Source organism: Dipodomys spectabilis, unplaced genomic scaffold (genome assembly GCF_019054845.1).
Source record: "Dipodomys spectabilis isolate Male_0828 unplaced genomic scaffold, ASM1905484v1 ptg000137l, whole genome shotgun sequence".
NCBI classification, from domain to species: domain Eukaryota; kingdom Metazoa; phylum Chordata; class Mammalia; order Rodentia; family Heteromyidae; genus Dipodomys; species Dipodomys spectabilis.
In genome coordinates, this window is record NW_024870814.1 from 9,530,080 (window position 1) to 9,602,168 (window position 72,089).

Here is a 72,089-nt window from a genome sequence, read left to right on the forward strand (position 1 = left end):
GGATACTGGTGTGTAAATCCTGCCACCTTCTGGAAGGAATGGTCAAAATGAGGACAGCATGGTTTGGTCTAAGTGAGAGCCCAAGAGAAATCTAGGTATAGATGGTTTATGAAAAGACAGCATTGGGATATGATAAATCATACAGGATTCTAAATATCTACACAAAATCAGACCATAAGAGAATACTCATAGGAGTGAAACAATTAGGCAGAATGTCTACCTGACTCTTCATATTTACATATAATTATATATATAAATATATATCTAAATGAACTCTATGATACAGAACAAAAGATCTATATTCTTTTAATTTTTGATGATTTTTGTTTTCTTTTTTTTTTTTGGGTCCGTGCATGGGCCTGAACTCTGGGCCTGGGCGCTGTCCCTCAGCTCTTCAGCTCAAGGCTAGTGCTCTACCACTTGAGCCACAGTGCCACTTCCGGCTTTTTTCTTTTTGCTTATGTGGTGCTGGGAATCGAACCCAGGGCCTCAGGCATGCAAGGCAAGCGCTCTACCACTGAGCCACCTTCCCAGCCCCTTTTGTTTTCTTTATATATGGTGAATTCAAGTGTACATACTCAGGAGGGTTGAGGAAATACAGAATTGTATAGAATTTGAGGTAAAAATTGTGAATAGGGGCAGCAGTGGAGCTCACGGAAATGGATGGAAGTGAACTATACAACTTTATATATTTCATAGGTGCAGATATGAGGGCGTGATGAGAGAGTGAGGGAACAGAAGAGATAGTACAAAATTATCTCATTATCCATTATCATTGTACTCATCTGATTCATGTAATTATAATTCCTCTGTAATTCACCTTTATAATCACAATAAAATAAATATGTTTTAAAAGATAAGTAGTACTTATAAAACTTTTGGAAAAAAATGGAGAAAAACATAATGGAAAGACACAATTTGCCAATGTGAGGATTAAATCAGTTACCAATGTATTAAAGATTTGACATAAGCAACTTTTCAAATAATTCTGAGAGATCAGGAAATAGATAAAGTCATAAAAATAAATTGCCATGAATTCAAAAAGAATAGCCAACATTGGGAATGATGCCCACTGTGGGTGGTCATCAGCTTAGGGAGTAATTCTTCACCTATTTTCATTCACCTGCAAAATACATATACAGAAACATATAAAGAGTCTATTAAGATGTTATAGAATGTTGATTGCAAGGTTTTAAAAAATTCAATCAGAGTGAAAATTATGATAAACAACTATCATTACATCCAGAGAAATCCATTGTAGGTTGGATATATTGTTTGTCAAAAATGCATATAATGAAAGCTGGGCGCCAGTGGCTTGTAGTACAATGGCCTGAATGACCTATAAATTTAGCTACTCAGAAGGCTCAGATCTGAGGATCACGGTTCAAAGCCAGCCTGGACAGGAAAGTCTGTGAGACTCTTATTTCCAATAAACCACTCAGGAAACCAAAGTGACACTGTGGCTAAAATGGTAGAGAGCTAGCCTTGAGCTGAACAGCTGAGGGAGAACACCCAGGCCGAGTTCAAGCCCAACAAATGACAAAAAATGCATCTATTGCAAATATCCTGCAGAACCATTTTAGGTAGCCAAACCACCTTACATGCCTCTCTGAACACTTCCATTATTCTGCTGTTGGACAAATACATCTAACAAAAAGCCTATTTTTATAATCATTGTATATTTTACTGGAAACTGTCGCTTGGTACCAGTGATGGTATCAAGGAAGAGTATTAGTACTATGTATCAATCACCCATGGAAAGATAATCATTGAAAATATGAATCTAGATTGCTACTGAGCACACACTGCTTTGAAGACAGTGGAAAGGAAAAAAGAATAACAATTATTGATCCATTGGAATGTAAACCATTGTAATTTGAAGATTACCTATGTATAAGATGTGTGGACCTCCAAATTATTTACAATTACCATTAAACATTTTAAATTAAAATTTAGTGGTATAGATAATGAAGAAAAGTAGTGTCAGAAAAAATATACATTAAAAATTATTAGTTTGCTTATTACATTTTCTATAAATAGAAAGGGATGTAAAGGTCCTTAGCTCATATTTTCCTCAATATGTTAAATCATTTATCTTTTTCTCATAATTATATTTTTCTGAAATTGACTAATTGTCTCATTCTATTGGAGCTTGCCCTTAGTATCAAGTTAAATCAGGGTCATCTTGCATTTTTTGTGGTTCTCCAATGGAGAGACAGACATTTGTCTATGTATTAATACTACCTATTAGTGAATAATGGTATTCCAACACTACAGGTGAATTTTGGGGATTGAAAAGTCATTTTATTTTCCAGGCAATGAAGAACTGTGTAGATACTTCTCTATCTGCACATGGGTACATATGTTTCTCCAGATGGAATGAGAGAGACATAAGCTTACATTAATACCTTTAATTCCATTTCCAAACCACAGTTAATTTCAATTGCCTTTCAATAAAAATGAAAAAAAAATGAGTAAATATCTTGAGTCTAATTATTTTAATGAATAATGCAAGGTTGATGTATGCTTCTATTGATAACCACTCCTAGTCTTCACCATCATATATATTTCCATTGTGGACAACATCGACAAACACACACACTTGCTTCACTCTTCAATGTTTCTGTCGTCATCATTGTTCATCTGCCCCATTGAAGTTAATTTCCTCTCCAGTCCTGGGTCTGATTTCCACAATGGGATCCCCTGCTAACAGTGAATATTGTTGCTTATTCTTCTTATTTAGAATCACTTTGCCAACAGTAACACTTCTCCCATGTGAGGATACACTTTGGACTCCAGTATGGCCAAACTCCCCATAGAGAGACTTAATTTCACTCCCTTACATGCTTTTCTCCTCAACGTTGGGCCCCATTGCCTTAAATCCAGTCACTGAGAAATGTGTTTCTTTAGGCATTAAAAGATTGGGACCTGATAGAATTTGTTGATTTTGGATCATAGTAAATTCAGGTGAATGAATGAACACTTGGTAGAAACAGGATGCCTGCTACTGAAGAAAATGGGATTAACAATGGGTAAAGAGTTGGGGGCCAGTGGCCTCTTCCTAAAATCCTATCTACACAGGAGGCTGAGGTCTAAAGAGTCTCACCACAAACTCAATAACAAAAATAAAAGACTATGTAGAGATCAGGCCAGTAATCTCTGGCATCCAGGAATGATCAGGCAAAGATACATCCAATTGTGAACATTGCCTCAGAAGGGAAAGGACAGTATTCTCAACTTTGGGATACAGAGAAATTATAAATGGAGCAAGGCAAATAATTATCCAGAGTTAATGGTATAAGGATGATGAATTGTCATGGTCTTTATTATAAGTCAGAACACTCCTGCTTTTACATTGCTCTAATTTCACACAAATATTATGATGGAATCAGAGCAAAGAGTAATCATCTGTGGTATCAGTAATACCTGTGGGAGAGGTGAAGAATGTCAGAGGTTGCAATTTTGGGGATTATACTCTAACAAACAGGCCATTTCAGAATGGAATGTAAGCAGGGACAAAATGCAGTGGATCTTGAAGGGATCAAAATGGCATCCTACCCACAGAACCTTGATAAGTGCTGGTCTTCAGCATTCAGAGACAATCATGTTTTCTGTATTTGAAGCTGATCTACTCAAATAAGACTGACGATTCTTGGAGATACTGGGCCTTTACGGAATTACTGAAGTAAGACAGACCTGCAACTGTGCTCAGCCCTATCCAGGCTATGCTGATTTGCATATACCCAAAGCACAGTCCACTGACTTTAGGATTTGTTCACAGCCAGTCATATCCTATGCTGGAGTTATTCTCAGTCAGCACACAGCATGGACATGAGGTTCTCTGCTCAGCTTCTGGGGCTCCTGTTGCTCTGACTTGCAGTTAACAAAGACAGCACTGGAAATTTGTTAAGCCTAGTGTGATGAATTCAATCTAGCATTCTAGGGAAGTTCTCCTACAACACGCTTATCAGTAAGGGTATTTATTTCCATGCTTCCTCTGTCAGGTGCCAGATGTGACATCCAGATGGCCCAGTCTCTGTCCTCCCAATCTAATCTCCAGGAAAGAAAGAGAGTCAACATCTCTTGCCATACCATTCAAGCATTAGCAGCAGTTTATCCTAGAATCACCAGAAACCAGGAAAGCTCCTAAGGTCCTGATCTACTTAACAGTCAGTTTAGAATCAGGTGCCCAGTTTAGGTTGAGTTACAATGGATCTAGGACAGAGTTCATTCTCACAGTCAGCAGCCTGTCTATTACAGCCAACAAGCTTACAATAATCCTCCCAAAATGATACAAGTCATAACCTAAAATTCCCATGGAAGCAGAAGTGAGAGGCTGGGCTGCCCCAGCTGCTCCTGTTTACCTGCTGAGAGTATTTCCTAGAAGCAGCCAGGCTATGAAGGTCACTGCAAGGCTTGGGTACAAGGGCAAGAAAGGCTTTTCTGCATCCTAACTCTCTCCTTTGCTCTCAGCTCCACAGGCAGAGACATAAACCTGTCTGGTGGCATCCTTCAAAACTAAGGTTTTCACACATGAAGTTCAAGGGTTCTGACATTAGTTAGTATTCATACAGCAAAATGGGAGTCTCTGCAGATAAGCACGATGTTCCATTGCAGTCAATTGTAGTCTACAATAGATCCATTATCTTGAAATTGGATATATGGAGCATGGGTGTGTCTGAAGCTTCTTCAGAAACAAGGGCTCCTTTGAAGGTATAGCCTGGTTGACTCTGAGCTGTTCAGACTTGTTCTGGGAGAGATCATGAGACACATATTCTGGATTATTGCTGATCTTCAGCATCCAGAGAGAAGCCTGTTGCTTGCACACAAATCTGCAATCCTCTTATACAACTGAGATCTTTGGAGTTGTCCTGGAGTGGTGACAATAGAAAGTTCTGTATGGCCTCTAAAGTTGAAAATATAAAATTTGGTAGATGGGATGTATCTCAGCTAGGAATGGATATTCTTTAAAGTTTAATTCCTTGGCAGGCACTGTTGACTCATAACTATAATTCTAACTATATAGGTGGTGGCAGAGATGTGGGGGTCATAGATTAAAGCCAACTAAGACTGGCAAGTCTGTGAAACTCTGATCTCCAATTAAACCCCAAAATCTTTGAATAGAGCTTTTTCTCAAGTCTTCAAGCACTAGCCTTGAGTAAAAAGCTCAAGAACAGTGCCCAAGCTCTAAGAACAAGCCCCCAAAAGAATAAGTACACGAAAATTTCAAAATAAAAATTTATTTTCACCCCTGTGACCACAGTAGATAAACTACATCGTTATATCATAAATACAATATGACGGATCATATTAAACGTAGAAATGATCTAATGTGCAATATATTCAGTAAAGGTAAGCAAATACACAAAAATTGTACATTTCTTAATAGATAAATCCTTCAGTAGTTATATCTGACCAGAAGCCATTGACATCATCTAGATTGCTCTCAGCATGATCAAAATAGGAAATGCAGCCTGTATTTACAGCTGTGATTATATACAAAATTCAAAAACTCTGCTTATAGGGCTCTATACTTTCACCAAAGTGGCCATGATATTGAGGAATTTAGGATTAGGATTTTAAAAATTTAGGAATCTCGCAAAATTTTGAGCTTATCTATACCCAAAGGAGCAGTTTTTTTAATTGTGAAAATACTGTACAGAGTGGTTACAATTACATGGGCAAGGTAATGTGTACATTTCTTATCAAGAATTGTAGCCTCCTCCTTTGTTTCCCCTTCTCATCCCTTCCCATCCTCCCCTGCCCCCTTAAAGCAGCAGTTTGTAAACATAGGTTTTTACAGAACTTAGAAAATGGCAAAAGCTCCCATGCTCCTGGATTGGAAAGATTAACATCGTGAAAATGGCAATACTTCCCAAGGCTATCTACAAATTCAATGTGATACCTATGAACATTCCAACCTCATTCTTCAAGGAAATAGAAGAAGCAATCCAGAAATTCATATGTAACAATAAAAGACCCCTAATAGCAAAAACGCTCCTCAACGGAAAGAACACTGCTGGAGGAATTTCAATACCAAATTTCAAACTCTACTATAAAGCCATAGTAATCAAAACAGCTTGGTACTGGCACACGAACAGACCTCAGGACCAATGGAATAGAATTGAAAACCCAGAAATGAACCTAGAGACCTATAACAAATTAATCTTCGATAAGGGAGCTAAAATAATAGAATGGAAGAAAGAGCCTCTTCAGTAAATGGTGCTGGCAAAATTGTTAACTACTTGTAGAAAACTAAAACTAGATCCTTATATATCACCCTGCACCAGAATCAACTCGAAATGGATCAAAGACCTTGGAGTCAAAGCAGACACTCTGAAAACATTTCAGGATGGAATGGGAGAAACCATAGGTCTCCATGGCTCAGGCCGAAATTTTCTTAATAGAGACACAGAAACACAACAAGTCAAAGAAAGGTTGGATAAATGGGACTGCATGAAATTGCAGAGCTTCTGCATGGCAAAGGACATATCTAGCAAGATCAATAGAAAGCCTACGGATTGGGAGAAGATTTTCACTAGCCATACAATGGACAATGGTCCCATATCTAAAACATACTTGGAATTCAAAAAGTTAAATCTCCCAACAACAAATCCTCAAAGAAACAACTGCCCAATAAATAAGTGGGCTAAAGAATTAAAGAGAAACTTCTCTGAAGAAGAAAGGAGGATGGCCAATAGACACATGAAGAAATGCTCAACCTCCCTAGCCATAAAAGAACTGCAAATCAAAACAATATTAAGATACCACCTCACCCCAGTTAGAATGGCAAAAATCAAGAACTCTAATAACAGATGCTGGAGGGGATGTGGACAGAAGGGAACCATACTTCATTGTTGGTGGGAGTGTATACTTGTTCAACCACTTTGGAAAGCAGTATGGAGGTTCCTGAAAAGTCTTCACATAGAACTCCCCTATGACCCAGCAATCCCACTTTTGGGCATTTACCCAAATGTTTACAAACAAGACCACATTAAAGCTTCCAGCACAACTATGTTTATTGCAGCATTATTTACCATAGCTAAGATGTGGAACCAACCCAGATGGCCTCTCAGTAGATGAATGGATCAAGAAAATGTGGTATATATACAAAATGGAATTTTATGCCTCCATCAGAAAGAATGACATTGCCCCATTTGTTAGGAAATGGAAAGGCTTGGGAAAAATTATATTAAGTGAAGTAAGCCAAGCCCAAAGAAACATAGGTCCCATGGTTTCCCTTATTTGCAATATCTAGTATATGTATGAGTCAAGCAGAAAAGGTCAGATAATGGGATGTTAGGAAAAATGAACGCTTAGATATGTATTTAAATGTTTTTATCTTTCACGCATTTATAAGATTATTTCTTTGTTGCTTTGTATGTCCCTCCTCCACAGTATAACCCCTGCTTTCAATATATTTAATGTCGGTATAATTTGTGGAGGAGATGGGGAAAAACAAGACGTTTAAGGATACAGGTGGACCGGTTGCAACAAGGAGAAGTACAAGTTGTCACGTCGAAAACGAAATTTACAACTTTGGTGCTGGGCAGGGGGGGGTGGGAATTGGGTGCTGGGCGGGGTGAGGCTGGGATGGGATGTGAAGGGTAAACAAAGGAGGAGGCTGCAATGCTTGATAAGAAATGTACTCATTATCTTGCCCATGTAATTGTAACCCCTCTGTACAGTATGTTCACAAAAATTAAAATTTAAAAAAAAGATAACTGTTAAAAAAATAGGTTTTTTTTTCTTTAGGTCCTTGTACAATGAAGTTGCCATTCCACAAAGCAGTTTATGCATACAATACCTCTTCAATGTCATCCCTTTTAAAATTCTCACTCCTCTCATGCCACACTTTCCTTCATGTTTGTTAACAATTTTATTTTTGGCTGGTCATGGGGCCTGAATTCTGGGTCCAAGTGCTGTCCATCTGCTCTTCAGATCAAGGGATCACTCTCCCAATTGAGCCACAGTGCCACTACGGCTTTTTCTGCTTATGTGGTGCTGAGAAATCGTATTCAGGGCCTCATCATGCAAGGCAAGTACTTTACCAGTGAGCTACCTTCCTAGCCCATGTTTGTGAATTTTTAAGTTATGTTTTGATATTTTTGCCGTTACATCGAAGCAATTCATGCATACAATGCATCTTGAGATATTTCAGCCCTTCTTCGACCTACACTTTCCCTTATTTTCTCAGTTCTGTGGCATATGTACTGCATTCTTACCTGCATTCTACTGATTTCCTCTAATTATTCTTCTACTTCTATCCTCCTGATCTCAAACCCTCTTGCAAGTACATTTCCTAGCACTCATTTTTTTACACCTTGACATGATCTCAGAAAAGCAGTTTTAATATATATCAAAACATTTCTAACAGTTTCATAATTTTTCCTAACAAAGATGAAATAAAATGAGTAAAACTAATAATTTCCATACTTTGGGTGATTGTGTGTGTGTGTGTGTGTGTGTGTGTGTGTTTGTGCATTCTAGTGATGGTACTTGAACTCAAGACCTGGGTACAGTCCCTGTGTTTTTGTGTTCAAAACTAATGTACTACCACTTGAGCCACAGCTCCACAACTAGCATTTTTGTTGATTAATTGGAGAAAAAAAATCTCATGGGCTTTCTTGCCTGGGCTGGCTTTGAGCCATGATCCTCAGATCTCAGTCACTTCAGGGATTAAGAATTAGGGTTTTGAGGTAGAATAAATAGCCAAACAATTCTAGGCAAAAAAGGAATGCTGATGTAATCTCAATCCCAAGACTCAAGCTCTACTATGAGGTATACTAAAAAAATCTTGGTATTGACACAAAAATAATCCCAAAGATGAATAGAATAGACTGGAAGACCTAGAAATAAAACCATATATTTGATATGGTTTGATTTGGATTCAAAGTATACACTGGGAAAATGATAGCTTCTTCAATAAATGATTTTGAGAAAACTGAGCATCCATATGTAGGAAACTAAAACTCGATCCCTGTTTGTCACTATGTACAAATATCAACTCATAGAGGATCAAAGACCTCAACATTAGACCTGAAAATTTGAAATTACTACGAGAGTAGGAGATATACTAGAGCTCATTGACATAGGCCGAAAGTTAGAATAGAGTTTCAAAGGCATACCAGATAGGAGAGAAATTGACAAATAGTATTGTATCAGACTAAAAAATTTCTGTATAGCAAAGGAAATTGTTACTAAACTATAAAGATAGCCAATCGATTATGAGGAGATCTTTACAAGTCATACATCAGGCAATGCCTAACATCCAAACTATACAATGAACTTATGAAACTAGCCCCTCCCAAAACTAATAAATCAATAACTTAATGGGCAAAGAGCTAAGGATAGATGACTAATGGCAAAGGAACATATAAGGAATTGCTCATCATCTCTGGACATAGAAGAAATGAAAAATAAAACCAACTCAGTTTCCATCTCACTCCAGTAAGATTGGCCAACATTGTGAATTCAAATAACAAATGTTGGCAGGGATGTGGTTGAAAAGGAATCTTATTGCCCTGTGGGTAGGAATGTAAACTGCAACAACAACTCTGGAACACTCTGGAGGTTCCTCACAAAATGAAACATAGCTCTTCCTTTAAACCCAGCCATACCACTCCTCCACATCAACCCTGAACCTCACTAGCCAGGTTACCACATAGACACTTGCACATCCATGTTCATTGCCACACTATTGAAAATAGCTAAGTTATGGAAAGAGCCGATATGCCCTACAACAGATGAACAGTTAAAATCTGTTCCATATTCACAAAGGAATTGTACATAATCATTAGAAAAAATAAAATTATGTCATTTGCCTGGAAATGGATGGACCTAGGACAAATCATGTTGTGTGGTATGCCAAGCTCGTTAGAGAAGTAGTACATGTTTCTTTCATTAGAAGAGTCTACATCTAAAATATAGGTCTCTAGGCATGTACACACAGTGAGACAAAAGGAGGATATTCTTTGAAGAGGAACAGAAATACACAATACCTCTGTATCTATTTTTAACTTTAAACATATATTTTTTTACTGTAATGATACTGTACAGAGGGATTACAATTACATGAGCAAGGTAATGAGCTTATTTTCTATCCAGCATTGTTACCCCCTTCTTTTGTTTTAGCCTAACATCCCTTTCCACCCCACATCCCCTACTCCTCCCAACCACCCCCCCCCAAGCAAAGTTGTAAAGTTCATTTTGAACAATGTAGCTTGTACATCTCAATGTTACAATGGGTCATCCTGTATCCGTATTTCTGACCATACAAAATAACATTTATCAAAACGAACTCAAAAAAGGAAATAAGATGTATTTTCTTTATTACTGTGTGGTTTTCTTGTCTTGTTTGTTCGTTAGTTCATATGTCTTGGGAGGGTAAGGAGAGTCACAGAAATGTAGGCAGAAAAGGTGAACAAATGCAGCAATGGTACTCATGGACACTTTGTTGAAAATGAACTATATAACTTGTGGATGACCCTTTATGGAGAAACTAGGAACTCATGGAACATTCATCAATATAATAAAGGCTATATATAACAAACCTACAGCCAGCATTATACTAAATGGTGAAAATATAAAACTATGTCCTCTAAAGATTATGACAAGACAGTCTGCTCGCTCCACTCTCTTCATAATAGAGGATAGGGGAAGATTAATATTGTGGTAATAGCAATACTGCCAAGATCTATCTAAAATTCAATGCAATACCCATCAAAATCCCAACAACATTTTTCAATCAACAAGAAGAAGCAATCCAAAAATTCATGTGGAATAATAGAAAACCCGAATAGCTACAGCAATTCTTAGCAGGAAGAACTCTGCTGGAGGAATATCAATACCAAACGTCAAACTCTATTATAAAGCTGTACTTACAAAAAACAGCTTGGTACTGGCACATGAACAGGCTTGTAGAACAATGGAATAGAACTGAAGACCTAAAAAGGAACTCACAGACCCATGGCAACCTAATGTTTGGTAAGGTAGCCAAAAACAAAGGATGGCAGAATGACAGTGTCTTCAACAAATGGTGCTGTCAGAATTGGCTCTATATGTGTACAAACATGAAAACTGCATTTAAATCCTTATATATCACCCTGAACCAGAATCCACTCCAAATGGATCAAAGACCTTGAGGTTCAATCCCCAGTACAACCAATCTGACCAGCTTCACAATATATTTGTGTGAGTTTCATGCCACTTCACCCATAGCAATGATTGATTACAGTCCTGTTTTTTTAATGTTTCTCATGTCTTCCTATCTTCACCTTACTTTAGAAGAACTTCCTCTGACCTTTGATCATACATACTCAAATTTTTCAGTCTATGGTCTCCTCTGCACATTGTCAAAATTTGTCTTAGGAAAGGGAGATTTTCATCCTGCTCTCCTCTACCTCTTACTCCTAATCCTCCTTCCTACTTTCTCCCTCCTCCCTCTCTCAAGGACAATAATTTGAGGAAGTTAAATTGGAAAGTTCTTTTAAAATTACATGATTGTATTATTTTTGTTAATTGTGGGGCTTGAACACTTGGCCTGGGCACTGTCCCTACGTTCTTCAGCTCTTCAGCCTACGGTAAGCACTCTACCCCTTCCTGTTTTCTGGTTTGGAGATAAGAGTCCCATGGACTTTCCTGCCTGGATTGGCTTTGAACTTTGATCCCAAAATCTCAGCCTCCTGAGTAGCTTGTATTACATACCTGAGCAACCTGCTCCCAGCTCCATGATTGCATTTTTTACTGTTGTTGTTGGAAGTGGGTCTTGAACTAAGGGACTAGGAGTTGTCCCTCAGCTAGTAAGCTACCAGTTGAGCATCAGCTCCAATTCTACTGACTTTAATATAGTAGATTTATCTGTAAAATTCACAATCCTAACATGATTAGAATCAATATAATATTAGTATATTAGTGAAAATACTTCTAAAAGTCAACATCTTTTCATGATATTCAAAAGCTATTAGTGGAGAGGTTCTGGGAAGATGGCAGAGGAGAAGTTGGAGGCTAATAAATGGTCAGCTTGATGTGCCTCCTTCCTACTATGTGGGAAAAAGAAAACAAAATACTGAACAACAACAACAAAAATAGGCATTTCTTGAGAATGGAGAGGTTGTACAGAGAGTACAAAGTTGTTTGCTAAAGAGAAATGGTTAGAAGGTTCCGGGAAGATGGTGGAGGAAAAGCTGGAGGCTAAACAAGCTCTCACATAGAAAGCAGTTTTAGAGTTCCAGTGAATAGTCCTAAGCCAGAGAATCACACCAAGTGTGCCATCACAGGACAGAGAGTTAGGCCAGAGAAGGAAAATGCAGGCTGGGAGACAGATCTGAGCACTTGCCAGCAGCTGTCACTGCAGTAGCAATGGTGGTGGCGATGGCCATAGCCGCCATACCTGCAAAACAGAGAGTCTGGGACGAAGGAGCCAGATGCGGAAGGCAAGCGGATTCTACTCAACACCAGCAGGGACCGACAAGGAGCAGACATCTTCAAACTGCAGTTTGCAGGCCAGAGATGACCCAGGAACCAAGACTCAGCGTGAGTAGAAGCCTAACGTCCTCAATGCCTTTTCAGGGAGCAGAGGAGGGAAGGCCACTCCTCCCTCCCCCCCACCCCCAGTACAGGAGATCTCCATCTTGGATACTGACAAAGCTCGGCAGAGCTTCTAGCTGCAACTCAGGTCTTGGAAGAAAACTAGAGTCATTTAGCAGGTCACAAGAACATAACCTGACCAGGGAAATATCACCCAGCTCGGGTGCCAGTCCCAAGAGTGGCTTTCTTCACTGGGTAATCAGAGCCAGAGGCTGCCCCTCCCTTTATCAGCCTTTACAATCAATTGGAATTGGGTAAACATAAACCCTGAGAGTGGCTCCAGGCTGGGCTCTGTGAGTTTCTCACAAACCAGCCCCTGGGAAAAGCTACTGTTGTTGAAAGGCTTCAACTCTACCCAGAACCTAGCCTCATCACAGCATCTCCAAACTTGAGGAAAAATCCATCTCCCTCTATTGTGATACTCAAAGCAGATCTCTCTCCCATTAAACTAACCTGGGAGGAAGATTGCAAAATCCTGGGTAAAGCAGAGCATTTTTCTGCCTGTTCAAACAAACTGACTTAAGAAACCAATCAAGCCACAGGAAAATCAAACACCACAAGCAGATCAGAGACTCCAACAGGAGGCTCGTTAGGGACACAAGGGAGATACATGATTTTTCCCACCCCTCCCAAAAAATCAAAAAACTTTTTTTTTCTTTTTTTTTTTTTTTGAACCTTTCATAAAAAATTTTTTTCTAAAACTTTTTAAAATTTTTAATTTATACCTTTTTTGAAAATAATTGTTTTCTAGTACCTTTTTTTCCTCTTATAATTTTATTTTAGGGGTATATGTGTGTGTGTGTGTGTGTGTGTGTGCATTTTTCTTTTTCTTTTTTTTCCTTTTTCTCTTTAAAATTTTTTTTTTTGTTTTTTGTTTAGCTCTACTGAACTTCTGATCTTTTTTCTTTCTTTCTTATCCTTTTCACCTTTTCTTCTCTTTCGTTCTTCTTTATGTGACTTAATTGTTGTTCTGCAGATCCTCAGATAAACCTATAGTCGATTATTAGACCTATCCCCCATTGTGTACACACTTAATCCACAAATTTATTACTTAATTCAAAACCTCTTAGGCTTAAATTCCTTAATAGCAATACTACCTCTTTATACCTATATAATATTTTAAGTATTTTTATTTTTAAGTTTTTCACATCTCCTTTATATCACTCCCCTTCTCTCATTATATCCAAGTTCTTTTCTGAATATTTTGCTTTCAAATCTGCATAATATTTTTAATTTTTACTTCTCTATTTTTTTCTGGTCTCTTTTTTTCCCTTCTCTTTCTTCTTTTTTTCTCTCTCTCTACTTTCGTCCTATCCAACCCATTTCCTGCTTTGAGATTAGGACTTAGTTAACTCTCCCTGTGCCTTCCCACATCACTCTATTCCTATTTTTTTAACCACATCTCACCCTAAACCTAATAATTTCTGGTTTACGAAATTCTTCTTTGCGGTTCGTATAGCCAGTTAATATATAGTTGTTTGATGTTGAATAGATGTTTGATGTTGAACTAGATTGTATCTGCAGACTATTGACTGTGCAAATACAGACTTTGGTTGATGCTTGCCTTAAGATAGTGTTTTAGCACAAAACTGGTGTTATTTTGACCCCAAATAGGCAGAGTAAGATGGAAAAATGCAACAAAAATGGCAAATCCGGGTATCTCAATTCCCACTCATGATAATCAGGGGACAGAACAGTTAATGAATAATCCAGAGGATAGTTCCCAAATAGCTCTACAAACACTGCTGGAAAACATGATAAATGAAAGGATTGAAAACATACAAAGGACTCTGTATGAGTGTGATAGGGAGAGAGAGGAGGCAAATAAAAAGTCAATAGAGGCAAACAAAAGGTCAAAGCAGGAAAAGATTGAAAACCTACAAAGGACTCTGTATGAGCATGATAGGGAGAAAAAGGAGGCAATCCAAAGATTTATACAGGAATATCATGAGCGTGAGGAAGCTACTCAAAAACTGATGCAGGATTTGCGTGAGCAGCTTGAGAATACTCAAAGAGAAAGGCAGGAATTGCTTGAGCAGGCTGAGAACACTCAAAGAGAACTACAGGAATGGCATGAATGAGAGGAAGCTAAGCAAAGAGTAATACAGGAATTAAGAGAGCAGGATGAGAATACACAAAGATCACTAAAGGCATTCATAGGATCCATTAACAAAGAGCTGAAGGACGTCAGGAAGAACACAAATGGAATGCTGAATGGAACCCAACAGAAGAAATGGAAGTCCAAGGAAACCATAACCAATCAACTAAGTGTGATTGAGAATAAACACTGAACACCAAATTAAGGAAGTAAACAAGTTCATACAAGATCTAAAACAAAACTTCAACAAAGAATTTGAAGCCATCAAAGCTGACCAATTAGAAGGAAAAGAAATAAAAAACAAAGTAGAAAGTCTTGAAAGCAGGTTAGACCATGCAGAAGATCGAATCTCAGGGATTGAAGAGAGTCTAGATATTATAGAGAAAGAACATATAAACTTACAAGACAAGTCCAAGAAATATGACAGATCCATCCAACACTTGGAAGACACCATCAGAAACCCTAATCTAAGGATAATGGGTGTAGACAAGAACCTAGAATCAGAAGTTAACTGTCTAGGAAATTTGTTTAACAGGATCCTCGCAGTGAACTTACCAAATAGGCAAAAGGATAGGCCTATTCAGATACAAGAAGCGTTTAGAACTCCAAATAGTCCAGACAAGAATAGGACATGACACCTTCACATTACAATCCACACAGGATCAATTCAGACCAAGGAAAAGATCTTTAAAGCTGTCAAGGAGAAAAGATTAATCACATATAAAGGGAAACCAATTAGAATCACATCAGATTTCTCAGCAGAGACAACAAAAGAAAGAAAAGCCTGGAATGATGTATGCCATGCCCTAAAAACAAACAACAATCAACCAAGAATACTGTACCCAGCTAAACTCTCCTTCATAACTGAAGGCCAAATAAAAACCTTCCATAGCAAAGAAAAATTGAAACAATACATCTCCACCAAACCAGCCCTACAAAAGATTCTTAAAGATGTCCTATACATAGAAAACCAACAAGACCACAATAATGGCCAAGAAACTGCACCCAAACTGAGAATCCAAGAACCATAGGAAGAAACCAGTTTTCACATCCCCCAAGAAGGTGGATAACATGGCAGGAACTCCCAAATACCTCTCAGTCATATCTCTCAACAATAACGGACTTAATTCTCCAATTAAGCGACATAGACTGTCTAGTTGGAAAAAAAAGCAAGATCCTTCTATCTTCTGCCTTCAGGAGTCACATCTTGCCCATACAAACAAACACATTTTCAATGTTAAAGGCTGGAACAAAATCTACCAAGCAAAGGGCCCATATAAACAGGCAGGAGTAGCAATCCTAATATCAGATAAAATGGACTTCAAATGAAAATTCATAATAAGAGGTAAAGAAGGTCACTACATACTAATTAAGGGATCTCTCTTTCAGGAGGATATTACAATTCTAAACATCTGTTCATCAAACAACGGAGCACCCAAATTTATCCAAGAAACACTACTTTCCGTCAAATCCCACGTAGATCCAAAGAGATTAATTGTTGGAGATTTTAACATACCACTCTCCCCACTAGATAGATCAACTCGGCAAAAACTCAACAGAGAAACTGCAGATCTAAACAATTGCATAGATCAACTAGATTTAACAGACATCTACCAAATATGTCACCCAGCAGCATCAGAATACACATTTCTCAGCAGCACATGGAACATTTTCTAAAATAGACCACATTTTAGGCCACAAAGCAAACTTGTCCAAATTCAGAAACACTGAACTTATACCTTGCATTCTCTCTGACTACAGGGGAATAAAATTAGAATTCAAAAGCCACCAAAGAAAGTCCAGTAACACATGGAGGCTGAACAACACACTGCTGAATCACAAGTGGGTCATGGAAGTGATTTGAAAGGAAATTCAAATGTTCATGCTATTCAACAAAAATGAGCACACAAATTACCAGCTCCTCTGGGACACAGCAAAGGCAGTACTAAGAGGCAAGTTTCTAGCTCTGAGTTCCTAAATCAACAAATTGGAGAAATCTGAAACCAACAATTTAATGAGACATCTGCACCTTGAAAAAGAGCAGCAAGATAAACCCCAATCCAGTAGATGGAAAGGAACAATTAAAATTAAATCAGAATTAAATGAATTAGAATAAAAAAAACTATAGAAAGAATCAACAAAAACAGAGTTGTTTCTTCCAAAATATTAACAAAATTGACAGACCCTTAGCAAATCTTATCAGAAAAAGAGTAGAACACACCCAAATAAATAAACTCAGAGATGAGAATGGAAACATCACCACAGAAAAAAACAAGATTCAGAACATTTTAAGGAATACTTCTCAAAACTTTATGCTAATAAGTTTGAGAACTTGGCAGAAATATACCTTTTCCTAGCAAATATTGACATGCCAAAACTAAACCAAGATGAGTTAAACCATCTTAACAGGCCCATATCAAGCATTGAAATAGAAATAGCAATAAGAGACCTCCCATTGAAGAAAAGTCCAGGACCAGATGTTTTTGCAGCAGAATTCTACAAGGCCTTCAAAGCAGAGCTCACACCAATACTCCTACAACTCTTCAATGAAATTGAAAGAGGAAGTTCACTACCGAACACATTCTATGAAGCCGTCATATCCTTCATCCCAAAACCAGGCAGGGGCTCATCAAAGAAAGAACTGTAGACCCATTTCTTTGATGAACATTGATGCAAAACTTCTCAACAAAATTTTGGCCAATCGACTTCAACAATTCATCCAAAAAATCATATACCACGATCAAACTGGATTCATTTCAGGGATGCAAAGCTGGTTCAGTATACGCAAATCAATTAATATTTTTCATCACATAAACAGGAACAAGGATAAGAACCACATGATTATCTCAATAGATGCAGAAAAAGCATTAGACAAGATCCAACACCCCTTTCTGATGAAGGTTTTGGAAAAACTAGGAATCCATGGAACATTCCTCAATACAATAAAGGCTGTATATGACAAACCTACAGCCAGCATTATACTTAATGGTGAAAAACTAAAGCCATTTCCTCTTAACTCAGGAACAAGACAAGGATGTCCACTCTTTCTAATTCTATTCAACCTGGTGTTAGAATGCCTAGCTACAGAAATAAGATGCAAACATAAATGGGATCCAAATAGGGAAAGAAGAAATAAAACTCTCCCTCTTTGCAGATGACATGATCTTGTATTTAAAGAATCCCATAGACTCCACTCCCAAATTACTCAAGCTGATTCAAAACTTTGGCAAAGTAGCAGGTTATAAAATTAACCCCCAAAAATCAATGGCTTTTCTGTATACCAACAATGAGAATAGTGGGGCTGAAATTAGGAAAGCAGTTCTATTTGTAATAGCCCCACAAAAAATAAAAACCTAAGAATTAACTTAAGCAAAGAAGTAAAGGACCTCTATGATGAAAACTTTAAAAATTTGAAAAAGGAAATCAAAACAGAATTTAGAAAGTGGCAAAAACTCCCATTCTTCTGGATTGGAAAGATCAACATCATGAAAATGGCAATACTTCCCAAGGCTATCTACAAATTCAATGTGATACCTACGAAAATTCCAAACTAATTCTTCAAGGAAATAGAAGAGACAATCCAGAAATTTATATGGAACAAAAAAAGACCTCAAAGAGCAAAAACGATGTTCACCTGAAAGAACAGTGCTGGAGGAATATCAATACCAAATTTCAAACTCTACTATAAAGCCATAGTAATCAAAACAGCTTGGTACTGGCATAAGAACAGATCTCAGGACCAATGGAATCGAGTTGAAAACCCAGAAATGAACCTAAAGGCCTATAGCCATCTAATCTTCTATAAGGGAGCTAAAAAAATAGAATGGAAGAAAGACAGCCTGTTCAGTAAATGGTGCTGGCAAAATTGGTTATCTACTTGTAGAAAACTAAATCTAGATCCTTATCTATCTTTCTGCACCATAATCAACTCCAAATGGATCAAAGACCTCGGATTCAAAGCAGACACTATGAAAATATTACAGAAAGGATTAGGAGAAACCCTAGGTCTCCTTGGCTCAGGCCGAAATTTTCTTAATAGAGACCCAGAAACTCAACAAATCAAAGAAAGGTTGCACAAATGGAATTTCATGAAGTTGCAGAGCTTCTGCATGGCAAAGGACATAGCTAGCAAGATCAATATATATGTACATATAAATATATATATATATATGTATATATTTCTGGCTACTGGAAATTATTGCTTGGTACCTCTGATTGGTATCAAGGAAGAGTATTAGTACTATGTATCAATAACCCATGGAAAGATAATCATTGAAAATATGAATCCAGATTGTTACCAAGCACACACAGCTTTCATGACAGTGGAAAGAAAAAAAGAATTACAATTATTGATCTATTGGAATGCACACCATTGTAAGTTAAGATTACCTATGTATAAGAAGTGTGGACCTCCAAATTATTTAAAATTACTTTAAAATTTTTTAAGCTAAAATTTAGTGGTATAGATAATGAAGAAGAAATTAGTGTCTGAAAAAGTATACATCAAACAAAATTCTTAGTTAACTTATTGCATTTTCTACAAATAGAAAGGATGGAAAGGGTTTGGGCCACCTGTTAAAAGTCACAAAGATATAAAGTGAATGGACACAGAAGACATTTAGGGATCAAACGAAATCCTTTGAAATAAACTACTAGATACTAAGGTCAACATCCTTTGAGTTTCTAAATGAGTAGGAATACTTTGGCATTTTGCTCACCTTTCTTCTCCTTGTATATTACCATTGGAGTAATAAGCAAAGATGGGGTAACTGCAGGACAGCTTGTCTTTACCCTATATTACAGTCATGATGGAATATCAGAAATAAATGCAATAAAAAGTAAAAATAAGAAGGTGAGAATTTCTGTTTCATTGGGCACAGGGAAAAGACAGTTTGTCAGGGCACTAACTCTATCTCTACAAGGATTTGAGGCCTCAGTTTCCCTGTTATGTAACAGTTCAAAGGATGAGAAACATTTCAAATAGAAAGGGATCATGTCACATAATAATGTTCATGGTGAGGCTTATTTTCAAATGCTCTCTAGATAGATTCTTCTACTCCATCTTCCCTTGGCACTACATATTCTTCCATGATTATGCAGGATCACAGCCACTGATGCAAATAATGACCATGGGAGAAAGCAGGACCGAGCAGAAAGGACAGAGCTGTGGCAGCAAAATCTCTGACTTACTTACTGTGAAATTTGTGGTGGAGGCTGAAGTGCTGAGAGGCAGTTTACAAAACTGTGGAGAGTAATATTTGGTTATGTGAATCACACGGAGACTGGTGAAATCTGTCCCAAATACTCTCTATGGAACCAGCCAGGGACCCAGACATCCAATAAAATGGCCACCAGATGAGCCCTGTAGGAGCAGAATCTATTTTCTTCTGGTCCTAGGCTAAGCCATTCTTCTGGTTGGAGCTCTTTGAAAGACTGGCTTGACTTGACGTTCCTGGAGATCATCTTTCCTATACATACAGTCACAGAGATTAGAGGTAGAATAATTATCAATTCCTTAAAGACATTTTCCATCAGGAATAGAGTAAGGCCACACAATGCATCATTGGTCACAATAAAATGTGTATGGATAAGTGTTTTTCCAATGTATCAACGTTCAGACTAATATAGATGATTTGATTTATTCTATATGCCCCAAATCACTTTAGAGTTCTTCAGGATATCACTCATCTAAACCTCCAGTCTAAACCCCCAGAAGCAGGATGAAGAGGAGTGCGTGTGGTGGCACTTTCTTGATGTCCTCACTCATCTGAATCACTCCAGAAACTTCTTTTGGGAAATCCTGTAACCAGAACTCTGAGCATCTAGCCATGGTCCTGTGGATACTGTGTAAAGCTTCAGCAAGGGTGAGTGCAAAAGTGTGTTAACAAAGAGCAAGAGGATTTAAACTGATAAAAGACAAAATACCATATCTTCATAGCATTGATAATAAGAGTATTGAAAGTTCAGAATTAAAACTGTAATGATCTCTATTCTCCAATTATCTTTATACATACAAAATAGCTTTATATTAAATTGTTCTAATTAGCCAACGTCAATATAGAAGAGTAAATTACTGAGTATATAACTGTGAACATATAATTTAAAAATTTTACTAATATGCATACATATGAGGTCAGAGCATGAAATATATTCATGTCCCTAGATAGAAGAAGGACAGAGTGCACAATTTATTCCTCCAACTCAGACTCTTCTGAAGTGTAAATATATATTGGAAGTTCACCTTGAACAATTTGAAAGCACCTCAGTATCTCCCAGCAGTCTCTTTTGCTGTGTCCTCTGACTGTGAGTTGTACTTTGAATTAGGATGAAGATGGTGTCAGAATTCTCAGCTGAGCTGGCACTCTCCACCTTTATAATAAAGAAGGCTTGGAGAAGAAGCCATTTCATATCTCATGAATAAGCTATTCCTCATTAAAACATTAGTATCAATTCCTTAGCTCATATGTTCCTTAATAGGTTAAATCATTTATCTTATTCTCAAAATTAAATTTTTCTGAAATTGACTAGTTTTCTCATTTTTTTGTGCTAGGATCTCTTTCTTGGAGCTTGTCCTTAGTTTCAAGTGAAATCAGTGTCATCTTGCATTTTTTTCTTGTTTTTCCAATAGCGACATAGACATTTGTCTATTAATAGTTCCTATTAGTGAATATTGATATTCCAACAGTATAGGTGTATTTTGGGGATTGAAAAGTCATTTTATTTTCCAGGCAATGGATAACTGTGCAGATACTTCTCTATCTGCCCAAAGGTACATATGTTTCTACAGCTGGAATGAGAGAGACATAAGCTTATGTTAACACCTTCAATTGCATTTCCAAACCACAATTAATATCAATTGCCTTTCAATAGAAATGGAAAACATTTATGAGTGAATATCTAATTTTTTTAAGGAATAATGCAAAGTTGATGTATGCTTCCATAGATAACCACTCCTAGTCTTCACCATCATATATATTTCAATTGTCGACAACATTCACAAACACATGCACCCACTTCTCTCTGCAATGTTTCTGTGGTCATCATTGTGCATCTGCCCCATTGATAGGTAGCTTCCTCTCCTGGCCTGGGTCTGATTCCAACACTGGGATCCCCTACTAACAGTGAATTTTGTTGCTTATTCTTCTTAGTTAGAATCACTTTGCCAACGGTAACACTGCTCCCATGTGAGGATACCCTTTGGACTCCAATATGGCCAAACTACCCATAGAAAGACTTACTTTCATTCCCTTACATGCTTTTGTCCTCAATCTTGGGCCACGTTGCCTTAAATCCAGTCAATGAGAAACGTGTCCCTGTAGGCACTAAAAGATTGGGACCTGGTAGAATTTGCTGATTTGTGATCATAGTAAATGCAGGCGAATGAATGAACACTTGGTAGAAACAAGATGCCTGCTACTGAAGAAAATGTGATTAACATTGGATGAATAGTTGGGGGCCAGTGGCTTATTTTTGTATTCCTAGCTACACAGGAAGTTGAGGTCTGAAGAGTCTTACCACAAACTCAACAACAACGACAAAAGAGTATATAGAGATCAGTCCAGTAATCTCTGGCATCCAGGAATGATCAGGTAAAGATACATACAGTTGTGAACATTGCCTCATATTGCTTTTACATTGCTCTAATTTCACACAAATATAATGATGTAATTAGAGCAAAGAGTAATCATCTGTGGTTTCAGTAATACCTGTGGGAGATGTGAAGAATGTGTTAGAAGTTGCAATTTGGGGATTATACTGTAACAGCCAGGCTTTTTTATAATGGAATGTGAGCAGGGACAGAATGCAGTGGATCTGCAAGGGATCAAAATGGCATCCTACCCACAGATCCTTGACAGGTGCTGTTCTTCAGCATCCAGACAATCATGTTTTCTGCATTTGAAGCTGATGTACTCAAATAAGATTGATGATTCTTGGGATACTGGGCCTTTAATGAATTATTGAAATGTGGTCAGCTCTGTCCAGGCTCTGCTCATTTGCATATACCCAAAGCACTGTCCATTGACTTGAGGAGTTCTTCACAGCCTAGGCATATCCGATATTTGAGTTATTCTCAGTCAGCACACTGCATGAACATGAGGTTCTCTGCGCAGCTACAGGGGTTCCTGTTGCTCTGACTTTCAGGTAACAAAGACAGCACTGGAAATTTGTTCAGCACAGTGTGGTGAATTCAATCTCGCATTCTAGGGAAGTTCTGCTACAACACTCTTATCAGTAAGGGTATTTATTTCCATGTTTCCACTGTCAGGTGCCAGATGTGACATCCAGATGACCCAGTCTCTGTCCTCCCTTCTAATCTCCAGGAAAGAGAGAGAGTCAACATCTCTTGCCATAACATTCAAGCATTAGCAGCAGTTTATCCTGGAATCAGTAGAAACCAGGAAAGCTCCTAAGGTCCTGATCTATTTTGCAGTCAGTTTAGAATCTGGTGTCCAGTCTAGGTTCATTTACAATGGATCTAGGACAGAGGTCATTCTCAAACTCAGCAGCCTGCCTATTACTGTCAACAAGGTTACAATACTCCTTCCACAGTGATACAAGTTATAACCTAAAACTCCCATGGAAGCAGAAATGAGAGTCTGGGCTGTCCCAGCTGCTCCTGTTTACCTGCTGAGAGTATTTCCTAGAAGCAGCCAGGCTATGAAGGTCACTGCAAGGCTTGGGTACAAGGGCAAGAAAGGCTTTTTGGCATCCTACCTCTCTCCTTTTCTCTCAGCTCCAGAGGCATAGACATAATCCTGTCTGGTGGTATCCTTCAAAATTAAGGTTTATACACATGATGTTCAAGTGTTCTGACATCAGTTAATATTCATCAGACAAAATGGGAGTCTCTGCAGGTAAGCACGATGTTCCAATGCAGTCAATTGTATTCTACACTAGATCCATTATCTTGAAATTGGATATGTGGAACATGGGTTTGTCTGAAGCTTCTTCAGAATCCAGGGCTCCTTTAAAAGTGTAACCTGGTTGACTGTGAGCCTCTTCAGACTTGTTCTGGAAGAGATCATGAGATACATATCCTGGATTATTGCTGATCTTCAGCATCCAGAGAGATGCCTGTTGCTTGCACACAAATCTGCACTCCTCTTATACAACTGAGTTCTTTGGAGTTGTCCTGGAGTGGTGACAATAGAAAGTTCTGTATGGCCTCTAATGTTGGAAATATAAAATTTAGTAGATGGGATGTATCTCAAATATGAATGGATATTCTTTAAAGTGTTAGTCTTTGCCAGGCACTGTTGACTCATAACTATATTTCTAGCTATATAAGTGGTGGCAGAAATGTGGGGATCATTGTTTGAAGTCACTCTGATCTCCAATTAAACCCTAAAATCTGGAAATAGAGCTTTTTCTCAAATCTTCAAGAACTAGCCTTTAGTAAAAAAGCTCAAGAACAGTGCCCAAGCTCTAAGGTCAAGCCCTAATACTGGCCTAAAAAATAATAAGTACAATAAAATTTAAAAACAAAATTTTATTTTCACCCCTGTGACCAAAGTAGATAAACTTCATCAAGTTATATCATAAACGCAATGTGAGGGATTATATTAAACAGGTGAAAATGATCTAATGAGCAATATATTCACTAAGGTAAGCAAATACGAAAAAAATTATACATTCCTCCATAGATAAATCCTTCAGTTCTTATTACTGACCAGAAGCAATTGACATTATCTACATTACTCTCAGCATGATCAAAATGGGAAATGAAGTCTGTACTTTACACCTGTGATTATGTACAAAATTCACAAACTCTGCTTTTAGGGCTATTTACTTTGTCCAACGTGACCATGATATTGAGGAATTTAGGATTAATATTTTAGAAATTTAGGAATCTCTCTCAATTTTTGAGCTTTTCTATACCCAAAGGAGCAGTTTTTTAAAATATGTTTTTATTGTCTTTAGGACATTGTACAAAGGAGTTGCCATTCCACAATCCAGTTTATGAACACAATACCTCTTCAGTGTCATCCCTTTTAAAATTCTCACTCTTCTCACACCACACTTTCCTTCATGTTTGTTAACAGGGTTTTTTTTTTTGTTTTGTTTTTTGTTGGTCGTGGGGTCTGAGCTCTGGGTCTGGGTGCTGTCCTTCAGCTCTTCAGTTCAAAGGGAACACTCTCACACCTGAGCTACAGTGCCACTCCCGGCTTTTTCCGCTTATATGGTGCTGAGAAATCCAATCTAAGGTCATGCATTCAAGGCAAGCACTTTACCTATGAGCCACCTTCCTAGCCCATGTTTGTTAATATAAATACTTAAAGAGACACTTCTCTGAAGAGGAAAGAAGGATGGCCAATAGACACATGAAGAAATGCTCAATCTCCCTAGCCATAAAAGAAACGCAAATCAAAACAACATTGAGATACCACCTTACTCCAGTTAGAATGGCTAAAATCAAGAACTCTAATAACAACAGATGCTGGAGGGGATGTGGATAGAAGAGAAACTTACTGCTCAACCACTTTGGAAATTAGTATGGAGGTTCCTCAAAAGACTCCACATAGAGCTCCCCTATGACCCAGCAATCCCACTTTTGGGCATTTACCCAAATGTTCACAAACAAGACCACACTAACGCTACCAGCACGACTATTTTTATTGCAGCCTTATTTACCATAGTGAAGATATGGAACCAACCCAGATGCCCCTCAGCAGATGAATGGATCAAGAAAATGTGTTATATATATACAATGGAATTCTATGCCTCCATCAGAAAGAATGACATTGCCCCATTTGTTAGGAAATGGAAAAAATTTATTAAGTGAAGTAAGCCAGGACCAAAGAAACATAGGTCCCATGGTTTCCCTTATTTGCAATATCTAGAGTATGTCTGAGTCAAGCAGAAAAGGTCAGATAAGGTGATGTTAGGGAAATGAACCCTAAGATATGTATTCAAATGTTTTTTTTCTTTCATGTGATTGTTTCTAACACATTTATAAGTTTATTTCTTTGTTGTTTTGTACGTCCCTCCCCCACAGTATAACCCCTGCTTTCACTGTATTCGATGTCAGTATAATTTGTGGAGGGGAAGGGGAAAAACAAATCGTTTAAATAGGGATACAGGTGGACCCATTGCAACAATGAGAAGTACAAGGTCGTTATGTCCAAAACGAACTTTACAACTTTGGTATGGGGGGCGGAGAGAATTGGGTGGGGGACCAAGGGGCGGATGGGAAGGTATAGAAAGGGGAAACAAAGAGGAGGCTACAATGCTTGATAAAAAATGTACTCATTATCTAGGGCATGTAATTGTAACCACTCTGTACAGTATTTTTACAATAAAAAAGTTACGTTTTCAAATTATTGCCGTTACAACAAAGCGATTCATAAATACAATACATTTTGAGATATGTCAGCCCCCTTCGACTTGCCCTTTCTCTTGTTTTTCTCAGTTCTGTGTCATACGCTGTGCATTCTTACCTGCATTCTACTCATTTCCTCTATTTATTCTTCTACCTCTTTCCTCCTGATCTCAAACCCTCTTGCAAGTACATTTCCTAGCACTCAGTTTTTTATACCTTGACTTGATTTCAGAAAAGCAGTTTTAATATATTTCAAATAATTTCTAACAGTTGCATAATTTTTTCTAACAAAGATGAAATAAAATTAGTAGAATTAATAATTTCCATACTTTTGGTGATTGTGTGTATGTGTTTGTGTGTTTGTGCATTCTAGTGATGGTACTTGAACTCAAGACCTGGGTACAGTCCCTGCGTTTTTGTGTTCAAAACTAGTGTACTACCACTTGAACCACAGCTCCACAACTAGCACTTTTGTTGATTAATTGGAGATAAAAATCTCATGGACTTTTTTCCTGTGCTGGCTTTGAGCCATGATCTTCAGATCTCAGTCAATTCATGGATTAAGAATTCGGATTTCAAGATAGAACAAATAGCCAAACAATTCTAGGCAAAAAGGAATGCTGATATAATCTCAATCCCAAGACTCAAGCCCTACTATTAGCTATAGTAAAAAAAATCTTGGTATTGGCAAAAAATAATCCCAAAGATGAATAGAACAGACTAGAAGACCTAGAAATAAAACCATATATTTGATATGGTTTGATTTGGAGTCAAAGTATACCCTGGGAAAATGATAGCTTCTTCAATAAATGATTTTGAGAAAACTGAGCAGCCATATGCAGGAAACTAAAAATCGATTCTTGTTTGTCACAATGTACAAATATCAACTCATAGAAGATCAAAGACCTCAACATTAGATCAGAAACTTTGAAATTACTACAAGACAGAGTAGGAGAAATACTAGAACTCATTGACATAGGCAGAAAATTTTAGGATAGAGATTCAAAGGCGTACCTGATAGGAGAGAAACATAACAAATGGGATTGTATCAGACTAAAAAGTTTCTGCACAGTAAAGGACATTATTACTAAACTAGAAAGATAGTCAACAGACTATGAGAAGATCTTTACCAGCAATACATCAGACAAAGCCTAATATCCAAACTATACAATGAACTTAAGAAACTACTCCCTCCCCAAACTAGTAAATCACTTAGTTAATGGACAAAGAGCTAAGGATAGATGACTTAGAAGATGAGGTAAGAATGGTAAAGGAATACATAAGGAAATGCTCATCATCCCTGGTCATAGAGAATATGAAAAATAAAGCCAACTCCTGGATTCCATCTCACTCCAGTAAGATTGGCCAACATTGTGAATTCAAATAACAAATGTTGGCGGGGATGTGGAGGAAAAGGAATCTTATTGCACTTTTGGTGGGAATGTAAACAGACACAATGACTCTGATATATTCTAGGGGTTCCTCACAAAATGAAACGTAGATCTTCCTTTAAACCCAGCCATACCTCTCTTCATCTGCCCTGAACCTCACAAGCCAGTATACCATATAGACACTTGCACATCCATGTTCATTGCCACACTATTCAAAATAGCCAAGTTGTGGCAAGAGCCGAGATGCCCTACAATAGATGGACAGTTAAAAATGTGTTACCTATTCACAAAGAAATTGTACATAAACCTTAGAAAAAATAAAAGTATGTCATTTGCCTGGAAATGGATGGACCTAGGACAAATCACGTTGTGTGTTATGCCAAGCTCAGAGAGAGAAGTAGTGCATATTTTCTTTCATGTGAGGAGTCTATATCTAAAATATAGGTCTCTAGGCATGTACACAAAGTGAGATGAAAGGAGGAAAGAGGAACAGAAAGACACAATGCCTGTGTACTTGTTTTTACTTGAAACATATTTTTTTTATTGAAAAGATATTGTAGAGAGGGATTACATTTACATGAGCAAGGTAATAAGCTCATTTCCTATCCAGCATTGTTACCTCCTTATTTTTCCCCTACCTTCCCTTTACCTCCCCACCTCCCCAACTCCTCCCAATCCCCCCCAGCAAAGTTGTTAAGTTCATTTTCAACATAGTTTCTTGTACATCTTGTTGTTACTATGGTTCATCCTGTATCCTTATTTCTGACCATACAAAATAACATTTATAAAAAAGAACTCAAAAACATGGAAATAAGACATATTTTCTTTATTACTGTGTTTGTTTTCTCATATTGTTTGTTCATTAGTTCATATGTCTTTGAGGGTAAAGAGAGTCACAGAAATGCAGACACAAAAGGTGAACAAATGCAGCAATGGTACTCATGGACACTATGTTGAAAATGAGCCATAAAACTTGTGGATGGTCCTTTATGGAGGAAGCTTTGGAGAAACTAGGAAATCATGGAACATTCCTCAATATAATAAAGGCTATATAGAACAAACCTACAGTGAGCATTGTATTAAATGGTCAACAGTTAAAAATATTTCCTCTAAAGATTATGACAAGGCAGTCTGCTCTCTCCACTCCTCTTCATAATAGAGGATTGGGAGGATTAACATTGTGAAAATGGCAATACTGCCAAGATCTATCTAAAATTCAATGCAATACCCATCAAAATCCCACATTTTTCAATCAACAAGAAGCAGCAATGCAAAATTTCATGTGAAATTATAGAAAACCTGAATAGCTAAAGCAAATCTTAGCAGGAAGAACACTGCTGGAGCAATAGCAATACTTCAAACTCTATTATAAAGCTGTACTTACAAAAACAGCTTGGCACTGGCACATGAACAAGCTTGTAGAACAATGAAATAGAATTGAAGACCCAGAAAGTAACTCACAGACCCATAGCTTTCGTAAGGTAGCCAAAAACAAAGGATGGAAGAATGACAGTCTCTCAACAAATGGTGCTGTCAGAATTGGCTCTATATGTGTAGAAACATGAAAACTGAATTTAAATCCTCATATATGACCCTGAACCAGAATCCACTCTAAATGGATCAAGACCTTGAGCTTCAAACCCCAGTATTACCAATTTGACCAGCTCACAGTATATTTGTGTGAGTTTCATGCCACTTCACCTATAGCAATGGTTAGTTACAGTCATGTCTTTTCAATATTTCACGTCTTCCAATCTTCAGCTTACTTTAGAAGAACTTCCTCTGACCTTTGATCATACATACTCAAATTTTTCAGCCTAAGGTCTCCTCTGCACATTGTCAAAATTTGTCTTAGGAAAGGGAGAATTTCATCCTGCTTTCCTCTACCTCTTACTCCAAATCCTCCTTCCCACTGTCTCCCTCCTCCTTCTCTCAAGGACAATATTTTGAGAAAGTTAAATTGGAAAGTTCTTTTAAAAGTACTTGATTTTATTATTTTTGTTAGTTGTGGGGCTTGAACACTTGTCCTGGGCACTGTCCCTATGCTCTTCAGCACTTCAGCTCATGGGAAGCACTCTACCACTTCTGTTTTCTGTTTTTTTAGAGATAAGAGTCTCATGGACTTTCCTGCCTGGACTGGCTTTGAACTGTGATCCTCAAATCTCAGCCTCTTGAGTAGCTTGGATTACAGGCTGAGCCACCTGTGCCCAGCTCCATGATTGTATTTTTACTGCTGTTGTTGGACGTGGGTCTTGAACTAAGCGACTGGGTGTTGTCCCTCAACTAGTACTCTACCAGTTGAGCATCAGCTCCACTTCTATTGACTTTAATATAGTAGGTTTATCTGTAAAATTCACAATCCTAACATGATTAGAAACAAGATAATGAGTATGTTATTTAAAATACTTCTAAAGTCAACATCTATTCACGATATTCAAAAGTTATTAGCATCTAAGGAAGACAGAAATAATGAAAAAATACTAAAATGTTTTGAAAAATATGTAAAAATCGATGATAAGTATCATAATAAGTGGTGAAATATTTAAAAATTTTCCTCATCAGATTGTTTTAAGTGTTGAAATATTTACTATCATATCCTCATATACAAAATTATACAGGATGTTCTCCTCCAAATTTTATAAAGTAAGAGGTAAAAGAAGACATTACATTTGTAGTGAAGCAGCCAGATATCTTCTTTTGCGATGAAATTTGTAAAAATATATTAAAAATGATTAAATTAAATCATAGGATATAATAATAACTTAGTAGAGTCTATGCAAACACCGTGAATAGAAGAATATCTCTTTTAGAGTAAAGAAGACACAGCTACTCAAATGTATTTCCATAGTCATAAATTGGAGAACATCATTTTAAATTTTCTCTAGGTTGAAACATAGAATCAAACCATGCGAAATTAAAATTCCCTAAAACAATATTTAAAGTAGAAAAGGTAAATGTAGAATTTCCATGGCAATTTAAGACACTCAGGATAGCCCTGAAAGTATTAAGCTCAGAATCCTGCCCTTTTGTTTTCCAACTTTATTTTCATTTTTATCTTAGAGCATTGTGGTTAAGTCAGTGTACATGCAGTAGGTGGAAACAGAAAAATATTCTAGTTGACAGCTCAAACATGAAATACACATGTTCTGGCTCATGGAATTGTAAGCCCTCTGTGCAGGTCCTTAATAATAAAAATAATAAGGTCAGGAGCCAAGTACTATTGGCTCATTCCTGTTATACTAGCTAGTAATGAGCCTAACATCTGAGGACTGATGTTGGAAGCCAGCCTGAATAGGAGAGTCTATGAGACAATTATATAAATTAAGCACATAAAATATCAGAAGTGGAGCTGTGGATCAAGTGGTAGAATGCTAGCTTTGAACACAAAAAGCTCCAGGAAGAAGCAAGGACATTCCTTGAGTTCCAGCCCAAGAACTAGAACCAAAAAGAAAACAAACTGAAAAGAAAAGGAGTAAGGAACTGCTCAAACTGCTCATTTCTAACAAAAGAATGGAGTGGAGAATAGATTAGTGTAACTATTGTTTTGCTGTGCTGTGCAGATTCTTCTAATCATTTACTTTTGGAAACCACCAGTATTTCCTGTAGAGTTTCTGCATGATGAATTCTACTGAACATGGACAGTAAGAAGAGACTACAGAAGAATGTACTGAAACCTACAGGCAGATGCTAGGGCAGAGGAAAGGAATGGAGGATCACCTGTCAAGATTGATCTACAAGCAGTTGAGAGCATTGGTACTCACCCCTACATTTCTAGACAGGGAAAGGACCTAGGTAAGAAGGCCTCCAGTTTCATAAGTAGATGATCTGGGTCTGAGGGACACCAGAGAATACTCCAGTTCTGTGTTTAGCTTCACTCAATAACATAAACCACTCTTGGAATGGCTATAGGCTAATAATTTCTTCTATTAAAAAAGAAACACTACTTGCTTGAATTAACTAACATGTCTCAATTTTACAAAAGAACTCCAAATAAGACTCTCAAAATGTCCTCCCTTGTTATTATTTGTGTGCTCTATTGAATCAGGAGAGGCATTGCCAAGTGTGTACTGCTGCAGACAGAGAGGTAGAGGACAGGAAATTCTGCCGAGATGATTCTACCAAAATCTTCAATTGACCTTGTTGTATATGAGAAGCTGTGTCATCAGTTGGAGGCACCAGGAAGGGCAGTTGGGACAGCCTAGCCTCTCACCTCTACTTCCCTGGGAGCTTCATGTTATGGCTTGTATCACTGTAAGTGGGTAGCTACTATTCTGTTGACAGTAATATGTGGGGAAATCTTCAGGTGCCAGGCTGCTTATGGTGAGAGTAAACTGTGCCCCAGATCCACCTTCTTTGAATCAGAAAGGGACCAGGATGGTAATTACTTTGCAACATACATGAGGAATTTAGGAGCTTTCCCTGATTTCTGCTGAAACCAATCTAAAGAAATGCTAAGGCCCTCTCTGGCCCTGCCAGCCATGGAAACTCTGCCTTTCAGAGATGTAGACAGAGAGGATAGAGACTGGTCATTGGGATGTCACATCTGGCACCTGCAGTGGAAACAGAAAACAAATACCCTCCTTGATAATCATGTTACAAGAGGCCTTCCTACTGTACTAGGCTGAGTAAAACCCCACCATTGTTCTTCCTTACCTGGGAGCAAGAGCAGCAGGAGCCCCTGAAGCTGAGCAGGGACCTTCATGTCCATCCTGTATGCTGACTGGGACTGACTCCTGCACAGAGTGTGAGCAGACTATGAAGTGCTCAGGGCAGTGGGCTGTGCTCTGGGCACATGCAAATCAGCAGGGGCTGGGCAGAGCTGGGCACATCTTCAGGATTGTCTCAACTCAGTGAATCACCACAGGCCTTGTATCCACAGGTTTCGTAGACTAGAAAAGAAGAACATGAATTTGACTGCAGAGTTTGGGAGATGATTTGATGGTAGAAGACACTTTTATGACTATTTTCAAAGTGTATAATTCACAGAAACAACAGAGGTAAGAGAGTATTTCATAAATATATTGAAATATCTTGTTTCTACTTAGATCTTTTATTCACTCTCAATCATCCAGGAAAAAAAAAAATCACTGTTTTTGTTATGAAGTACTTATGCATTGAAACTTTTCTTACTTTCTCTCCATTCCTTTTTTCCTTTCCTTTTTTTTTTTTTTTTGGTTATGGGGCTTGGACTTTGGGCCTGGGCACTGTCCCTCAGCTTTTCAGCTCAAGGCAAACATTCTACCACTGGAGCCACTGTGCCACTTCTGGTTTCTGGTGATTTATGAAAGATAAGAGTATCAAGGACTTTCCAGACAGGGCGGACTTTGAACTACAATCCTCAGATCTTGGCCTCATGAGTAGCTAGGATTGCAGGTTTGAGTCATAGAAGGAAAAGAAATCTTAACCCAATAATGTATTTTCCTTTATTTGTGTTCTAATATTGTTTTGCATCTGATTTGCTTTATCAAGAAATTATTTCAGTTGTTTGTTGCCATGTAAGATCATGAACAACCTGTGATTTTTTCATACAATTTCCAGCTTCTGATAGTTTTCTACAACAGAATTAACAGATTTTGTTATTTTTTTTAAAAGTTCATAATCCCATATTGGTAGAAAAAATTTACAATCAAATTTAAGTGAGTTTTAAAAGTATCACTTAGGTGGACTATTTCTGACAGTTGGGGAAAAGTGAGCATTGTTGACAGTCAGTTATCTCAATACATCATTATGATCATTATGATTGTTTGTGGAAGCTCAAATCCCTGTTCCTTACCTTGTTTCCTGCAGAGTTCATCATAGGTCATCCCTTGATTAGATTTGGTGAACTGGAGAGACTTGTATAATTCTTCACATAAGCAGGCTGATATGTGATCAGAAGTGAGGCCTGGAGAATTCCCCTGGAGAGACAGTTGGGTCAGGTGAGAGCATCAGCTGCTCACCCTGGCTTTTTCCACAGGGTGGAGAATCACAGGAACATGTGCTCAAAACCCTAGGACAGCTTCACCGAACCAGACAATGCCACACTCCTCCTTGCAACTTCTCTGATGACCTACAAATTAACAACCTAATGATTAGACCAATTTCCTGTATTAAAACAATTCCTTCTTAGATATTCTTGTCTGGCTTCAGTTTTACTCTGTGAAGTAGAAAAGATGACTTTATATGAGAAGAGACATGACCATGTCTGTGCATCTGGGAGAGAGGAGGAGAAAAAGGACTAAGATTCCAAGGAGCCTTCATATTTTAATGAAAACCTTTAAAAGTGTTCACAGAAGTGCTACATCTGAGAAGCTCTATCAGCAGATGAAGGCCCCAGGAGCAGCAGCTGGGCAGCCCAGCCTTTTACTTCTGCTTCCCTGGGAGGTTTGTGTTATGGCTTGTATCACTGTGGGAGGGTAACTACTTTCCTGTTGACAGTAATAAGTGGCAAAATCCTCAGGCTGCAGGCTGCTGCTGATGAGAGTGAACTCTGTCCCAGATTGACTCCCACTGAACCTTCATGGAATACCAGAGGCTAAATTCTTTGCATGATAGATCAGAAGCTTTGGAGCATTCCCTGGTTTCTGCTGATACCAGTTTAAATAATAGTTAATGCCCTGACTGGCCCGGCAAGTGATGGAGACTCTGTCTCCTGTAGATGCAGACAGGAAAGATGGAGACTGGGTCATCTGGATGTCACATCTGAAACCTGGCATTGGAAATTGAGACACAAATATCCACACTGTTAGTCCTGTTATAGGAGGCCTTCCGTGAAGACCCAGGCAACACTGAACACACAGGATGAGAAGATTGTTGTCTTTCCTTACCTGGGAGCCAGATCAGCAGGAGCCCCAGGAGCTGAGCAGGGGTCCTCATATCCATGCTGTGTGCTGACTGGGATTGACTGCTGCACAGGGTGTGAGCAGCCTATTATGAAGTCATTGGGGCAGTCATCTGTGCTCTGAGCATATGCAAATCACCAAAGGTGGGTAAAGCTGGGCATAGCTATAGGACCAGCTCAACTCAGGAAATCCTCATATTTCCACGGTGCCCACATATATTAATTTAGTCCAGATGTGTTTCACACATACAGCAGAAGCTGTGATGAGTCTACTATCCTTTGAATACAGCTCTTGGTGCATTCAGGGATGATGACCATTTCTCTTGAGTTTTTAAATCTTTGTGTCATGACACCTGAAAGGGAGAAGAGTAAAGCAATATTTTTGTGCTTGATATTTAGAACATGCAGAAAAGTGAAGATATAGAAAGAATAGAATTTGTTGATATTTTTAACTCATTTAATATGTCAATGCATTTAACATCTCATTGACATACCAAGAGATATATAATGTGTTAAATTTTCAACCAATTCATACTTCAGGCTCTTCTAAATAATACATATACACAAAGTAAAATGTGATTCTTCCCAAGAGCAGGTATAAAGGCTGAGTCCAACTCTTCCTTCTTGACTTTACTGCATAAAGGAAAATTTTTTCTACATAGGAAAATTTTCAAAGCAAAGGAAAAAAACTATATCAAGTTTTGTAGTAAGAATATCCTGTGGTTAGATGGCTAGAGTGCTGAAGCAAAAGTATGTTGCTACCAGAAAAGTCCAGCATTTCTTCTGTTTTTTTGATTTGCCATGTCACCAGGTACAAGTTTTACCTGGACTTACAGTTCCATATTATCTAAGAACTACAGTACCTACATATATCCATTGCACTCTGATCATTCCACATCAAATTCAGGGCAAATCACTTACTGTCAAATTCCCTAGTCCTCATGTATCTCTTTCTTGTTACATGTGTCTAATTTTCTGATACTATCTGGAGAATGGAGAGGCTCATCCATACTTCTTACACCCAGCTGGTAAGGACTGGGCAACTTCAAGGGTGAAGAAAAGATAGATGTTTTAAAGATTTAAAGCATTGTGACACATTTTAAATATCACTTTGTTTCTCAATTGATCTAGGTGTGATGGTGGGAGGCACAGATATCTCGGTGAAGTTCTTGAAGTGGTTGGGATAGAAGATAGGCCTTCTGGATGACAATGAAAACTAATTTGCATTTATTTCGATGAGACTGTTAAATTTTACAATTTGGGAAATGAGGGCTATAACTTTAATGCTAATGACTTTCACTTATTGCAATTTGGAATCAAGTTGAAGACAGGACCAAAACCAATGCCACACTGCCTCAGTGGTACTGTGCTTTTATTGTGGTCCTGGGAAGAGAAAAGCGTCAGATCTGAGAGGGGTTGAGATATATTTAACCTATGTGACCATTAAATGTATTTTCAACTGCTATTCAGCCTTACTTGCCTTACTTCTGGTGTTTGTAGAACTTGTTTCTGAACCTGATGTTTCCCTGAATAACATCTTAATGGCCAAATAAATTGTTAAGGCCTTTCTAGAGAAATACGTGAAATCCCAATGGTGTTTGTAAATATTCCTGGTCTGTATAATTCATAAACAAATGATAGTTACGGGGTCTCATTTCTATCTGGATTTCAACTTAAATCGATTTATAATCTCTGGGCTTCAGTGTGGTGTCTGGCTAGTGGTCAAGGAGGAAGGGGACATCTTGTACCCCTTCCCAAACCAAAGTAATCCTTGAATTTAAGATTCAGTGAATATTTGTAAAAAATAAAGCCAAACTCATTCTTCCATATTATGATGAACACAAATTCAGAGGTTGAAAGTGCATTGCCAGACTAACTAAAGTAAAAACATGCTACCCTGCCTGAAAAACAAAAGCAGATGAGGAATGTCTCATGTGGCAGAGTAATTATGTAGCAGACAGCAAGTTTTGAGTTTCAATCTCCATAGCACAAAAAATAAAATTCTGCATGCTGTCAATCAATTTGGCAAACAGGCAATATCCTATCACTGCCACAGTCTGCACATAATTCCAATCTCCAGCTTCCAGTTGGTGTTTATTTGTTTGTTCCCATGTATAGTAGTAAAGAGATGACCCAGGTCCCAGCTTTGCTATAGGTATCTATAGGTGGGAGTTTGTGTATCTTGTGTTTTGATGGGATCTGGCTATAAAGAATCCAGCCAGAATCTTGTTGCAGGGAGAATGTAAAGTTCTATACTCTTTTTACCTAGATTATCAGGCAATTTTTGTATCTCGGTATTCAATATATTTGTGCTCACTTCTATCAGACGTTTTGTGTCTCATTGTCATCTTGAAGCAAGAGAGGAGACCTCTGCCTATACACCAAATGAACACCATATCAGGAATGAGCCCCCTCAGAATTTCCTCAGTGCTGATGAGAGGAAAGTTGCATGCATACCTCATCCCCTCATCTTATGGAGAATAACCTGAAGGTATTTTCCACATTTCCATGGGACATTGAAGTTCAGTCATCTTCAGCAACAGGAAGTGTTTAGCTTGTTGTATGGTCTTTACTGTCCATTTCCCCTTCCCTACGTTTCTTCCTCCCTTCACATTGCTTCCTAAACATGCTAAATTTTGCAGACCCTAGAACCCCTTGGGAACTCTGACTGTATACACAAAGTATGACTGAGTTGTGTGCATGTAGAAAGCCTGATGTTAGTAGAAAACTGCTGGCTTATGTGTTGGCTTATCCTGTTTATATGGGAACCTAAGTGCTTATCATTATACAGCTATCCTATACAAAAACAGATTGAGTGTTTGGTAAGTAGTGATTTTAACTTTACTATTTCTGATACAGGTATGGGCAGATGTTGAGGTCAATTCAGTCTTTTTCCCCTCCTCTCTCTCTCTCTCTCTCTCCCTCTCTCTCTCTCTCTCTCTCTCTCTCTCTATCTCTATCCATCTATCATTGTATACTTCTTAATACAAAAAAAGCATCAGACACAATTCAGAACTCAGTTGATACAATAGGGATATTATGGAAGCTCATTGTTTGGATCTGACACACTCAGGATTTTTGCTCATGTATCACCAGATCTGCATGAAATGTAAGAACAAAGATCCTATCTGCTATTTTCAAGCCTAGTTTTCTGCTAGGATTTTTCCTTTATTTCTTTTTTTAAAATTTTATTTTACTGTAAAGATGCTGTATATGAGTAAGGTAATGAGTACATATTTTTGAAGATTGTTATCCATTCCTTTGTTTTTTTTCTCTTACTATCACTTCCCTCTCTCACCTCCACTACTTCTCCCTCTACTGTCTTTCTTTTTTTATTGTGAAAATACCATACAGAGGGGTTACCTTTACATGGGCAAGTAATGAGTACATTTCTTATCAGGCATTGTTGCCTCCTCCTTGTTTCCCCTTCCCATCTCATCGCATCTTCCACCCACACTCCGCCTTGCAGGCCAAAGTTGTAAAGTTCGTTTGCCCACATAATGACTTGTACATCTCATTGTTGCAATGGGTCCACCTGCATCCAAATGTAAATGATTTGTTTTTTCCCTTCCCCTCCACAAATTATACCAACATCAAATACTCTGAATGCAGGGGTTAAACCATGAGGGAGGGACATACAAAGCAAAGAAATCATCTTATAAATATGTTAGAATCAATCACAAGAAAGAAAAAATCATTTGAATACTTATCCTGGGGTTCATTTCACCTAACATCAACTTATCTGACCTTTCCTGCTTGTCTCTGTCTTATACAAGTTAATATAAATAAGGACAACCTTGGGACTTATGTTTCTTTGTGCCTGGCTTACTTCATTTAATATAATTTTTTCTAAGACTTTCTATTCTTTTTAAACAGGGCCAACAGCTTTTGTTATGGTTTGTATCCCATGATTCAAAATTTGTCCCTCTAGTAAGGTTTGCTGCTTATATATTTGGTCTTGTTCTTCCATTGTTTCCTTGCCATTTATGACTTGTCAGCTCTTTCCTGAAACAAAACAGATGTTCTCCTTGAAACACTTGAACAAAAAATATCACACTTTCTCTGTTTTGGGTACTAGTTTCTAAGACTCTGAGAAGCTGAGAAAAGTAGGTGTATTTGGAAATTTCTGTTGTAGTTTGCATGAGAATGGGAAGAGCTCATTCTATTTTGGAGCTCTTTAGGGAAATTGACTTTCTTGTTGTGGTCCTGAATATTGTATGTGACTGTTTTCCCAGAAGCACTGTGAGATTATTATTATTATGATGATGATAGCTTTTGTTTTTGAGTTCATGATTTTTGTTTGTTTTTGGTGAGGTAACTTTCTGGCTTTGTCTGCTTAAATTAATAATCTGTTTTGTTAAGCTTCTACTTGGTTGGAATTTGTTTTTGCCGGGTGCTTGTGGCTCACGCCTGTAATCCTAGCTACTCAGGAGGCTGAGATCTGAGGATCCCGGTTCAAAGCCAGCCCGGGCAGGAGAGACCATGAGACTCCTATCTCCAATAAACCACCAGAAAACCGGAAGTGGCGCTGTACCTCAAGTGGTAGAGCGCTCGCCTTGAGCTGAAGAGCTGAGGGACAGCGCCCAGGCCCAGAGTTCAAGTCCCTCGACCAACAAAAAAAAAAAAAAAAAAAAGGAATTTGATTTTTAAAAATGTTTTTCTTCTTGGTTACTAAGATAATTTGTAATTAACAATAATTAACGAATTGTTTTAGCTAATGCTACATAAAAACAGAAATAAAAGTAAGTAGCTGAAAATATATTTTGAGATTAAGAAAACAAAAAATAAAAATTAAAAAAACAAGTTATTGCTCTATACAAATTTGTTTTGGCCTTGCTAGGCTTGCAAATTTTTAAGTTTAACTAAATAAACAAGTGACCTTTGTTTGTTTTAGGCTTTCATAAATATTTTATATTTTTAGTAATCTTCCATTACCACACTGCTTTTTCCTGTACCATATCTCAAGTGCAGAGGCCTTACATTGACAAAGAAATAACTAGTTCTTTCCTATATTTGTCAGGTGGTTTAAACTTTATAGGTAATTTAAAAGCATCTGTTCACATTGAAGTTATAAAAAAGATAATTTATTAATAATACATTTAATGGGAAATATTTACCAATAAATGGAAATACAAAGGTAGTTGTACGGTATTATCTCAAGTACTCTTGGTTTTATAAAATCTATGCAAAGAATGTTATGTTACTAGAGTCCATTCTGTTACTTTTCTCTTTCCTTTTTCTCTCTTCATTCCTTGCTCTATTCCTTCCTTTTTTTTATTGTGAAAATACTGTACAGAGGGGTTACAATTACATAGGCAAGATAATGAGTATATTTCTTATCAAGCATTGTAGTCTCCTCCTTTGTTTCCCCTTCCCATCCCTTCCCATCCTCCCCCCAACTCCCACCTAATCCTCCTCCCCTTTCCTTTCTTTCTTTCTGTTTTGTTTCTTTCTTTTTTGACATGATATTACTAGGACTTCCAGGCTATCCTTGATCATGTGATTTTCTTTGCAAATATTCTACCTGCAATATTAGAGTGACTCATGAAAAAGAAAAAGAAGCTGAGAGTTGTTGAGAGAAGGTGGTGAACATGAATGCAGAATATATAATAGAAAGAAGACATGGCCTCTTTCTAGACTATATTAATTTGGATAGAGGGAATCTAAATTCCAGAATGATATGATCATAGGCATGCCTGAATAACATGATGTAGGAATACTGTCTCACATTTCCTTGGTCTCTGAGCAAGGACAGTGGGCTTTTAATGTAAACTCAAAATTCAAAATAATATAGGAATATCAGCCTAATATGGAAGAGAGAGAGACTTTTGTCTATTCAGAGATTTTTGTTATTGAAAGGAGCTTCCAGCTACTAGTGTAAATAATTAATTGAATTAATAGCAATATGTTTTGAACTCTTGACGTTGTAAACAGATGTTCTATCATTTGAGTTACATCTTCCATCCTTTGTTTATGTTATTTTTTCAGTTATTGGGTCTCACACAATTTCCCTGCCCATTCTCAGGCTACATAACTCCTCTTATGCTTCTCCCATATATTAGAATCCAGGCATGTGCCATCTTGTCTTTTGTTACAGAAATATATTTTGTGACATTACTGGGATGTCCTGAAACATTGGTCCTCCTAATAGATGAGATTGCGATTGCAGGTAAGATCAAGCGCACTGAGAGTAAGTTTTTCTTAAAATTCAGAAATCTTTTCTTTCCAAAGGCCTTGCTCATGTAGTAAAAAGTACAAAGTATGAAATTCCTAAGTGGTTTTTATATAGGAAGGAAAACACCAAGTGATCCATCTGATTTTGTTGTACACATGCACACACACACACACACACACACACACACACACACACATACACACACACACATACACACAAACACCAGTTGTTGCATTTCTTTCTTATAATTCTTATAGTTTATAGAAACAAATCTAGAGAGTGTTGGTTGAAGTGCTCAGTGGAAGAGAAATACCTGAGACAGTGAACCTCAGTGAGCAGCTGTCTGAAGAATATTTTGTTTGAACTAGAGCACTGTGAGAGGAAACTTGTTATTCTCCTGACCATAGCAATTTGCAGCATCTTCAGCCTCCACTGGATTTATGGTAAAGTTGGAATCTGTCTCAGACCCACAGTCACTGAACCAGTTTGGGACCCCACTTTCGCTGTTGGATCCTCTACATCTCAGAAGTTTTGGAGGCTGTCCTGGTTTCTGTTGGTACCAATATCTGAAACTCTCCAAAATTCATTATCAGCATTCTCACTGGCTCTGCAGATGATGAATGTCATGTCTTGAGGAGAGAGGTCCAGAGCTTCAGGAGTTGGAGTCAGTACAATGTCTCCAGTGGAACCTGGAATGGTAATCCTATGTGAAGAATGGACACTATGTTGAAAATGAGAGGAGGGTGAGAGGAGGGAGAGTAGTAGTGGAAGTATGAGGGAAGGGATGGTAGGCGAAAAAGAAAGGAGGAAGCAAAAATGCTCAGTAGGAAATGTACTCATTACCTTGCTCATGTAATTGTAACCCTCTGTACAGTATTTCTATAATGAAAAACATACACAAAAATTCTAGTGTTTTAAAACAAATCAATATAAAATTGATCAACCTCTGGAAAGATCAAGTAAAAAAGACAAAAGGAACCCCAAATCAATAAGATCAGGGATGCTGTGGGAAAAATTAGAACAAATAACCAAACAACCACACAATTATAAAAAATTATTTGAAGAATCTATACTCACTAAGGAAAGAAAACCTAGCAGAAATGGATGAATATTTAGACAAATACAAATTGCCCTAACTGAACTAAGAAGAAATAAATCAATTAAACATGCCAATGTCTTACAATGAGATAGAGGAAGCAATCAGACATCTTCCAACAAGGAAAAGTCCAGGACCACATGGATTCACTTCGAAATTCTATAAGACCTTTAAAGAAGAACTAATTCCCATACTACTCAGATTCTACCAAGAAATAGAAACAGAGGGAGCTATCCCAATCTCAATCCCCAAACCAGGCAAAACCTCAACAGGAAAAGAGAAATACAGACCACTTTCCCTGTTGAACACAGATGAATAAGAACCTCTTGGATTTACTGCCTGGGCTGGTTTCAATTTCAATCCTTGCATCTCAGGTTACTGAGTAACTAGGATTACAAATGTGAGGCACAGGTACCAGCCACTTAATTTCTTTAAGTAAAAATATATGAAACATAATGAGTATATTGAAAAATATTTTACAGTAGCTTGATGATGATCAGTATGATATAGTAGAACCATTTTTTGCAGATACATGCTTACACTGATTTCTTGATTATGACTCATAATTTGCCACTATTAAAACACTAGTATCTTCTATCCCCAGTACTTTTCCTTTACTGAGACCTCTCATATTTTGCTACCATTGTGCCATTTGATATTACTTCTCACTGTTCATCAGGATGAAGTGTAAGTGTTGATGCTGGACATGATTACTTCAACAAAAATCACTGCTACACAACCATATATGCCTCTGACTTTATTCTTTCCAAATAGTGGAAACATCATCCATCATCCCTTAAAAGATAACTAGTATATCCAGTTGCCTCGTAAGAGCACAAGAGAGACACTGAAAAAAAAAGACAGAGAGAGAGAGAGAGAGAGAGAGAGAGAGAGAGAGAGAGTCTTCATCTCTTCTCAAGCTAGTAAAACTGCCTCTAATGAAAAATTTGGATCTGGATAAAACATATATAAAAATTTTACCAATCAGATATCATATCATGCCATGCATTTCCTTGGACACCCCAACCCAGTTTCAGAGCAAAAGCAGCCATCTTTGCCTTCATGATGCACACCCTAGAGTCTAGGAATTCTGAGAGTCTTAGTGATTTATCTCAATGCATCTAAGTAGGATGAAGGCATATGCCAAGGCATATTTAGCACAAAAGCTAAATATTCATGTGATTTTCCTGAGTGTAGAGATGTGAAGGCAGACCTCAATTCTCAGGCTCTGGAAGAAACTGGAGAGATTTGGATCTTCAGAGGACTCTGTCCAGGGCTGAATTTCTTGCTCTGAGAAGCAGTCACTCTCCAGAATGATGGAGCTGAGAAAATGAGGTAACAAAGGCTCTGCCATGTGGTGGCCTTGGATTCAGTGAAGAAAAATGTTCACCATTCACTGGAATTGAACCCAGCAGTAAGGAGCTTAGTTTTGCTTGCTCTGTGGGGCTGGGTGATTTCCTGCTGTTCTCGCTAATCTCAAGGAAAGTCAGCAAATATCCCTCATCCTGAGACACCTTTCAGTCAGCGTGTTTCTCCTCAGAAACATAAGGACCTGTTGATCAAGTGTGTGAATTTTAAGTCTATTGTGTATATTGCTCATTGCTGAGGATTCTGAAAAACAGGTTCTGGGATAGCACTAAAATTTCAAAATCTTTCCATCTCCAATTCTTTCCACATACACTTAGAAGACACTTTAATTATCATCGCTCCTACTGAAAATTCATGCTGACTGGGCAAACATGGTTTATCCCACCTCAGAGGGCAGCGTTTGTTCTCACACATCTGGGTGAACTAGAGATCTTACTCCATTTAAAAAATCCTGGAAAAAGAAGCATCATTGTAGGGTGTGCTTATAAATAGGCCAAATGAAGTAGAAAATATTCAGCAACAAGCAGCTCAAGAATCATGGCAGTGTGAGTAGTGTCTCAGGCACATGTGCACCATGACAGCTGTGCAGCCAGCTTGTCAGGCTCAGGTTCCTATTGACAAAGAGGTAGCATCACTCCTGTTCTCAGTGTCTTTCTTTCTTTCTTCTTTCTTTCTTTCTTTCTTTCTTTCTTTCTTTCTTTCTTTCTTTCTTTCTTTCTTTCTTTCTTTCTTTCTTTCTTTCTTTCTTTCTTTCTTTCTTTCTTCCTTCCTTCCTTTCTTTCATTCTTTCATTATCTGCTGGCTCAGGGACAAAAAATTTAATTTGCTCCTCCAAAGTTATTAATCTTTGTTATTTTGGGAATTCATGCTATTACCCTAAAACAGGAGGGAAGTATACTGCAACACTACCTAGCCCAGTAAGTATTTATCCAACAGAAGCCAAGATAACATCTACAGGTGTTCTCTCTCTGCTGCTGACCATCACATGCATAGTTACTCCATCTGCTAAGGCCATCCTGGACCTGACCAATAAACCATAGCCACCTTTGTAAACACCTGCCAGATAGAGCGAATGGGAATTTTTGTTGAATGGGAATTCAGGTACTTTATGTGACCTCCCACATGGCTGCATGCCCAGAAATATGATGATGTAAATGTCTTTCAAGATCTGAACTCTGGGTCTTCATTGAGTTTGAATTTGGCTTGTCCTCTGGTGGTGGAATTGTGACATAACAATTTTTAGGATTGTCAGTGTTTAGTCCTCGTGTCTGAACTGTGGATATTTCCTTCAATATTCACAAAGCTGGACCTATTCCATCTGGTTAAGGCCAGATTCAGTAGCAAATACAATTAGTTCCTCCTCTCAGACATTTTTTTAGCACTTCATGAAAATAAGAATAAGGACATCATTAATTCTGAGAATTTAATGGCCACAAGGTTATTGGTTACCTAAGATGTGTGTTCCCTATGAGATGTCAAATATGTGATGTTTGGCAAAGTGGTAGGGGTTCTGAGTGACACTAAAAGGTACAATGGTAGAGTGATGGCTCTGGCTCAGATTTTACATGCCAGCCTCATGCTGTCAAACTACTCACTGACTACTTGTGCTAAGAGAGGGAATCAATCAGCTGGTCCACCTTTATTTTTTAACACTACCTCTTTGCCTTGAAGGCTGTCTTCACCATCTGATTCCTATGGAATGCAACAATTGCATTGACTTGTAATTGAACTTGGACATTGCGTCCTTAGGATCAACACCATGGGACTCAGCAAGCAAAAACTACATATTTCAAAGCCAATTTTGTGATTTCCCCTGGTGCAGTTTTTGTTTAAACCACTCTCATTAACTCATTTGACTGACTTACCAAACAGATAGAATACATAGAATAAAATCAGAATAGGAGGAGGAAGTAATATTTAATAGACTTTTAGAAAAGAGTCCTTTGGGAAGAGTAACTGCTTAGCTTATGATTCTTGTGGTCAAACTGAAGGTGAAAATACTTTTCTGGAAAACTCCTAGAGGCAGATCATTAAAGGTTTATGTGTAGGAGAAGGGAAACAATTGAGATCAAACTCAACTTTATGTAGAATTATTTCTCTTATTTGTCATTTTAAAAATATTGGGTCTATAAAAATATTGGGTATAGTGGCTCATAGCTACAAGCCCAAATACTTTGATAGAGAGAGATAAAGTGGGTAATTTCAGAACAATTTGAGAGATTAGCACCATTAATGTGAAATCTTGTGTCACACCCATAGCAAATATACACTGAGAACATCTCAGGTGTTGTCTCTAAACCTATAGACAGGTTGCAAGATCATGAAAGAGTAAACTTATGTGTATAATCTTCCCTTGAGAAAAAAGCTCCTTAAGACATCCAGCTCATGAAAGGCTACCTGGAAAGTCATTTCACTTGGATTAGTTGTGCAAATTTTCACCCTCAGCAAGCTTTGGGTAGTTGGAGAATAATGGAACAAATGACAAGACCCAAAATAAATCTACATAGCTGTAGCCATCAGATATTTACCAGTATCAAAAGAATGTGTCTTCAGCCTCTTCAGTAAATGCTGCTGGCAAAATTGTTTAACTATTTGTAGACAACTAAACCTAGATCTTTATATATCACGCTGCAACAGAACCAACTCCAAATGGATCAAAGACCTCAGTGTCAAAGCAGACACCGGAAATCATTACAGGATGGAATAGTCGAAACCCTAGGTCTCCTTGGCACAGCCCGAAATTTTCTTAATAGAGACTCAGAAAAACAACCAATCTAAGAAAGGTTGGACAAATGGGCTTGCATGAAGTTGCAGACATAGCTAGCAAGATCAATAGAAAGCCCACAGATTTGGAGATCTTCACTAACCATACAACAGACAAGAGTCTCATATCTAAAATATACATGCAACTCTAAAAATTAAATCCCCCCAAAACAAATCTTCAAAGAAACAACTGCCCAATAAATAAGCGGGCTAAAGACTTACACAGAAACTTCTCTGAAGAGGAAAGAAGGATGGCCAATAGACACATGAAGAAATGCTCAACCTCTCTAGCCATAAAAGAAATGAAAATCAAAACAACATTGAGATACCACCTCAACGCAGTTAGAATGGCTATAATCAAGAATGCTAATAACAACAGATGCTGGAGGGGATGTGGACAGAAGGGAACCCTACTGCATTGTTGGTGGGAGTGTAAACTTGTTCAACCACATTGGTAAGTACTATGGAGATTCCTCAAAAGATTCCACATAGAGCTCCCCTATGACCCAGTAATCCCACTTTTGGGCATTTACCCAAATAATCACAAAAAAGACCATATGAAAGCTACCAGGACAACTGTGTATTGCAGCATCATTTACCATAGCTAAGATATGGAACCAACCCACATGCCCCTCAGAAGAAGAATGGATCGAGAAAATGTGGTATATATACACAATGCAATTCTATGCCTCCATGAGGAAGAATGCCATTGCCCCATTTGTTAAGAAATGGAAAGACTTGGAAAAAAATAATTAAGTGAAGTAAGTCAGGCCCAAAGAAGCATAGGTCCCATGGTTTCCCTTATTTGCAATAACTAGTATATGTCTGAGACAAGCAGGTAAGGTCAGATAAGTTGATGTTAGGTGAAATGAACCCCAAGATAAGTATTCAAATGTGTTTTCTTTCATGTGATTGTTTCTAACATATTTATAAGATGATTTCTTTTTTGCATTGAATGTTCCTCCTCCACTGTATAACCCCTGCTTTCACTGTATTTGATGTTGGTATAATTTGTGGAGAGGAAGGGAAAAAACCAATAATTTAAATAGGGATAGATGTGGACCCATTGCAACAATATGTACAAGTTGTTATGTTGAAAAATGAACTTTACAACTTTGGTAGAGGGGGTTGTTTTGCGGGGGGCAGTGGGAGAGAAGGAGAGGACTGGGAAAGGGAAACAAAGGAGGAGGGAACAATTCTTGATAAGAAACATATGCATTATCCTGTCCATGTAATAATAACCCCTGCATATGGTATTTTCACTATTAAAATAAAAAGAATGTGTCTTCAAAAATTGTGTATGTGAAAACTGGTATATACATATTGAATATAGAGTTTATTTCCTTGATCTCACAATTTCACAATAAAATGCCAAATATATCAGATATTAGGTGAGACATGAAAGTTTAAAACAACCTTAGGGAAACAAGGAAATATACTTTAAGATAAGGTCATAGGTAATTATAAACTGGAATCCTGTTGCATATGGGCAAGAAATAACAATGGGGAATACATCAAATTAAAATGTTTCTGCATATCATTAAGGAAATATATACATATATGAATAAATATATATGCAGATATGTGTGTATTCATATACATGTATATATACTTACAATATAAATGCATATATACATAAATGTGTATATACAGATATTTATATATTCATAAACTTATATACGTATATCTATATCTTATTTATCTATCTTCACATTTACCCTGGATGGTGTCTCTGATCTTCATTTTTGCTTGAAGCTAGCACTCTGTGCCTTTGACCTCAGCTCAACTTTTTGATTTTTGGTAGTTAGTTATAGATAAGAGTCTCAAAGCTTTTCCTGCTCAGGCTGGCTTTAAACCTTGATCCTCAGATCTCAACCTCCTGATTAGCTAGCATTGCAAGTATGAGTCCCCTGTGCATAGCAGGAAATCAAATCTTAAAGCAAGTAATTTATTTTTCTATTTTTATATTTGTATTGTTTTACATCTCACTTGTTTTATTAAGGAAGTTCTTTCAATTGTTTGTTCCTTTGTAATATCTTTAACAACTTGTGATGTTTCATACAATTTTCAGCTTTTATACTTTCTTCAAGGACTTAATGTAGTTTTATATTTTATTTTTTTTTGATTTCAGACTAGTAGACAAAACAGAATCAAATTTAAGTGAATTCTAATGCCATCGCTTAGGGAGAATATTTCTGAGAATTTGGGATATAGTGAAGATCCTGGGCTGTGAGCTATCTCAAACCATCATTATGATCGTTACCTTTGTTGTAGAAGTGAAAATCCCTTCCTTCTCTGTTTTTTTGCAAAGTTGCAACATTAGGATTTTGTGCATTTATTGACATAAACAGGCTGAAATATTCACAGAGTTGAGACGTGGAGAATACCCCAGAGTGGTTGCTGGGCCAGGTGAGAGCATCAGCAGCTCACACTGGCTTTTTCCACAGTCTGTTGAATCCCAGGGTTATGTACCCCAAACCCTAGGAGAGCTTCACAGAACTGGACATTCCTCACTCCTAGTGCCAACTTCTATATTTACCTAGGAGTACAGATGCTAATGATTAGACTCATTTCCTGTATTAAAACAAGTCCTGCTTGGAGAATTTTAGCTGGCTTGTGTTTTACTATGTGAATCACAAAGGATGACCATATTGGAGAAGAGACATGGCCATGTCTGTGCTTCAAGGCACAGAGGAGGAGAAATGAGACAGAGATAGAGAGGAGCCTTTGCAGAAAGTTGAATGAAAAGCTTGCAATAGTTGTCAGAGCTAGGCTGCATGTGAGAAGCACTGTCAATAGGTAGAGGCACCAGAAAGTGCAGCTGGGGCAGCCTTGCCTCTCACTTCTGCTTCCCTGGGAGATTTATGTTATGGATTGTATCACTGTGGGGGGTCAGTAGCATACTGCTCACAGTAATAAGTGGCAAAATCTTCAGGTTGAAGGCTGCTGATGGTGAGAGAATAATCTGTCCCAGATCCACTGCCACTGAACCTGGATGGGACCCCAGAGGCCAACTTTGAAGTGTAAAAGATCAGAGGCTTTGGGGCTTTTCCTGGTTTCTGCTGATACCAGTTTAAATAATTGCTAATACCCTGACTGGCTTTGCAGGAGATAGTGACAGTGTCTCCTGGAGATGCAGACAGGGAGGAGGGAGACTGGGTCATCTGGATGTCACATCTGGCACCTAGTATAGGAAGCATAAAAGCAAATATCTACATTATTAGTCATGTTATTACAGATTTCCCTGAAGCCCAGTCAGCACATGGCATAATGGATAGAGAAATGCTGTCCTTCCTTACCTGGAAGGCAGAGCAGCAGGAGCCCCAGGAGCTGAGCAGTGGTCCTCATGTCCATGCTGTGTGCTGACTGGGACTGACTGCTCAACATGGTATGAACAGCCTTAATGAAGTTATTGTGACAGTGGGCTGTGACCTTGGCATATGTAAAAAGATGGAAACAGCTGCAAGACTAGCTTATCTCAGGAAATCATCACAAGTCTATGGTGCCCAAGTATCTTGGTTTAGAACAGAGAATGTGATTTACCTACACATCACAAGTTATGATAAATCCTCTGTCCTATGATTATATCTATTGGTGCCTTCAGGGTGAGGACCTGGTTTACTTGAGTGTCTTAATCTCAATTCTATGTAACAACATGAAAGAGAGGATTAAGGAGAAAAATGAGTGTTTCAAGCTCAGGATATCAAAATACCTGTGAACATAAGAGAAAACAGAGTTCGTCATTTAAACCATTCTAATTTCTCTAGACATTGCATCATGTCACTGACAGGGCAGAAAACATAAGCTGCTATATTTTCCAGGAACTCATGCTTCAGTCTATTCCAAAACGCACATATAAACACAAGATAAAATATGAATACAGGCTAACACCTGTAGTCCTAGCTGCTTGGAAACCAGAGATCTGAGGATCATAGTTCAAAGCTAGCCAAGAAAGGAAAGCCTGTGAGAGTCATCTACAATAAACCATCAAAAATAAATCCCCAGAAGTGTTGCTATGGCTCATGTGATAGAGCAATAGCCTTGAGCTGAATTGCTGAAGGACATTGCCAAAACCTAGAGTTCTAGCCCTACAACCAAAAAAATAATGGCTTCTCCTTCAGTAGATGTGAGACTGAGTCAAGTTCTTCCTTGTTTATGTTACTTTATTTCATAAGATAGAAAAATTATTAAAAGCAAGTATAGTAATTGTTCAAGTATGCCATGTCCTGAGGTTTGATGGCTCAAGGGCTGGAGCCAAAGCTTGTTGCTAACAGAAAAGACCAAAGTTATATCATTATTTGTGACTTGTCATAATGACCAGGTACTTTTTTTTAACTGTGGGGTTTGAACTCAGGGCCTGGGCGTTGTTCCTGAGCTTTTCTGCTCAAGGCTTAAGTGGTCTACCACTCTGAACTAGAGCTGCACCTCTGTTTTTCAGGTAGTTAATTGGAAATAAGTGTTTCATCGACTTTCTTGTCTCAGCTGGCTTCAAATTGTGATCCTCATATCCCAGACTGGTGAGTAGAAGGATTACTGGCATAAACTACTAGTGACCAGCTTCCTTATGGATTTTTAATGCCTTATTTTCTCAAATGCCATACTGTGTTAATGTCTCATGTTCTCAAAAGGGCTGTAGTACATCCATAGTTCCAGTACGAGTTTAATATTCCAGATCAGATTCAAGGTAAATCACTTTCAAGCTCCATCCCATTAAGCACCTGTTCCTTAGTCCTCTTACTTCTCTTTCTTATCACATGTGCCAAAATTTCTGTTACTGCCTGAAGATGAGAGGGGCTCACCTCTACTTTCTATACCTGCAGATCAGAAGTAGTACCCTAAAGTAGCAAAGAAGAGAAAGAATAGCTGCTGTGAAGGTTGAGTAGCATTGTGAATCATTTTAAATAGCTCTTTGTTTCTGCATTAGTCTAGGTGTGAGAGGGAGGTACAGATATGTTTGGGAAGTAACTGAAGTGGTTGGAGTAAGCTAGGCATTCTGGTTGACACTGTGGCCACTTCTGATTTTTTAAATGGGATTGCTAGATGTGGCAACTTAGAAAATGAGGTCTGTTAATTTTAAGACCAATGACTTTCATTCATTGGATTTGGAATCAGGTTGAAACAAGACTAAGGACAAGGTGGCACAGCCCCAGGTACTGTGCTCTGATCTCCTTCCAGGGAAGATACAGGTACTCTAATCAAGAAAGGATCAGAACTCTGGGGAATCCATGTGACCTGCGAATTCAGATCCAGTGAATGTATGTCTAACTGTTGTCCTGTGTTGCAATGGGTGTTTGAAAAGCTTGTCTCAAGACCTGATTCTTTTCTAACATATTAATGACCTTATACATTGTCAAGAGCTTTCTAGAGTCTCTTTCCAATCCCAGTGATATTTGTAAACATCAATTGACCGTACAGTTCATAAAGAAATTAGGACAGCATTAGAAATTTCTCTTTTAAGTCATTTTTCTCTCTAGATATCAACCTATATCTATTTACAATCGTTCAGAGTGCTGCCTGTTATATGATCATGGAGGAAAGGGAAATTTTGAACCCTTCCTAACCCACGTTCATCCTGGATATTAAGTTTCAGTGAATACTTGTGAAAAGATCCAAACTCATTGCTCCATATTATGAGAATACAAAGCTTTATGTGAAAGTGAATTGCCAGCCAAATTAAGGTACACAAATGCTGTCTAAAAATTAAAAATGGATGGGGAATGGCTCATGTGGTAGAACACTTGTATAGGAGTCAGGAAGCTTTGACAAAATAAATATATTCTCCAGTTTGTCACTCAATATATTAAACATACACATCCTGTTATTGGAAGAATCTCTATAGTTTAAAATGGCTTTGTTGTAAGCTTTTATTTCTGAATTTGCATTGAAAGCATATTGATTAAAAGAATATTTAAATAAAATAGACCACATTTCATAAACTTTAGATTTATATAATTACACCTCGAAAAATTTTAAAAACTATTATAGGTAATTGAGGGCTGTAATGAAATTTTTCCTCACAAGAGTTTGTGCCTTTGATTCTGCAGGATTGAGCCATGAAATTCTTTGTGTGTGTGTGTGTGGGGGGGTACTAGTTTAGTCCTCCCAGCTTCTGAACTACTCTGAACCCAAATTCAACACTGCTGATGTGGTGCTGGTCCTGGGTCCTTCTCTGTCTAGGTCTTTGGCTCTGTGAGCATGCCAGTAGAAGGCCATTGTGTCAGAACTCATTTTTTTTCTAAGAGACGAATACTAATTACAAACAAATGGAACTGAGAATTGTGCTAAGATGTGAGGTCTCTTAATTACAACTTTTACATTCATAATTCTGAGCACACACTTGGGAGCTTGCATGAAACACTAAATCCTCACTTTTCTGATATTATCTCATTTCTTCCTTGTTTTTGAGATCATGTTGCTCTTGTATTTTTATGTTTCTTTTGAGCAAAAGTAGTAGATACCTTTTCTAACAAATGGAAATTAAGTTGAAGAGGACAGACTTCCCAATAGAACTGGAGCTTCTAATCTAGGGTAGCTTGAATGAAGCAGGGGTTAGGACATTTATAACGGTTGAAGGACAGACTATAGAAATATTTTGTCCTGTAAGCTGGATATTTGTGAAGTAAGAAATCAAAGTATCACTGAAACAGATGTTCTTGGAGAGGAAAGGAAGATACTAACTTGCAGAAGATCAGTGGCCAGCATAAATTGTGTTGCAGATTCTTTAATATGTAAATTCAGAAAACCTCAAAAAGACCATTTTTATTTGAGCATCTGTTTTAGTTTCTATGAAGAAACTGATTGAAAATAAGCTATTTTATAATTTAGTGAAGTGGAATGTCCAAAATTATTTATGGGCACTCCTCATATGTAACGATTGGTTTCAACTATTAAATCAGAGATTCAGTGCCATGGGTATTCAGCTGGAGCTAAGAAGACCAGAATGCTAGATTGCAGAGAGACTTCTTCCATTAGAATCTGGCTGCATCTGAGAAGCACTGTCAACAGGTAGAGGAACTAGGAGAAGCAGCTGGGGCAGGCCAGTATCTCACTTCTGCTTTCCTAGGAGGTTTTTATCATGGCTTATATCACTGTGGGAGGGTAATTAATATGGTGTTGACAGTAATAAGTGGCAAAATCTTCAGGCTGCAGGCTGCTGATGGTGAGAGAATAATCTGTCCCAGATCCACTGCCACTGAACCTTGATGGAACCCCAGAGGCCAAGCTAGTTGCATAAGAAACCAGAAGCTTTGGAGCATTCCTTGGTTTCTGCTGATACCAGGCTATATAATTGCTAATACCCTGACTGGCTTTGTAGGAGATGGTAACTCTGTCTCCTGGAGATGCAGACAGGGAGGAAGGAGACTGGGTCATCTGTATGTCACATCTGGGCACCTGGCATTGGAAACATAAAAGCAAATATCCACATTATTAGTCATGTTATTAGAGGACTTCCCTGAAGCCACAGGAATCACTGACCACACAGGGTGAGAGAGAGAAGTGTTATCCTTCCTTACCTGGGAGGCAGAGCAGCAGGAACCGCAGGAGCTGAGCAGCAGTCCTCATGTACATGCTGAGTACTGACTGGGAGTGACTGCTGCACAGGTGTTAATAGCTTATTATGAAGTCATTGTTGTAGTAGGATGTGATCTAGGCAAATGCAAATCAGTAGGGCTGGGCAAAGATGGATATTCCTGCAAGGCTGGCTCATGTCAGGAAATCATCATAGGTCCATGGTGCCCATGCGTCTCAGTCTTAGACTAGAGAATATGATTCATTCAAACAAGACAAGTCACAATCAGTCTGCTGTCCTGTGCATAGATCTGTTGGTGCCTGCAGGGATGAGGACTTACTTTTCCTGTGTGTCCTAATCTCAATTCTCTGTAATGGCTCTAGAAAGGGATAAGATAAAGGCAAAATCAGTGTTTTATATTCCGTATATGGAGGAAGTGAATATATGGAGAGAATAGTGTTTCTGGACCTTTTAAACTGGTATAATACCTTTATGCATTGGAACATTCTCTCTGTCATAGCAAGAGATATATAACCTGTTTTTATATCTCAGGCTATTCCAACACACACATATAAACATAAAATGTGGATTCTCACTGTGGTCCAGTTGCTCACAACTGTAATCCTAGCTACTCAAGAGGCTGAGATCTGAGGATCATGGTTCATAGCTAGTCTTGGCAGGAAAGTCCATGAGAATCCTATCTCCAATTAACCACCAGAAAAATGGAAGTGGCACTGTGGTTCAAGTACTAGAGCACGAGTCTTTAGCTGAGGAGCTCAGGGATAGTGCCTAGGCCCAGAGTTCAAGTCCCTCGACCCCCCTTCCCCACCACCACAAATGTGAATTCTCCTTAAGATCAGGTATAAGGCTGATGCAAACTTTCCCTTATTTGGCTTTACTATATAAATTAGAAAAACACTTAAAGCAAGGGAGCAATTATAACAATGGCCTAAGTAAGCCATGTCATGTGGTTTGATAGCTTGGAGGCTGAAACAAAAGCTTGTTGCTACCAGAATAGACCACAATTACCTCAGTATTTGTGATATGCCACGATCTCCAGCTAGACTTTTTAATCTTGGACTTACGACCAAATGTTATCAATGTATATGCTATGTTTAACAATCTTATGATGACATACAATAATTCAAAAAAGCAAGCAGACTAATTTATCCACTATCTGCTTCCTCACATGGAACACTAATAATTAAGAAGCATGTAGTCTCACATGGAAGGTGGTCAGAACCAAATCAGTGAGTAAGAGAAAGGACATTGAGACAATGGCTTTATATATCATGTTGTTTCTTTCTCATTGGTCTTCCAATGTTATGATATATTCTCTGGGTCTTCATTATGTTCTCACCCTTGCAAATAAATAGTATGATACCCAGACTGTTTCTTTCTGTCTGTGAATATTAGCACTCTCAAAGCTAGATCAGGTTAGAGAAGTTGTCTGTAATAGGTAGTGAGGAGAGGAAGCCAGACTGATAGCTCATCCTCCTAACCAGAAAAATTGCTTTGGGCCAGAGGCCTGTGAGAGCTTTTTCTACCTGTGAAGAGAATAAATTTCTACTATCTTGAACTTCCACAGGTTGACTCTGGTGTTCCAGATGTCTGGCTAAATATATCAGTCTATTGATACAAGGTTGCCAGCCCTACCCCTAATGATCTTTACTAGTTACTGGTGTGTAAATCCTGCCACCTGCTGGAAGGAATGGTCAAAATGAGGACAGCTTGGTTTTGGTCTAAGAGCCCAAGAGCAATCTAAGTATAGATGGTTTATGAAAAGAAAACATTGAGATATGATAAATCATACAGGATTCTATATATCTAAACAAAATCAGGCCAATACTTTAGGATAGAAACAATTAGGCAGAATGTGTACATGCTTCTTCATATTTATATAAAATTGTATATATGTATATATATAGATATATATACATATATATACACATATATATCTAAATGAACTCAATGATACAGAACAAAAGATCTGTCTTCCTTCTTTTAATTTTTAATGACTGTTTATTATATATGGTGAGTTCAAGTGTACATACTCAGGAGTGTTGAGGTAATACCGAATTTTATAGGATTAGAGGTAAAAATTGTGAATAGGGGCAGCAGTGGAGCTCACTGGACATGGATGGCAGTGAACTACACAACTTTATATATTTCATAGGTGAAGACATGGGGGAGGGACTGGGAGAGAGTGAGGGAACAGAAGAGATAGTACAAAATTATCTCATTATCCATTATCACTGTACTCATCTGACTCATATAATTATAATCCCTCTGTAATTCACCTTTTTAATCACAATACAGTATATATTTTAAAGGGGGAGTAGTACTTATAAACTTTAGGAAAACAATGGAGAAAAACATAATGGAAAGACACAATTTGCCAATGTGAGGAGGAAATCAGTTCCCAATGTATTAAAGAATTGACCTGAACAACTTTTCAAATAATTCTGTGAGATCAGGAAAGAGATGAACTCTTACAAAAGTGAATTGCCAAGAATTTAAAAAATAACCAACATTGGGAATGATGCCCACTGTGGATGGTCATCAACTTAAGGAGGAATTTGTCACCAATTTTCATACACATGCAAAATACATATACAGAAACATGTATAGAGTCTAATAAGATATTATAGAATGTCAATTACAAGGTTTTAAAAAATATTCAAGCATAGATTGAAAATTATGTTAAACACTATCATTACATCTAGATAAATCTATTGTAGGTCAGATATATTATTTGTCAAAAATGCATATAATACAAGTTGTGCGCGAGTGGTTTGTATTACAATGGCCTGAATGGGCTTTAATGTTAGCTACTGAAGAGACTCAGATCTGAGGATCATGGTTCAAAGCCAGCCAAGGCAGGAAAGTCTGTGCGACTCTTATCTCCAATAAACCACTGAGAAAACTAAATTGACACTGTGGCTCAAGTGGTAGAGAGCTAGCCTTGATCTGAACAGCTGAGCGAGATTGCCCAGGCTGAGTTCAAGCCCCATGACTGAAAAAAAAATGCATCTAATACAAATATCCTGCAGAGCCATTTTAGGTATCCATCCTACCTTACATGCCTCTGAACCCTTCCATTATTCTGCTTTTGGGCAAATACATCTAACAAAAAGACTATTTTTATAATCATTGTACATTTATGATATACTGTGATGTAGTTTTGTTTTCTCTCGTGATTAGGATATATATATGTATATATATACTGGAAATTGTGGCTTCGTATCTCTGGTTGGTATCAAGGAAGAGTATTAGTACTATGTATCAATCAGCCATGGAAACATAAGCATTGAAAATATGAATCTAGATTGCTACTGAGCACACAATGCTTTGGAGACAGTGGAAAGAAAAAAACAATAACAGTTTTTTGGGGGGAGATCCAGTCGTGGGGCCTGAACTCTGGGCCTGGGCACTGTCCCTCAGCTCTTCAGCTTGAGGTTAGTGCTCTACCACTTGAGCCACAGCGCCACTTCCTGCTTTTTTCTTTGTGCTTATGTGGTGCTAAGAAATCAAACCCAGGGCCTCAAGCATGCAAGGCAAGCGCTCTACCACTGAGCCATCTTCCCAGCCCAAGAATAACAATTATTGATCCATTGGAATGCCAACTATCGTAAGTTGAAGATTACCTATGTATAAGATGTGTGGACCTCAAAATTATTTAAAATTACCATTAACATTTTAAAATTAAAATTTAGTGGCATAGATAATGAATAAGAAATTAGTGTCAGAAAAAATTTACATCAAACAAAATTAATAGTTAGCTTATTATATTTTCTACAAGTAGAAAGGAATGGAAAGGTCTTGGACCACCTGTTAAGATTGGCAAAGATATAACCTGAATGGACACAGAAGACAAGTAGGGGTCAAAACAAATAATTTAGAAATAAGCTACTAGATACTAAAGTCAGCTTCCTTTCAGTTTCTAAATGAGTACGAACACTGGGGCATTTTGCCCACCTTCCTTCTCCTTGTCTATTACCATTGGAGTAATAAGCAAAGGTGGGGAAACTGCACGACAGCTTGTCTTTACCCTGCATTACAGTCATGATGGACTATTAGAAGAAAATGCAATAAAAATAAAAATAAAATGTTAGAATTTCTGTTTCATTGGGCACAGAAGAAAGACTGTCAGGGCTCTAAACTTATCTCCACAAGGATTTGCAGCCTCAATTTCTGTTATGTAACAGTTCCAAAGATGAGAGACTTTCTAAATAGATAGAGAAGGGATCATGTCACATAATAATGTTCACGGTGAAGCTTATTTTCAAATATTCTCTAGATCGATTGTTCTACTCCATCTTCCCTTGCCACTACATACTCTTCCATGATTATGCAGGATCACAGTCAATGATGCAAACAATGACCATGGGAGAAAGCAGGACTGAGCAGAGAGGATATAGTTGGAGCAGTAAAATCTCTGACTCATGCTCTGTGAAGTTTGTGGTGGAGGCTGAAGTGCTGAGAGGGAAGTTTACAAAACTGTGGAGAGTAGTAGTTGGTTATATGAATCACAGGGAGGCTGGTGATGGTCAGAGTGAAATCTGTCCCAAATACTCTCTATGGAAGCCACCAGGGACTCAGATATCCAAGAAAATGGCCACCAGATGAGCAGTGTAGAAGCAGGATCTATTTTCCTTTGGCCCTAGGCTAAGCCATTCTTCTGGTTGGAGCTCTTTAAAAGACTGGCTTGACTTGATGTTCCTGGTGACCCTCTTTCCTATACATACAGTCACAGAAATTAGAGGTAGAATAATCATCAATTTCTAAAGACACTTTCCATCAGGAATAGAGAATGGGCATACATTGCATCATTGGTGGCATTAAAATATGTATGGGTAAGTGGTTTTCCAATGCATCAACATTCAAACTAATATAGATGATTTGATTTATTCTATATGTCCCAAATCAAATTTTAGTTCTTAAGGATATCACTAAACTAAACCTCCTGTCTAAACCCCCAGAAGCAGGATGAAGAGGTGTGTGTGCGGTGGCACTATCTTGATGTCCTCACTCATCTGAATCGCTCCAGAAAATTTTTCTGGAAATCCTGTAACTAGAGCTCTGAACATCCAGCCATAGTCCTGTGGATCCTGTGTAATGCTTCAGCAAGGGTGAGAGCAAAAGTGTGTTAACAATGAGCAAGAGGATTTAAACTGATAAAAGACAAAATACCATATCTTAATAGGATTGATTATAAGAGTATTGAAAGTTCAGAATCAAAACTGTAATTATCTGTATTCTCCAGTTAAGTTTATACATACAAAATAGCTTTATATTAATTATCCAACATCAGCATAGAAAAGTAAATTACTAACAGAGTATGTAATTGTGAATATATAATTTCAAAACTTTATTAATATGCATACATATGGTGTCAGAGCATGAAATATATTCATGTCCCTAGATAGAAGAAGGACAGAGTGCTCAATTCATTCCTCCAACTCAGACTCTTCTGAAGTGTAAATATATATTGGAAGTTCACCTTGAACTACTTGAAAGCACCTCAGTGTCTCCCAGCAGTCTCTTTTGCTGTGTCCTATGACTGTGAGTTGTACTTTGAACTAGGATGAAGAGGGTGTCAGAATTCTCAGCTGAGCTGGCACTCAGCCCCTTTATAATAAAGAAGGCTTGGAGAAGAAGCCATTTCATACCTTTTGAATAAGCTATTCCTCATTAAAACATCAGTATCAATTCCTTACCTCATATTTTCCTTAATAGGTTAAATCATTTATCTTATTCTCATAATTGATTTTTTCTGAAATTGACTAGTTTTTGTCTCATTTTTTGTACTAGGATCTCTTTTTGGAGCTTGTCAGTAGTTTCAAGCTAAATCAGCTTCATCTTGCATTTTTTTTGGTTCTCCATTGGAGAGAAAAACATTTGTCTATTGATAGTTCCTATTAGTGAATAATGGTATTCCAAAAGAATAGGTGTATTTTGGGGATTGAAAAGTCATTTTATTTTCCAGGCAATGGAGAACTGTGTAGATACTTCTCTATCTGCACAAGGGTACATATGTTTCTACAGATGAAATGAGAGAGACATAAGCTTACATTAATACCTTTAATTCCATTTCCAAAACACAGTTCATTTCAACTGCCTTTAAATAGAAATGAAAAACATTTTTCAGGGAATATCTTGACTCTAATTATTTCAATGAATATTGCAAGGTTGATGTATGCTTCACTGATAACCACTCCTAGTCTTCACCATCATATATGTTTCAATTGTGGACAACATCCACAAACACACACTTGCTTCTCTCTGCAATGTTTCTGTGGTTATCATTGTTCATCTGCACCAATGATCGGAAGCTTTTCTCCTGGCCTGGGTCTGATTCCCACACTGGGATCCCCTACTAACAGTGAATATTGTTGCTTATTCTTCTTAGTTAGAATCACTTGGCCAACAGTAACACTGCTCCCATGTGAGGATACCCTTTGGACTCCAGTATGGCCAAACTTCTCATGGAGATACTTACTTTCACTCTCTTACATGCTTTGCTCCTCAATTTTGGGCCCCGTTGCCTTAAATCCAGTCAATGGGAAACATGTTTCTTTAGGCACTAAAAGATTGGGACCTGGTAGAATTTACTGATTTTGGATGATAATAAGTTTCTACGAATGAACACTTCATAGAAACAGGATGCTTGCTACTGAAGAAAATGAGATTAACAGTGGGTAAAGAGTTGGGGGCAAGTGGCCTATTTTTATAATCCTAGCTGCACAGAAAGCTGAGGTCTGAGGAGTCTTACCACAAACTAAACAACAACAACAAAAGAATATGTAGAGATCAGGCCAGTAATCTGTGACAAACAGGAATGATCAGGCAAAGATACATGCAATTGTGAACATTGCCTCATATTGCTTTTTTTTTTCATTTTTATTTTTTTATTGTGAAAATACTGTACAGAGGGGTTACAATTACATGGGCAAGATAATGAGTACATTTCTTATCAAGCACCGTAGCCTCCTCCTTTGTTTACCCTTGCATCCCTTCCCATCCTCCCCCCCAATTCCCGCACCCAATCCTCCCCGCTCCCCCCACCAAAGTTGTAAAGTTCGTTTTGGACATAATGATTTGTACTTCTCATTGTTGCAATGGGTCCACCTGTATCCCTATTTAAACTACTTGTTTTTCCCCTTCCCCTCGACAAATTATACCGACATCAAATACAGTGAAAGCAGGGGTTATACTGTGAGGGAGGGACATACAAACAACAAAGAAATAATCTTATAAATGTGTTAGAAACAATCGTATGAAAAAAAAACATTTGAATACATATCTTAGGGTTCATTTCCCTAACATCACCTTATCTGACCTTTTCTGCTTGACTCAGACATATTCTAGATATTGAGAATAAGGGAAACCATGGGACCTATGTTTCTTTGGGCCTGGCTTACTTCACTTAATATAATTTTTTCCAAGCCTTTCCATTTCCTAATAAATGGGGCAATGGCATTCTTTCTGATGGAGGCATAGAATTCCATTATGTATATATACCACATTTTCTTGACCCATTCATCTACTGAGGGGCTTCTGAGTTGGTTCCATATCTTAGCTGTAGTAAATAATGCTGCAATAAACATAGTCGTGCTTGTAGCTTTAGTGTGGTCTTGTTTGTAAAAATTTGGGTAAATGCCCAAAAGTGGGATTGCTGGGTCACAGGGGAGCTCTATATGGAGTCTTTTGAGGAACCTCCATACTATTTTCCAAAGTGGTTATCAACTAACATAATTCATCACATCAACAGGAGCAAGGATAAGAACCACATGGTTATCTCAATAGATGCAGAAAAAGCATTCGAAAAGATCCAACACCCTGTTAAGATGAAGGTTTTGGAAAAATTAGGAATCTTTGGAACATTCCTCAATATAATAAAGGCTGTATATGACAAACCTAGAGCCAGCATTATACTTAATGGTAAAAATTAAAGCCATTTCCTCTTAACTCAGGAACAAGACAAGGATGTCCACTCTCTCCACTTCTCTTCAACCTAGTATTAGAATGCCTAGCTACAGCAATAAGAAAAGATGCAAACATAAAGGAGATCCAAATAGGGAAAGAAGAAGTAAAACTCTCCCTCTTTGCAGATGACATGATCTTGCATTTAAAAAATCCCATAGACTCCATTCCCAGATTATTCAAGCTGACTCAAAACATTGGCTAAGTAGCAGGGTATAAAATTAACCCTCAAAAATCAATGGCTTTTCTGTATGCCAACAATGAGAAAAGTGTGGCTGAAATTAGGAAAGCAACTCCATTTGTAATAGCCCCACAAAAAATAAAATATCTAGGAATTAACTTAACCAAAGAAGTGAAGGACCTCTATGATGAAAACTTTAAAAACTTGAAAAAGGATATCAAAACAGAACTTAGAAAGTGGCAAAAACTCCCATGTTCCTGGATTGGAAAGATCACATGGTGAAAATGGCAATACTTCCCAAGGCTATCTACAAATTCAATGCAATACCCATCAAAATTCCAAATTCATTCTTCAAGGAAATAGAAGAGGCAATCCAAAAATTCATATGGAACAATAAAAGACCCCGAATAACAAAAATGCTCCTCAACAGAAATATCAATACCAAATTTCAAACTCTACTATAAAGCCATAGTAATCAAAACAGCTTGGTACTGGCACAAGAACAGACCTCAGGATCAATGGAACAGAATTGAAAACCCAAATATGAACCTACAGACCCATAGCGATCTAATCTTCGATAAGGCAGCTAAAAAAAATAGAATGGAAGAAAGACATCTTTTTCAGTAAATGGTGCTGACAAAATTGGTTAACAACTTGTAAAAAACTAAAGCTAGATCCTTATATATCACCCTGTACCAGAGTCAACTCCAAATGGATCAAAGACCTCAGAGTCAAAGCAGACACTCTCAAAACATTACAGGATGGAACAGGAGAAACCCTAGGTCTCCTTGGCACAGGTGGAAATTTTCTTAATAGAGACCGGGAAACACAATAAATCAAAGAAAGGTTGGACAAATGTGATTGCATGAACTTGCAGAGCTTCTGCATGGCAAAGGACATAGCTAGCAAGATCAATAGAAAGCCCACTGATTGGGAGAAGATATTCACTAGCCATACAATGGACAAGGGTCTCATATCTAAAATATACTTGGAACTCAAAAAATTAAATCCCCCAACAACAAATCCTCAAAGAAACAACTGCTCAATAAATAAGTGGGCTAAAGGCTTAAAGAGAAACTTTTCTGAAGAGGAAAGAAGGATGGCCAATAGACACATGAAGAAATGCTCAACCTCCCTAGCCATAAAAGAAATGCAAATCAAAACAACATTAAGATACCACCTCACCCCAGTTAGAATGGCTAAAATCAAGAACTCTAATAACAATAGATGCTGGAGGGGATGTGGACAGAAGGGAACCTTACTGCATTGTTGGTGGGAGTGTAAACTTGTTCATATTGCTTTAAAATTGCTTTAATTTCACACAAATATTATGATGGAATCTGAGAAAAGAGTAATCAAATGTGGTATCAGTAATACCTGTGGGAGATGTGAAGAATGTGTCAGAGGTTGCAATTTTGGAGATTATACTGAAAAGAGAGGCCCTTTCATAATGGAATGTGAGCAGGGACAAAATGCAGTGGATCTGGAAGGGATCAAAATGGCATCCTACCCACAGATCCTTGATAGGTGCTCATCTTCAGCATCTAGAGACAATCATGTTTTCTTCATTTGAGGCTGGTTCACTCAAATAAGACTGACGATTCTTGGGGACACTGGGCCTTTACTGAATTGTTGAAATGTGCTCCTCCCTTACAGGTTCTGCTTATTTGCATATACCGAAAGCCTTGTCCATTGACTTGAGGATTTCTTCATAACCCAGTCATATCCTATACAAGAGTTATTCTCAGTTAGCACACAGCATGGACATGAGGTTCTGTGCCCAACTCCTGGGGCTCCTGTTGCTCTGGCTTTCAGGTAGAAAAGACAACACGAAATTTGTTAAGCACAGGGTGGTGAATTCAATCTGGCATTCTAGGGAAGTTCTCTCCCAACATGCTTATAAGTAAGGGTATTTATTTCCATGTTTCCTCTGTCAGGTGCCACAAGTGACATCCAGATGACCCAGTCTCTGTCCTCCCTCTGTATTCTCCAGGAGAGAGAGAGAGATTCATCATCTCTTGCCATACCAATCAAGCAGTAACAGCAGCTTATCCTGGAATCAGCAGAAACAAGGAAAGCTCATAAGGTCCTGATCTACTTTGCTGTCAGGTTAGAATCCAGTGCCTGGTCTAGGTTCAGTTACAATAGATCTGGGACAGAGTTCATTCTCACCATCAGCAGCCTGCCTATTATTGTCAACAACGTTACAATACTCCTCCTACACTGATACAAATCATAAACTAAAACTCCCAGGAAAGCAGAAGTGAGAGAACAGGAGCCGGGCTTCCCCGGCTGCTCCTCTTTAGGTGCTGAGAGTATTTCCTGGAAGGAGCCAGACTCTGAAGGTCACTGCAAGGCTTTGTTACAAGGGCCTGAAAGGCTATTTTGCATCCTACCTCTCTCCTTTTTTCTCAGCTCCAAAGGCATAGGCATGATGCTGTCTGGTGGTAGCTTCAAAAATGAGGAATTTACACATGAAGTTCTAGTGTTCTGACATCAGTTAGTATTCATATAGGAAAATGGGAGTCTCTACAGATAAGCAGGATTGTTCCAATGCAGTCAATTGTAGTCTATGCTCTAGTCATTATCTTGAAATTGGATATGTGGAACATGGGGTTGTCTGAAGATTCTTCAGAACCCAGGGCTCCTTTACAAGTGTAGCCTGGTTGATTCTGAGCTGTTCAGACTTGTTCTGGAAGAGATCATGAGATACATATCCTGGATTAGTGCTGATCTTCAGCATCCAGAGAGAAGCCTGTTTTCTGCTGAAATATCTGCACTCCTCTTATACAACTGAGATCTTTGTAGTAGTCCTGGAGTGGTGACAATAGAAAGTTCTGTGTGGTCTCTAATGTTGAAAACATAAAATTTGGTAGACGGGATGTATCTCAAATAGGAATGGATTTTCTTTAAGGTGTTATTCCTTGCCAGGCACTGGTGACTCATACATATAATTCTAGCTATATATGTGGTGACAGAGATGTGGGGATCATAGTTTGAAGCCAACTAAGACAGGGAAGTCTGTGAAACTCCGATCTCCAATTAAACCCCAAAATCTTTGAATAGAGCTTTGTCTCAAGTCTTCAATCACTAGGCTTGAGTAAAAAAGCTCAAGAATAGTGCCCAGGCTCTAGGGTCACGCCCCAAGACTGGCCTAAAAAATACTAAGTACAATAAAATTTAAAAATAAAATTTTGTTTTCACCTCTGGGATCAAAGTAGATAAACTTCAACAAGTTACATCATAAACACAATTTGAGCGATTATATTAAACAGGTAAGAATGATCAAAAGAGCAATATATTCACTAAAGGTAAGCAAATATGAAAAATTATACATTCCACAATAGATAAATCATTCAGTATTCATAACTGACCAGAAGCCATTGACATCATGTAGATTACTCTCAGCATGATCAAAATGGGAAATGAAGTTTTTACACCTGTGATTGTATACAAAATTCAAAAACTCTGCTTTTAGAGCTATTTACTTTGGCCAAACTGGCCATGCTATTGAGGAATTTGGGATTAGGATTTTAGAAATTTAGGAATCTCTCTCAATTTCTGAGCTTTTCTATACCCAAAGGAGCAGTTTTTAAAAACAGGTTTTTATTTTCTTTAGGTCCTTGTACAAAGGAGTTGCCATTCCACAATCCAGTTTATGCATACAATACCTCTTCAGTGTCATCCCTTTTAAAATTCTCACTCCTCTCACACCAAACTTTCCTTCATTTTTGTTAACGTTTTTTTTTTTCCTGTCATGGAGCCTCAATTCTGGGTCCAGACGCTGTCCCTCAGCTATTCAGGTTAAGGCTAGCACACTTCCACTTGAGCCACAGCACTACTTCCGGCTTTTTCTGTTTATGTGGTGCTGAGAAATCGAACCCAGGGCCTCGTGCATGCAAGGCAAGCACTCTACCACTGAGCCACCTTCCTAGCCCATGATTGTTAATTTTTAAGTTATGTTTTGATATTTTTGCCGTTACTACAAAGCGATTCATGCATACAATGCGTCTTGAGATATGTCAGTCCCCCTTCGACCTGCCCTTTCCCTTATTTTTCTCAGTTCTGTGGCATATGTAGTGCATTCTTACCTACATTCTACTGATTCTCTCTATTTATTCTTCTACCTCTTTCCTCCTGATCTCAGACCCTCTTGCAAGTACATTTCCTAGCACTCATTTTTTGAAACCTTGAATTGATATCAGAAAAGCAGCTTAATATATTTCAAAACATTTCTAACAGTTTCATAATTTTGCTTAACAAAGATGAATTAAAATTAGTAGAATTAGTAGTGTGTATGTTTGTGTGTGTGTGTGTGTGTGTGTGTGTGTGTGTGTGCGTGTTTGTGCATTCTAGTGATGGTACTTGAACTAAGACCTGGACACGGTCCCTGCGTTTTTGTATTCAAAACTAGTGTAACTAGTGTACTACCACTTGAGCCACAGCTCCACAACTAGCATTTTTGTTGATTAATTGGAGATAAAAATCTCATGGATTTTCTTGCCTGGGCTGGCTTTGAGCCATGGTCCTCAGATCTCAGTCACCTGAGGGATTAAGAATTAGGATTTTGAGGTAGAATAAGTAGGCAGACAATTGTAGGCATAAAAGGAATGCTGACATGATCTCAATCCCGACTCAAGCTCTACTATGTGTTACACAAAAAAATCTTTGTACTGGTACAAAAATAATTCCAAAATGAATAGAACAGACTAAGAGACCTAGAAATAAAACCAAATATTTGATATGGTTTGATTTGGAGTTCAATTATACACTGGGAAAATGACAGCTTCTTCAATAAATGATTTTGAGAAAACTGGGCATCCTTATGGAGGAAACTAAAAAATTGATCCCTATTTGTCACCATGTACAAATATCAACTTCTAGGGAATCAAAGATCTCAAATTAGACCTGAAACTTTGAAATTACTACAAGAGAGAGTAAGAGAAATACTAGAACTCATTGACATTGGCAGAAAGTTTTAGGATAGAGTTCCAAATGCATACCAGATTGGAGAGAAACTTGACAAATGGGATTGCATCAGACTAAAACGTTTCTGCACAGCAAAGGACATTGTGACTAAACTAGAAAGATAGCCAACAGTCTTTGAAGAGTCCTGTACCAGTAATACATCAGACAAAGCCTAATATCCAAACTATACAATGAACTTAAGAAACTACTCCCACCCAAAACTAATAAATCAAGTAGTTAATGGGCAAAGAGCTAAGGATAAATGACTTAGCAGATGAGGTAAGAATGGCAAAGGAATACATAAGGAAATGCTCTTCATCCCTGGCCAAAGAGGAAATGAAAAATAAAACAAACTCCTAGATTCCATCTCACTCCAGTAAGATTGGCCAGCATTGTGAATTCAAATACCAAATGTTGGCAGGGATGTGGTTGAAAAGGAATCTTGTTGCCCTGTTGCTAGGAATGTAAACTGCAACAACAACTCTGGAACAATCTGGAGGTTCCTCACAAAATGAAACATAGATCTTCCTTTGAACCCAGCCATTCCACTCCTCCACATCTACCCTGAACCTCACAAGCCAGGACACCATATAGACACTTGCACATCCATGTTCACTGCCACACTATTCAAAATAGCCAAGTTGTGGAAAGAGCCGAGATGCCCTACAATAGATGAACAGTTAAAATGTGTTACCTATTCACAAAGGAATTGTACAAAATCATTAGAAAAAATAAGATTATGTCATTTGCCTGAAAATGGATGGACCTAGGAAAAATCATGTTGTGTGGTATGCCAAGCTCAGGGAGAGAAGTAGTGCATGTTTTCGTTCATGTGAGGAGTCTATGTCTCAAATGGAGGTCTCTAGGCATGTACACAAAGTGAGAAAAAAGGAGAATATTCTTTTTTTTTAATTTAATTTAATTTTATTTGTGAACATACTGTACAGAGGGGTTACAATTACATGGGCAGGATAATGCGTACATTTCTATTCTTTAAAGAGGAACAGAAATACACAATGTCTGTGTACTTATTTTTTACTTTAAACATGTGTTTTTATTGTAAAGATATTGTACAGAGGGATTACAGTTACATGAGTAAGGTAATGAGCTCATTTCCTTTCTACTATTTTTCAATCAACAAAACGAAGCAATCAAAAAATTCATGTGGAATAATAGAAAACCCGAATAGCTAAAGCAATTTTTAGCAGGAAGAACACTGCTGGAGGAATATCAATAGTTCAAACTCTATTATAAAGCTGTATTTCAAAAAACAGCTTGGTACTGGCACATGAACAGGTTTATAGAACAATGGGATAAAATTGAAGACCCAGAAAGGAACTCACAGACCCATGTTCACCAAATCTTTGGTAAGGTAGCCAAAAACAAAAGGTGGAAGAATGATACTCTCTTCATGCTGTCAGAATTGGCTATATATGAGTAGAAACATAAAAACTGAATTTAAATCCTTATATATCACCCTGAACCAGAATCCACTCCAAATGGATCAAAGACCTTGAGGTTCAAACCCCAGTACAACCAATTTGACCAGCTTCACAGTATATTTGTGTGAGTTTCATGCCACTTCACCTATAGCAATGGTTGGTCACAGTCCTGTTTTTTTCAAAGTTTCACATGTCTTCCAAGCTTCAGCTTACTTTACAAGAACTTCCTCTGACTTTTGATCATACATACTCAAATTTTTCTGCCTATGGTCTCCTCTGCACTTTGTCAAAATTTGTCTTCAGAAAGGGAGAATTTCATCCTGCTCTCCTCTACCTCTCACTCCTAATCCTCCTTCCCACTTTCTCCCTCCTCCTCCTCTCAAGGACAATATTTTGAGGAAATTAAATTGGGAAGTTCTTTTAAAATTACATGATTGTATTATTTTTGTTAGTTGTGGGGCTTGAACACTTGGCCTGGGCACAGTCCCTATGCTCTTCAGCTCTTCATCCTAAGGCAAGCACTCTACCATTTCCTGTTTTCTGGTTGCTTGGATATAAGGATCTCATGGACTTTCCTGCTGGAATGGCTTTGAACTGTGATCCTCAAATCTCAGCCTCTTGAGTAGATTGGATTACAGACCTGAGCCACCTGTGCCCAGCTCCATGATTGTATTGTTTTACTGTTGTTCTTGGAAGTGGGTCTTGAACTCATGGATTGGGTATTGTCCCTCGGCTAGTACTCTACCACTTGAGCATCAGCTCTACTTCTATTGTCTTTAATATAGTAGGTTTATCTGTAAAATTCACAACCCTAACATGATTAGAAATAAAATAATATGAATATATTAATTAAAATACTTCTAAAAGTCAACATCTATTCATGATATTTCAAAAGGTATTAGTGTCTATGGAAGACAGAAATAATGAAAAAGTACCAAAGTGGTTTGAAACATATGTAAAAATTTGATGATAAATATCATAATAATGGTGAAATATTTTAACATTTTCCCTATCAAATTGTTTTAAATGGTGAAATATTTACTATCATATCCTCACATACACAATTATACAGGATGTTCTCCTCCAAATTCTATAAAGCAAGAGGTAAAAGAACACATTAAATTGAGAAGTGAAGCCGCCAGGTATCTTGATTTGCTGATGAAATTTGTACAAATATATTAAAAATTATTAAAAGTAATCATAGGATGTAATGATAACTTAGTAGAATCTATGCAAACACTTTGAATAGAAAAATATCTCTTTTAGAGTAAAGAAGACACAGCTACTCAAAAGTATTTCCACAGTCATAAATTGGAGTACAGCATTATTTTAAATTTTCTCTAGTTTGAAACATAGAATAAAACGATGCAAAATTAATATTCCTTAAAAGAATATTTGAAGTAGAAAAAGTAAATCTAGAATTTCCATGGCAATTTAAGACACTCAAGATAGCCCAGAAAGTATCAAGCTCAGAAATCTGCCCTTATGTTTTCCAAGTTTATTTTCACTTTTGTCTTAGAGCATCATGGTTAAGTCAGTGTACATGCAGTAGGTGCAAACAGAAAAATAGTCAAGTTGACAGATCAAACAGGAAATACACATCTTCTGCCTCATGGAATTGTAAGCCTTTGTACAACTCCTTAATAATAACAATAAAAATGTCAGAAGCCAAGTACTAGTGGCTTATTCCTATAGTCCTAGCTAGTAATGAAGGTAATTGCTGAGGACTGATGTTGGAAGCCAGCCTGGATAGGAAAGTCTATGAGACAATTATATCCAATTAAGCACATAAAAAATCAGAAGTGGAGCTGTGGATCAAGTGGTAGAATGCTAGCTTTGAACACAAACAGCTCAAAGAAGTCTTTCCTTAAGTTCAAGCCAAAGGACCAGAACCAAAATTAAAACAAACCAAAAAGAAAAGGAGTAAGGAACTGGATCCAAAAGTGTACAACCTGGTGATTTCTAACAAAAGAATGGAGTGGGGAATAGATTGGTGTAATTATTGTTTTACTGTGCTGTGTACATTCTTCTAATCATTTCCTTGTGGAAGCCACCAGTATTTCCTGTAGAGTTTTTGCATGATGAGTCCGAATGAACATGGACAGTAAGAAGAGACTACATTACAATGTACTGAAACTTGCAGGCAGATGATAGGGTAGAGGGGAGGAATGGAGGATCACCTGTCAAGATCTACAAGCAGTTGAGAGCATTGGTACTCACCCCCAGGTTTCTAGACAGGGAAAGGACCTAGGTAAGAAGGCCTCCAGTTTCACAAGTAGATGATCTGGGTCTGAGGGACACCAGAGAAAACTCCAATTCTGTGTTTAGCTTCACTCAATAACATAAGGCAGTCTTGGAATGGCTATAGGCAAATAATTTCTTCTATTAAAAAAGAAACACTACTTGCTTGAATTAACTAACATGTCTCAATTTTACAAAAGAACCTCAAATAACACTCTCAAAGTTTCCTCCCTTGTTATGATTTGTCTGCTCTATTGAATCAGGAGAGGCATTGCCAAGTGTGTACTGCTGCAGACAGAGAGACAGAGTACAGGGAATTCTGCCGAGATGATTCTACCAAGATCTTCAAGTGGTCTTTAGATTCTGGATGTATCAGAGAAGCTGTGTCATCAGGTGGAGGCACCAGGAAGGGCAGTTGGGACAGCCTAGCCTCTCACCTCTACTTTCCTGGAAGTTTAATGTTATGGCTTGTATCACTGTAAGTGGGTAGGTACTAGGCTGTTTACAGTAATAAGTGGACAAATGTTCAGGTTGCAGGCTGCTTATGGTGAGAGTAAACTCTGCCCCAGATCCACTGTCCTTAAATCTGGAAGGGACCAGAATAGTAATTACTTTGCACCATACATGAGGAGCTTTGGAGCTTTCCCTGATTACTGCTGAGACCATTCTAAAGAAATGCTAAGACCCTCACAGGCCCTGCCAGCCATGGAAACTCTGTTTCCCAGATATGCAGAAAGAGAGTGTAGAGACTGGGCATTTATATTTCACATCTGGCACCTGGCAGTGGAAACAGAAAACAAATACCCTCCTTGATAATCATGTTACTAGAGGCCTTCCTTGCAGTACCAGAGAGCCCCTGCTGTACTAGGCTGAGTAAATCCCAGCATTGTTCTTCCTTACCTGGGAGCAAGAGCAGGAGCCCCAGAAGCTGAGCAAGGCCTTCATGTCCATGGCTGTGTGCTGACTGGGACTGACTCCTGAAGAGAGTTTGAGCAGACTATGAAGTGCTAAGGGCAGTGGGCTGTGCTTTGGGCACATGCAAATCTGCAAGCCCTGGGCAGAGCTGGGCACATCTGCAGGATTGGCTCAACTCAGTGAATAACCTCAGGCCTCGTGTCCAAAAGTTTCCTAGACTAGAAAAGAGGAACCTGAATTTGCCTGCAGAGTATGTGGACATGATTTGATGGTAGAAGACACTTTTATGACTATTTTCAAAATGTATAATGCACAGAAGAAACAGTGGTAATAGAGTATTTCATAAATATATTGAAATCTTCTTGTTTCTACTTAGATCTTTTATTCACTCCCAATAATTTTTCCTGGAAAAAATCTCTGTGTTTTCTTTATAAAATACTTATGCATTGAAACTTTTCTTACTTTCTCTCCTTTCCTTTTCACCTTTCCTTTCCTTTCCTTTCCTTTCCTTTCCTTTCCTTTCCTTTCCTTTCCTTTCTTTTCCTTTCCGTTCCTTTCCTGTCCTTTCCTGTCCTGTCATGTCCTTTCCTGTCCTTTCCTGTGATTTCTTTTTTTTTTTTTGGTTGTGGGGCTTGTACTCTGGGTCTGGGCACTGTCCCACAGCTCTTCAGTTCAAGGCAAACACACTTGAGCCACAGTGCCACTTCTGGTTTCTGGTGATTTATTGGAGATAAGAGCCTCATGGGCTTTCCTCCCCAGGCTGGCTTTGAACCACAATCCTCAGATCTCTGCCTCCTGAGTAGCTAGGATTGCAGTTTTGAGTCACTAGCACATAGAAGGAAAAGAAATCTTAACCCAAGGAATGCATTTTCCTTTTTTGGTATTGTAATATTGTTTTGCATCTGATTTGCTAGTCAAGAAATTATTTGTTGTTTGTTGCTGTGTAAGATCATGAACAACTTGTGATGTTTCATACAATTTCCAGCTTTTGATACTTTCCTGCAAAGAAATTAATGAAGTTTGTTATTTTTTAAAAAAGTTCATTTTCCCAGATTGGTGAAACAAATTACAATGACATTTAAGTGAGTTTTAATGCCATCACTTAGGAGGACTGTTTCTGACAGTTGGGGAAAAGTGACCATAATTGACAGTCAGCTATCTCAATCCATCATTATGATCATTATGATTGTGTGTGGAAGCTCAAATCCCTATTCTTTCTATGGTTTC

The 72,089-nt window shown here is 37.9% G+C and overlaps 1 pseudogene and 1 gene segment (V, D, J or C); both read right to left on the bottom strand.

Annotated features, from left to right (window-relative positions):
• Positions 1–33,674: 33,674 nt before the first annotated feature.
• Positions 33,675–34,258, bottom strand: LOC122116791 (annotated as a pseudogene).
• Positions 34,259–48,498: 14,240 nt separating this feature from the next.
• On the bottom strand, positions 48,499–53,205 carry LOC122116792. The segment is given in 2 exon segments: positions 48,499–48,803; positions 53,134–53,205. Coding segments are annotated over 2 exon segments (360 nt in total).
• Positions 53,206–72,089: the final 18,884 nt, after the last annotated feature.